The following is a 60948-nucleotide window of genomic DNA, read 5'->3' as shown; positions in this document are numbered from 1 at the left end:
TTTTAGGACACATGGCTACTTTTCATGAAGACACGTCATCAATCTGAAAAATTTCATGAGTTTCGAATGCGATCCGATTAATTTGTGACGTAATTGAAACATTTATATGTTAAAATGTAATTTTAATGCTCGAAGGACTTATATGTAATAAAAAAAAATAAGCATCCCACCATGAGATATTATTTAGCGTCCCATTCTAGAATTTTTCCTATCTGCACCCTATGCAACTCTTCAATCCTCCCTAGGCCTAATTATAGTAGGCCATCTAGAGGGCACCTAATTAATTACTTACAATTTAGATAATTAATTACACATATACATGAATCAATTAATTAGTGAGTGCATAGCTTAAGAGAGTCAATCTCCTATAATTATTAGTAAATAGGCGGAAGGCCCACGCACATGTATGTGCATGCTAGAATTGTTATTATCTATACTATATCTATGTCTATCTAATACTATATATAAAAGTGGGAAGCTCCTTTTATTGTTTCTTGATTTTAAATTTCGAAAATAGCCTTCCAATTTAAATAAGATTTCATAACTACTCCTGTCTTATCTACTAACAGTGAACCTCTTTTGGTCTGTTTCCATACCTACAAACTTCAATTGTGACTACTCGTGGTTGTGCCTATTCGGTTCCACATTAAAAACGGAGATATGTGGGGACGTCTATAATGCAATCAGTTTAAAATTGATTGCAGACGGTGCATCTATAATGTACACCGTTAGATTAGTTTCGAAAGATTTGAGCCATTAAAATTTTTCAATGAAAATTAAGGGTAACTTGCAGAATCGAGCACCCTTTTTTCCCTCCCAAAACAAAATCTGGATGAATATAATAAAGAAAAAAATCTCAACCGTGACCGTCCATATTATCACCCTTTCGTCTGCTATGCTCCTTTCTTCCTTACGTTCAGTTACTATCTTCTGCTGCTTTGCTCCTTCCCTGCTAAAACTCGCGGCTGCTTTGCTCGTTTTACAGTCCAAGAAGACAACTAAATTTAAAAAATTCTCCTGATTTGGAGCACTAGTGAACGCTCTCTTGCAAAGTTCAACTGCAAGATCCAAATAGATACGTCGAACATAATTGTTATTATTTTGACCTTTTACACTCCGCACATCAATCTTAGTTTCCTGCAAATGTCAATCTCCTCTCATTTCTTTACCCAAAATTACAACTTTATTTAATGTTGGGAGGAGACAAGACATCGAAGATGGTGTGAGCGGACAACGAGGCCCCCGACAATCAACAAACTTCACTATCATAAATTTCCACCGAGTATGTGTTCATAATAGTTACGCGAGGAAGACACATAAAGTTTCAAGCATTTCGGGAATATTCGATTTAGAGTGCAAATAATCTAGATTTCATTTGCACCCGTTAATCTTTTGATATCTTTTGCGATTTTGGTATATTTTCTCCAACTTTCCTGATTTTCCTCTCCTGATATCTTCTGCCATTTTAGGTATATTTCCTCCTACTTTCCAATTTTCATTTCATATTGGTGCATATAGTCGTCCAATGGAAACTATTCACTCATTTTTTCCTATGTGGCACTTCACATGTTTTGTTCCGACCTTTATAATGGTATATAGATATAAAAGTGCTTATATAACATCTCACCGTAATTCAAAACAAATTCTAAGCAGTGTCAAAGCTTGCCCTGAAGCTGCAGGAGAAGTGGGGGGAGTGATCTAATAAGCTTTCAATTGATTCAGTGAAAAAAAAATCAGCAAAAAATATGCTTTTAATTGAAAATTTTATAACATATTTGATGCGACTAAATGAATTGCACATGGCCATAAGTGATCGGTCGATGAGTCATAAACTTGTGGTGGTTGGTTGGCACACGTTAGCAAGGATTATAAATATTTTTTCGATTATAAAGGATGCTTATGATAAGTACAAGAATAGAATTAGTAAAACTAAATAAAGAAGTACGAAAATCTCACTTACAATAATCGAATCCAAGACTTCATAGTTTCAAATGACGATTTATACCATTACATTAAATTCTCTTCCTTAGGGATTATGGATCTTCCACTGAAATATCAAAACTTGATAGAATTGAGCGACTAAAATTCTTAATTAAATTAGAGTAGAGGACAAAAAGTACAGGAGATAAAACCTCGAAATGACTCATCTTATCATGGGTACGAAAAAAATGGCCTAATTCCATGTCACTCCCGTCTTTGTCGGCTATCAAATCTGTATTATGCCGAGACTATTCGACCTCTGAAGACTTATGGGACGTCGAATGATATTGGGACGTAATCAAATTCATCCAGCGACTCGGCATGACAACAAACGTCCCCTTTCATTTTTGATGAAGACAACGTGCCCTTTTCACTTTACTGTTACGTGGAGACATGAGGTTGAGCACGAAGACTGTTCCTTAGTCTTGGTCGTCTTGGCATATTCTATACGCCATTTTAAGGGAACGAGTTTTGAGTTTGAATTTGGAACAAATATGAGAAGTTCTTGCAATAATTGCGCATCCAACAATTTACTTAACGGTCCTTTAAGAACATTGGCATTATATCGGTATTGCGATGCTATTAAGTTATAAACTGAGCAGTTGATCTTGCAGCATAGCAATACATTTCTTATATTAAAACTACGAAGAATTGAATAAAGCTGCAGAGCCCTTTTGCGAAAAACTATCGGAGGTTTGGAATTTATTTATAAAATTTCTGTTACTTTTGAAATTTCTATTCTTACCATTGGCCGTCTGTGTTTGATTTAACACTTGTTTTTAAGGACATGTAGGATACAAGATATAATAAATAAAATTAATTTTCTAAAATTGCAATTATATTTCACTGATTGTTTTCAAATTGATATATATATATATACACACACGCATACGGCATATGCGTGTAGCTTATGCCGTAAGCTGGTCATGGTTTAGGAAAACTAGTCTTGCAGTCCGCGCATTGCGTGAAAGTCAATTTTACTGAAATATTATCAACTCGTTTTATAAAATTTTCTAGAACTTTTCATAATTTAAAAGAAAGTTAGTGGAAGAGGATCTGAAGTAAAAATAAAGCCAAACAGGATTTGATTTTCTTTGGGATTTGGCCCCGTTAATCTAAAAAAAAAAGTCAAATATAATTTAATGTGAGAGAGAATATATTTAATTGAGAGAGTTAATGCTTACGTGATAATTTCTACTCGAACGATAACACGTATGCGGCAGTTCTTTCTCATGCGAATGGGAAACTCTTGTGAGCTCTCTCGCAAGAGGAGTTTAAATTGCATAATACTAGTCCTTCAACCCGTGCGTCACATATTTTTGAGAGACAGTGTAAGCAAAGGTGTAAATCTATTGGGTAATTTTTTTGGGAAATTCGAAATTGATTAGTGATGTCATTTAAGAATGTTTTCTAGAAAAGGGAATGGGACAATGCGGGAAACGTGAATGGACGTTAAATCCTTAACTCCTTATTTTTTAAGAGCACTTATATGAAAACTCTCAATAAATAAATTAGAGACTCGCGCTAAAAATATTTTAAATTATTATATATAGATATAGATATACATTCGTACTACAATTAGTTTTTTGTAATATTTCTATTACTTGCAAAAAAAATAAGCTCTTTTTTTTCCCGATAAATGTGAAATCTGAGAAGAGGAAGCATGAGATGGAAATGTAATTAGTTTAGCAGTTGTCAACATAGAATGACACTGCCGATCTGTTATGTCCGAAAAAATCTATTAACCAGTAGATTGTGAAACTAAAGTTTTGGGGACCACTATTAAAACAAGATAGCGTGGGCTTAATGGCTATTGTCTTTCTGTCTCATCCTCTGACCCCTTCTTCCCGTCTCATCTCCTGTCTCATCAACGACATCTTGCCATATGTCCAATCACGACCTCATAGAGGGAAAATGATTTCTACCTTCTAATTCAATTACTGTAAAATTTTAATATAACTTTGTAACACCACGACAAATTTAATATTTTAATTTAAATATTTAATATTTTAATTAAAGTATTCAATTTTTTAATTATATAAAATAATGAACACTTTAATCGTAATATTAAATAAAGATAAACAAAAGTGAAATGACTTTTAAAGGTTAAACTTCAAACTGATTAAGTAGGGACAAGATACATCTTTCTATGATATCATGATTGGACATGTGACACAATCTAGTTGATGGGACAAAAGATCAGACGAGGAAGATATTTTTTATATTTATTCCTCCAATAAGAATCAAGAATTATTGAATTTTTGTTTGAATCTGTCAACTCTCGGGTAACTAATATCCTTCATAAATTACAAATATTGCAAGATTTTTGTTAATGGAAAGGGTAACTTAAAATTTCGGCAAATATTTCTTAAATAGAGAAAAACGACTTTTAAGTTTCATCATGCCTGTCATCTCTAAAAAATAGTGTCTTTCAAATAATAATTAGAGTTAAATACATTTACTCCTGAACTATATAGTAAGTTTGGATTTTACCTCTTGATCTTCAAAAAGTTACGGAGTACTTCCTGACCTTACCCAAAAATAAGCAAGATGTCCATCACATTTTTGACCAAAGGAGGAAACATGTCACTCGCATGCCGATAAATGAAGGACAAATATTTTCACACTCTAATTGTCAAAATTTTTGGAACAAGAAAAAAATTAGTGCACGAAACTCCCTAATTCTTCCTGAAAGGATTATCCTCACCGAACATTATGGCACAAGATCAAGATCCTGTTAAACAAATCCACGATCGAGGGTTCGGCCATATCTACTGCCAAATCAATCCAGAAGAAAGCTGAGAAGGTGAAAGAGAGCATGTCCGATGAAGAAGCGTCCAAATCAGAGCTTTAACAATCAATTGTTCGACTCGTTCAATTGTATTTTAGTTATTAAGGTTCGGCATGGATAGACATGAATTGCATTCTCTTTCCTTTGCTTATTTGGGGTTGATCTTCTACTCTTTTATAAATTCAGAAAGACAAGTGCTGTTCAACTTAAATTCAAGAAATTGAGATGTAGATCGAATTATCTTTGTCAAAAGAAAAGAAAATTGTTTGGTGAAACATTTGTTTTTGCCCCACCTCGGCTTTGGTTTTCTCATAAAAAGGGGTGTATGTATAATATCAGATGGTATGGTGTCGCCGGGGGTGGGGGGGTTGCCCGAAGAGAAGGTGGCTGTGGCGGGGAGACAAGGAGATGGGGTTGTCGCCGAGGAGAACTGGGGAGTTTCATGTCCTATTTTCTTGTTTTAGAAATTCTTATAATTAAAATGTGACATATTTGTCCTTCACTGATCGGCATGTTTGTGGTACGTGCCCTTTTTTTGGCTAAAAACCTAATCCGAAATTGGAATAGGAGGCACCTTGCTTATTTTGACTAAAGTAGATAGGTACTCTGCAACTTTTTGAAAGTTAGGGGGCAAGCCCAAACTTACCTAGTAGTTCCGCATTTAACTCTAATAATTATTACTTCCAACCTGAGTTGGATCAGCTGGTACTTCAACGCATGTTCTCTTAAAAAAAAAGTCTCGTGTTCAAATCTTGTTTAAATAGAGAAAATCCACCATTGGGAGATTTTGCCATTTAAAGAGTCAATTTAGCTCAAAATTGAATTAGTTAGCGTCCAAAAGTTTACATAATTCATCAAAATTATTTCACTTTTATTATTATTCCTGCAAGAGGGATGATATGTAAGCTCGAGAATTTTGACTAATCAGAAACTATTATATTTGACTTTAAGGCGATGGATGAAGTCGACTAGAACTTTTATGGATCATATGTAACAATTTTTTGACTAAGTTTTCATTAGTATGATTCCCTGTCAAAGCTAAAATGCTAGTTACTAGAGAAAGGGGGTTCAATAGGCAGAAGTGCCACTCATTCTTTTCCCTGATTTCAAGGTTACCATTTCGAGTTTCATTAATATATATGATTCTCCATTTCCTATTTCGTACTAGGCTAAATAATTTCATAACACAAAAAGAGAGATATAGAGATGGAGGTACGATAGTGGCTCGTTGCCCGCTGCCATCCTCCATACAAAATCAATCTAACACCTACTATGGGTGGTGTGGATGCCGACGGCAACTGATAGCGCCCGCCTTTACCGCTCAACCTGACTCTTAACTGTTAAATTTACTTCATTGCAGCGCTTCCGTTACCTTCCAGTTAAAATATGGACGGAAAAAAAATTAAAAAAATATATATTTTAATTCATTTTATGATTTTTCAATTGAGTAAAATATTGCACTATTAGCAAAAACAATGAGGACTGAAACTGTACTTATCCATATCATTTATTTTCCGTTCCGTTTCGCAATTGAATTTCTTTCTTTCCCCATCCTCGAAGAAACGTTTGCTTCGGCTCGAACTTCGTCAGAGGCAGAGTCGGGGAACGTCAGACATGACGATTCCTCTCGAAGAATCTTCACTGCCCTCCCTGTTGATCGATCTTCCCAATCTCTTGTTTAAAAGGGTTCGCGGGTCTTCTTGCATTCCGCATTCTTGCGAGTTATCTGCGCAATTTTCATCTACTGAGTGTAATTTTGGGTTACAATTGAAATGGCGGGCATGGAAAGTTCAGAAGGTGGGGGGAGAAAGAAGGTGGTGGTGGTCGGCGGCGGCGTTGGTGGGTCTTTCGTCGCCAAGTCCCTACAGTTCACTGCCGATGTCGTCCTCATTGACCAGTACGTCTCATTTCCTTCATTAACCCCATTTTGTTGTGAGAATGGAATGACAGCCGACTGGAAATGAAATGGGAAAGTCACTGATGGCTTGTTTGGGACGAAAGACTGGAATGGAATGGCGTATATACTGCCGTGTCGTGATGTTCGGCTATTGCTAGAGGGAGCTTCGGTCGAGTAGTATTGGACAAGGGATGCTGCGTTTCTGTGATTCTTGAGGAATGATTTATGTCGAACACTGTAGCCTGTAATGTTGATGAACCTCTTTGTTGCTTTAAGTTATCGAACTTGTGGAGAATCCTAAGTAGATGGGCAATATATCGGCTGTGGCTGCTGTTAATGACTGCACAAAATAAACTTTATGCATAGACTCGGATTAATTTGATGCCTTGATCGGATGGAATTGGATTAAATTGCTCTTTATTGACTCAATCTTTGGTGGACTGTTCAAACAATTACAGGAAAGAGTACTTTGAGATAACCTGGGCGAGCATGAGGGCGATGGTCGAACCATCTGTTGCCGAGAGATCTGTGATCGAGCACAGTGATTACTTCATCAATGGACAAATTGTCACTTCTGCAGCCGTGGACATCACAGAGAGAGGAGTAGTTACTGAAAATGGGAATCTACTTCCGTACGACTATCTCGTTGTTGCCACAGGACACAGAGAATCGGTCCCGAGGAGTCGGAGAGAAAGAATTGCTCAGTACCAGGAAGGTGAGCATGGAGATTTTGTACTTGGTCTCATGTTATGTTTCTCATGAATTGGCTTCTTTGTTGATAATCTTGTAAGCAGAATTTGAAAAGATAAAGTCTTCAAACTCGATCCTAATCATCGGAGGAGGCCCCACTGGTGTAGAACTTGCTGGTGAAATTGCCGGTGACTTTCCCGAGAAGAAGATTACTCTAGTCCATCGAGGTTCGAGGTTGTTGGAATTCATTGGGCCCAAGGCTTCCCAGAAGACATTGGATTGGCTGACAGCAAAGAAGGTCGAAGTGATCCTAGGTCAATCGGTTGATCTGGACTCTGCATCAGATGGTCTATATCGAACTTTTGATGGAGAAACCATAAGAGCTGATTGCTATTTCTTATGCATTGGGAGGCCTGTTGGTTCTTCGTGGCTTAAGGAGACCTTGCTTGGTGGCAGCTTAGATGATTGTGGGAGGTTGATGGTTGATGAGAACATGAGGGTCAAAGGTCACCAGAATGTGTTCGCCATTGGAGATATCACTGATGTTCCCGTAAGTTCATCTTATCTTTGTTACACTGCATTAGAGGCTGATCTCGTGATTTTTCTATCAGATATGGGCAGGTCAAACTCGTACTTATAGTATAAGAACGTCCTCGTCTTGTATAAGATTGGGATGAATTTGTCAAATTCTTTATACAGTCAAAGATAAGCCTCTATTGGAATGGGGCTGCGGAACAACTATACAGACACGAGCAGTCATTAAGGATGGCAGTACAAGGAGCGGTGTTTCTTTGTAAAACTGGATGATAGCGCGCAGCATGGCCCTTTTTTGTATAGTTCGAAGTACCAGTGACTTAAGTCAGCTTTCTAATGACTCTGGGATGTGATGTTTCAGGAACTCAAGGAAGGCTACTTGGCCGTGGCTCATGCTGAAGTAACAGTCAAGAACTTGAAAGTACTGATGAGTGGAGTTAAAGAGAGCAAGCTTGCCGCTCACAAACCCGGGTCCACAATGGCCATAGTTTCGCTTGGGAGGAAAGAGGCAGTGGCCCAATTTCCGTTCATGACCATAAGCGGGTTCCTCCCAGGCAAGATTAAGTCCGGGGATCTCTTCATTAGAAAGACAACGAAGAAGCTCGGACTCAAATCTAAGTGATGAGGAAAGAGAGGGAGGAGAAGATGGAGGACTCAGATCTTCGTTCATGGATAGTTTAACGTACATGTCACTTGAGTGTGTCAGCTGTGCTCGTGTATGTAGTAATGTAAGATTGATCTTATTCCATTTATGTTGTTGAAGGGCATTTGCAGTTTTGGCGCATTCTAAATGATGTCGTAGGCGAACCTTTCAATGGACATCTGCAAGTGTTCAGTATTTCGGTCAAAGTATTTAGCACCGTGTATTGTCCATCACGAATAGAAAATATAATAAACACACAAATTAGAATATTAAACACTTAAACTGAAAAAAATTTAATTTCCCTTTTTCATGTTAAAATTTCCCTTTTAAAAATTAATTTGTTGAGGAATGTAAATTATATAAGAGAAAATAACAGCGTAAAATGAAATAATTTCACCATATGTTATGGAAAAATAAAAATTTCGCCCCACATCATTACGTATTTTTTTCACCGTACATCAAGGTTTTTTAACGGTGAACTTTTTTCTGGGGGAAGTTTTGTAAGAATAAAAACTTGAGGAACTCAAAACAAATAATATACAATTTTAAAAAGAAATTAAGGGAGGCATTAGGGAAGGGAGTGGGGGCGCCAGCCGGCCAACCATCCCCCGTTTTGGGAGACCCTAGCCAATTTAGGAGATCCTAGGCGGCTAGGATCTCCCAAATCGAGTGGGGGCGCTCCACCCCCTTCTCCGACATCTTCCACATCCCTAAATTTTTTTTCAATTTTTTTTATTTTATTTACTTTAAGTCCCTCAAGTTGCCATTGTTGTAAAATTGCCCCAAAAAATCCATCGTAAAAAAAAATCATGTTGTATGGTGAAAAAATGGACGAAATGAGGCGGGGCGAATTTTTTTTTTCATAGCATATGATGAAATTATTTCATTTTATGCTGTATCTTGAAAAAGATTAAAAATAAATCGTGTTGTGCTATGTTATTTTCCCTTATATAATGAATGAATCACCCATGCAGATTATTAGATGTATTGATTACATCATATTCAGGTGAAATTAATATAAGAATCATATTAGACTAATATACATGTGCAATGCAAGTGAAGTTACATCAGTATATATAAAAAGTTTAAAAGAATAAAGAGTCTGTCCCAATTTCAGTTCTGGTACGTAGTAGTGGTCCAAGAGAACATGTGGCCTAAGGCGAAAATTTAATATGAGGCCTTTAATTTACATTCAATAAAATTGATATATTATTTTATTTTAGATTTTTGAGAAGCAAATTAATAATTACTTTTTTTTTAGATTAATATCTCCTAATAATTTTTTTCGATGTTATTTCATTACGGTAATCATTCACAACAAAAAGATAAAATATTTTTCTTCTCCTTGTATCAACTAAAAGAATAAGAGGAAAGATAATTACAATAATCATATGTAAAAATGAACATAGGAGAGAAAAGAGAAAAGCTAAGTGATTTCTGTAAAAGAGATAGGAAAAAAAGATGACTAAAAGAACAAAATTATTTTGATTGAACAGTTTAGCGAATGGAAAAATTCGGATATGATTAAGAGAATGAGAAAATTTGTGTACATGAAACAAATTAGGCATTTTGCAAAATTAATTAAGCATAACTAAGTCGATGTTTTACTGACCTTGCCCTAGACCAATCGCGCTGGTACCTTGTAAGTTGGAAAGGAACCAAAACATTGGTTCATCATTTTCCTATTGCCCCACCCAATTTGTAATGGGAACTACTCAAAAACCAACTACAACAAATAGGTCTTGACCGAATCGTTATTCGTGACCGTATCATTAAATTTTAGTTCTTTTTATATGTTTCTTGAAACAAGACCCACGTAAAGGAAAGATGTCTGCATGTCATTGCAATTTACAAGCAAGCTACAAAGGAAAATATTGGAAACTAAATTAAAGGACAAAATTGCACAGTCAACAAAACATTGATGACTGAAACTGCAAATATTCATATCTTTTAATTCTCTGTTTGGCTTTGGCAATTGAATTTCTTTCCCCATCCTCAAAGAAACAAAAGCTTCGGCTCCAGCTTCTTCAGGAACAGCGGCGGGAAAACGTCAGTCATGACGGTTACATGACGATCGATTCCTCTCCTCTGGAATCGAACCGGAGGCGCCTTCCTCGATCGACCTGTTTACGGAAAGCCAGCCATGGAGAATTAATTGAGATTCGTCCTTCCATATAATATCTATTATTCCTACCCACTAGAAGTTTCTTCATTGCCCGCCCTGAAGTTCATCGAATCTCCCCATTCTCTTGTATAAAAAGGGGTTGTGGGTCTTCTTGCATTCCGCACTCTTGCAAGGTTTCGGATTCGGCGCAATTTCCAGCGACTGAGTGGAATTTTGAGTTACAATTGAGATGGCGGGCATGGAAGGCTCAGAAGGTGGGGGGAGGAAGAAGGTGGTGGTGGTCGGCGGCGGCATTGGTGGGTCCCTCGTCGCCAAGTCCCTTCAGTTCACTGCCGATGTCGTCCTCATTGATCCGTACGTCTCATTTCCTTCATTAACCCCTTTTCTGTTGTGATGAGAACGGAATTACGCTCTCTGAAATGGATGGATTGGGAAAGTCACTGATGGCTTGTTTGGTTCGAAGGAATGGAGTGGAAAGGCGTACATACTGCCGTGCCGTGTCGTGTCGTGTCGTGTCGTGTCGTGTAGTTGGATTATTACATTCTGTTCCATTTCAGTTGAATCGGTATTTCGATATTCGACTATTGGTAGAGGGAAATTTTTGGTCGAGTAGTATAGCACAGGGGATGCTGCGAATGGGTGATTCTTGAGGAATGAGTAATGTCAAACTGTGATAAGATCAATCCAGGCCTGTAATGTATCGATGAACCTCCTTGTTGCTAAAGGTTATCGACTTGAGGAAAAGCTTAAATAGATGGGCGATGTATTGGCTGTGGCTGCTGTTGATGACAGTTAAATTTCGATTTTGACAATAGGGTAGACTCGGATTTCAGCTTTCTGTTGACTCGATCTTTGGTGAACTGTTCAAACAATTGCAGGAAAGAGTATTTTGAGATCACCTGGGCAAGCTTGAGGGCGATGGTCGAACCATCTGTTGCGGAGAGATCTGTGATCGAGCACGTTGATTACTTTTCCAATGGACGAATTGTCACGTCTGCAGCTGTGGACATTGCAGAGAGAGGAGTAGTTACTGAAGATGGCAATCTATTTCCCTACGACTATCTCGTGGTTGCCACAGGGCACAGGGATTCGGTTCCTAGGAGTCGGAGAGAAAGAATTGCTCAATACCAGGACGGTGAGCATGGAGATTTTGTACTTGGTTTCATTTATGCTTAACATGAATCGGCCTTCTTTGCTGATAATCCTGTAATATTTGCTTTTTGTCCAGAATTTGAAAAGATAAAGTCTTCAAACTCGATCCTAATTATCGGAGGAGGCCCCACTGGGGTAGAACTTGCCGGTGAAATTGCCGTTGACTTTCCCGAGAAGAAGGTTACTCTAGTCCACCGAGGTTCTAGGTTGTTGGAATTCATTGGGCCCAAGGCTTCCCGGAAGACATTGGACTGGCTGACTGCAAAGAAGGTCGAAGTGCTCCTAGGTCAATCGGTCGATCTGGGCTCTGCATCAGATGGTCTGTATCGAACTTTTGATGGAGAAACCATAAGAGCTGATTGCCATTTCTTATGTATTGGGAAGCCTGTTGGTTCTTCATGGCTTAAGGAGACCTTGCTCGGTGGCAGCTTAGATGATCGTGGAAGGTTGATGGTTGATGAGAACATGAGGGTCAAAGGTCACAAGAATGTGTTTGCCATTGGAGATATCACTGATGTTCCCGTAAGTTCCTCTTATCTTTACGCTGCATAGAGGCTGATCTTGTGATCTTTCTATCAGATATAGGCAGGTCAAGCTAGTGCTTATAATATAAGAACGTCCACCTCTTGTATAGGATTGGGACGGATTTGTCAAATTCTTTATACAACCGAACCAGCCTCTGTTAGAATTAGGCTGCAGAAAAACTAGATAGACGCAAGCAATCATTAAGAAAGTACGGTTGAATGGAAATGTTCTTGAGTGATATTGCTTTGGAAAACCGGATTATAGTGCCAAGCATGGCCTGTTTTTTTTTTTTTTGTGTAATTCAAATATTGGTCGATTAAGTCAGTTTTGTAATAACTCTGGGATGGTATGTTTCAGGAACTGAAGCAAGGCTACTTGGCCCACGCTCATGCTGAAGTAACAGTCAAGAACTTGAAGGTACTGATGAGCGGAGGCAAAGGGCCCAAGCTTGCAACTCACAAACCCGGGTCTGCAATGGCGTTAGTTTCGCTTGGGAGGAAGGAGGGTGTAGCCCAGTTTCCCTTCATGACCATAAGCGGGTGCATCCCAGGCAAGATCAAGTCTGGGGATCTCTTCATTGGGAAGACAAGGAAGAAGCTCGGACTCAAATCAAATTGATCGGAGAAGAGAGAGGGAGAAGGAGAAGAAGGGCTTGAATTGGTGTTTAGTTCGCTTTCGCTTGTTGCTTCATTCATGGATGGTTTTAATGCATATATCACTCGAATGTGTGAATCGTGCTCATAGTTTATGTAGTACTGTGATGTGAGATTGATCTGATTTCATTTATGTTGAAGGGCATTTATTTTTCTGGCCATTCCAAATGATGTCATAGTCGCACTTCTGATGGACGTCCACAAGGGTCGGCATGGCTTATTTTGCTCGTTTTCTTCTTTTTTGATCTAAAGATCTGAACCAAACCATAGTTTCCTAATCAGTTCATCAAAGCCCGTACCAGAACCAGATGATCATAGATTGATTGTAAAAGATCATGTCAACCTCATCATCTGTTTGCCTCCTGTTTTCAAATGTAACCGTAACCGATGATACCTAAAAGAGCCTTTTCTTTAATTCGCATCTGCTTGGTTTACCGTTTTCGGCTTTCTAGCCAATAACCCTGGCTTTAGTCTGGTTTGGCTTTGTGTTGTAGCTGTCGCCCTGACCCATTTTATTTTTGAGCTTGATTTCTTGCATAAATTCAATGGGAATGAGAATATATCCAACCATTAGGATACTCATGAACATATTATACGTGGAAACATATCTAACAACAATATATTCAACCATTAGGATGCATCCAACCATGAGGATACTCATGAACATATTATACGTGGAAATATATCTAACACCTATATATTCTTCTTATTCATAAGAAAGGAAAAGCAATATATTCTTCTTCCATAAGAGGACACTTAATTCCTATAAAACATTAAAATTAATAACTGAGGGAATTACAAAAAAGGAAACTATCCTTTGAGCCAATGAAGAAGAAAAGGTAAAGTACGGAAGTTGAGCCTTTGTCCTTTAAGAAGTTTCAGTCTCTCAATGCTTCAGCAGCGGGAAGGATGATGAAGAGAGTGTTTGTCACCAAGAAGAAGGAGCCTCTTGTCGCCCCCAATGAAGAAGCTTTCGATCGGGTCTGCCTTCAATCTCTCTCTTTCTCTGTGCCTGATTAGTCGGCTCTGCTCATTTTCATTCATAATACTCTTTCCTGCGCGTGTTTATATATGCGTGTCATATTGCAGATTACTAAACTGTGCAAGAAAGTGGACGAGAAGATAAGGAAGCTGGATGCCGCGCTCATCAGTTACAGGGAGCAGATCAAGAAGACTCAACCCGGGCCTGCCCGAGAAGCCATCAAGGCTCGAGCAGTGCCTTTACTCAAGCAAAAGCGAACGTACTTATGCATTCCCTCTCCACTTATTTCCTTCTGTCATAGTGTTTCCTTTATTTGACAACATGGCTGCAACGGAATCCTCTTGTGATATTTTATTCGTGTCACGTTTGGTCCAGAGGAATCGCAATTAGCATAAAACTTCTCCCGTATAGAATGGAAGTCTATGTTTTAATTGTTTTCATTCCCTTGGTCCAAATGTGGCAATGTTATTGTAATTAATTTGAAGTAGAGTCGGCATTTCTCGGAGGCTCTCCTTGCCTTCTCTTACTCCAGAGGAGATATTGTCATAGCACGAGCTGCGATTGTCCTTCTGATGCGTGACAATCTTTTCTCCTGCAGCTATGAAGGACAGCTGGATATGCTGCGTGGTCGGACATTGATTCTAGATCAAGTTGCATTCGCTGCCAACAAAATCAAAGATGCCCGACAAACTGTATGTGTTACAGATTTCTCTACTTTCTTTACGACTTTCCTATTGTGAACATACTGCCACATCCAACTCTTTTCATATATATACGTTAGATTCCCAACTTATGACATCCAACCCTTTTATAAATGTCACATTAATTTCAAATTCGTGCGGTGCCTTTCATTTTCTCCCTTTTCGCGATCAGAAGTCTCGAATGTCCATTTGTAGCTGTATGAGGACAAGTTCCCGGAACTACTGATGTCCTCTTGTAAAACTAATGTTCTTAACGAACGTAACAGATCACGATCTGGTCTCGTGGCTATGTTTCTTCTGCATCCTCTCTGCAGGTTGCCAATTTTGTGTCTTTTCTGTGCATCGACGTCCTCATTCCTTAACTTTTTCTAGGAATAACTGGACTTCTAAATTTTGCGTGACATTTTTGCAGTCCTCGAAGGGGCAGGGTTTGAGACAGTTCAGCCGAAGCTTTATGTGTCCAGTTACCGCAACATGCTGCCTAACTCCTGAGAGGTATCCTGCTGGTCTTCATCCCCAATGGTTTACTTTTATATGTTAATAGAAAATCACCGGGAAGAATCAGATGTCAATATTTGATTAATCTGATATAAACAATATGTAACAGCTCCATCGCAAAGACGAAGTCTTCATCTTCCTTGTAATCGAAGCGAGGACGCAAAGAATCAGAGAATTGCAGGAGACCGCATTGGGGTGAACTAAATTGTGTCAACGAAAAAGTCAGCATAACTATTACAAGAATTACAATATTTGTTCCGATGGATTTCAAATTTCCAATAGAAAAGAAAAGACTCGACCAAGAGAAATAACTCTCTAAAATTTGAGAGATATCTGAATGATTTTTATTTAATGACTATTCGTCTTTGTGATCTTCTGCGTAGAAAAATTTCCAAATATTGTTAAATCTATGCACTCAAAGAGGGATAATTTCCTCTGCAGCGCAAACTAGCTACCGCAGAATATACTTTGATGTAAATGGTGATTTAGATATATAATTACTTTTTTTCTTATTACAAATGAGGCCATGGCCAAGTTGGGATAAGATATAGGCAATTGAAAAATAAAAATAAAAAGAGAGAAAGAAAAGGTTTGAACAATATTAATAATAAAAATTAAACTTAGAATTTTTACGTCCAAAGTTGAAAAATAATGCCCACTGCGCCAAATTTCCTTTCTTTATAATTATTCTTTTATCTTTTTTACTCTCGATTGCCTCACTATTTTCAATTTTCAACGTGTACCCGATTGTTTGGAAGTCCAATGAGTCCCGACTAATCCAATTCGAGTAGTCGGGTCGGCCCACCAATGGGGTTAATTTTCTAGATTCACAAGATTTAAATCCGAAATCTTACCTAAGAGGAACAATCATCAATTTGATTGAACCAATCCATATTAGTTGAATCTATTGCCTCACTTTTATAAACACCTAATTTACAAGACATTCTTTATGGAGTAATTGGGACCCTCGGACCACAAAACATAATAGTCATAATAAAAGATAATAATAAACAAAGAAAAAATGAAAATGGTGAAAATAAGCTATCTAATAACAATATTTTCTTTCACTTACAAGAAAAAATATATTTTCTTTGGCTCATGCTGCCAAAGGAAATATTCTTTTTCCACAAGAGGAAATTAAATTCTGGAAATAAAATAAAATAAGGGCAAATAATTACATGAATCCCATCGTTTTGTGATTTTCTCAATTTAAGTATATCATTCGAAAAGATTATGAGTCAGTCTGACTTTTAATTTCTATTTCAAATATATAACCATCGTTAATTTTCTATTCAAATTTGAAGAAAAACCTGACATGACACAACTTATAGAGTCCGTATTACAAACAACCACCCCTGGGCGCTGCCTGGGCTGATGGTTTCGTGGGCGGCCACCACCCTCCTAGATGACGTCACCGGCAGTCTTGTACTTACATGGCAACCTTAACTAGGGGGTGGTGTCTGCCTTCGAGCTAGAGTTGGGTTTCCCTTTTGCGATTCAATATATTCATATATTAAAGTTGGCCTTACAAGGTTTGCCACATCAGAATTTCTCTCAAATTTGAATAGAAAATTAACGGTATACTATATTACAAACAGAGTTATGTTGGACTTCCTTATAAAGGTTTTAAATTATGGGGTCAAAATTGACAAAACTCCAAAATATTGGATTAGTATGTGAAGAACAACAACTCGGGGGAGAACGACTAACGCTCCGGTTGTTGTCTTGAGTGTCTCACCGTAGTCCCACACTAATCAACTTTACACACTCTCTCTCTCTTTCATATTCTCGCTTTCCTCAAAATCAAGTGAGCGCTTCGCTTCGGCAGCGGGAAGGAGAAAGGATGATGAAGAGAGTGTTTGGCGTCAACAAGGAGAAGGAGAAGCAGCCTCCTCTCACCTCCATTGAAGAAGCTTCCAATCGGGTCTCCTCTCTCTCTCCCTCTCTCTCTCTCTGTCTGCGTCTGTTCTGCTTGTGTTCATTCATAAATGTGCCCCTGCTTCACTCTAATCAGATGGGCTACACTTTAGCGCAATGAGATGGGACAATTCGCCTTACAAAACAATCTAACCTCAATTTACTCGACACCCAGCTAAGCATTTTGTGGAGAATATGAGATTCGCTTTTCCTCTCATAATGTATGTCTCTTTCTATGCTCAGAGAGCATTATACCAATCTGTTTTGGTTTGTATGTGTTTATGTGCAGAGTACTAAACGGGGCGAGTCGGTGGACGAGAAGATCAGGAAGCTGGATGCCGCGCTCACCAGATACAAGGAGCAGATCAAGAGGACTCGACCCGGCCCCGCCCGCGAAGCGATCAAGGCTCGAGCATTGCGGGCCCTCAAGCAAAAGCGAATGTACTGTACTGCTGCTTTCCCTCTCCGCTGCCGCTTATTTTGTTGTGTTATTTTGGTGTATCTTATTTAACCATATGGCTGCACAGAATCCTCTTGTGACACTGCTTTCCATCCACATTTGGCGAGGCAGGACGGGAACCTAGTGTAAATAATGCCTGTGACGATTAGAATGGGAGTCTACTGTTTTCATTCCCTCGGTCTACATGTGGCATTACTGTTGGAGTTAATTATTAGGAAACTATGGAATTCTTATGTTGATTTAAGTAGATAGAGTCGGCATTATTGCTCCAATTCGGAGACTTTCTGTTTCTGTGCCTTGTCTTACTTGAAAGGAGAATTTCATAGCACTTGTTGCAATATTGTTGTTGTGATACGTGATAATTTTTGCGAGCAGCTATGAGGGTCAGCGGGATGTGCTAAGCAGTCAATCATTCAATCTAGATCAAGTTGCATCTGCTGCAGAGGAAATCAAAGATGCCCAACAAACTGTATGTGCTAATACCTTCCCCTTTCTCTGAGAAATTTCATTTGTGAAATAACTGATTGTGAAAGTATTGCTTCATCTAGCCCTTTTCAGGTTTATATGTTAAATTCTCAACTTACAGCATTTCTTTGCAACTATTTTTTGTTAAAAGCAGAAGCAAATAGATCGGTCATGGTAATTTCAGATGATGCAGTGCCTTTTCCCCCCCTCCCTTTTTGGAATCGCTAGTGTCAAGTAGCTTGCAATTAGATGTCCATTTGTAATACCACTGGACTATGTCATTCTGCAGTTGGAAACTTTGTTATTGGCTGTTAATAGCTGTACGAGGACATTTTCCTGGCACTACTGATCTCCTTTTTGTGCTTTATAATCCTAATGAATGTAGCAGATCATGGTCTTGTCTTGTGGATAGATTTCTCTGCATTTAGGACATTAATAGAACTTTTCCTTTGCCATAACATCTTCGTGTTGGTCTGTTCTCAGTTTATTCGAGGGATAGCATATTAGTATAATTCCCTTTTCTGCATGTTTCCAATTCAGTAATATTGGTTGTTTAATACTGTCCTCATTTCTTAATTTTTTGCTAGATTGATTGTATGTATAGTTTCTAGAATATTTTGGCTTCTAAATTTTACAGGTTTAAACTTTTCTGTCTCGTAGTCCTCCAAGGGGCAGGGTTCAAGACAGTTCAACAGAAGCTTTATGTGCCCACTGATCGGAACATGCTGCCTTCCTCTTTAGAGGAAGGAGTGAGTTTTCTCATGATGTATGTATGTTGTCGGTCTTCATCCCCAAAAGTTTATACTTTTAAGTGAATAGAAAAGCATGGGGGAGAATCATATGTCAAATGTCAATATTTGATTAATCTGATATTAACAATATTTGACAACTGCATTGCAAATACAAATCTTTATCTTCTTTATAATTCAGATGAGGATGCAATAATCCGAGAATTGCAGAAGATCGCATCAGAATTAACTAAATTGTGTCAACTAAAAAGTCAGCACTGCTATTACAATAATTTCCACATTTGTTCTGGTGGATTTCAAATTTCCGATGGTAAAGGAAAGAGTAGCCTGAGATTGATAAGCCTCTAGATTTTGATAATTATTCTAATGATTCTTCATTAAATGAATATTTATCTTTGTGATTTTCATGGAAATAGTGACCTGAATTTTTTCAGAAATTTGGTTCAATTACATATTTGAAGGGAGGTTTCAAATTAATAACTTCATCGCACAATTATCATTATTAAAATTCTATCTGTTTCGTTGTTTTATTTTTATTTTTTTAGTGTATCGATTCTACTTACTATTCTTACTGGTTACTAAAAGAAAATTGAGGAGTTTGAAATGGTGTTACTGCATGGATCAGACGGTAGATTTGTACTAATCATGATACGGAACAGTGCTTGTTTGAAATGATACTTAGACCAATATCTAATTGGTTTAGTAAATCCTAAATGAGAATTTCTACAGGAGGTCCAAAAGGAACCTAACAATTAGAACTTCCTTTCATTCACATCTAGAGTAAATAAGAGCCTCAATTCTGGGTTGTTCAATCTTGTTCTTTCTCCTGTTCGTTTTTGGAGTTCTGCACTTAGACATTTGATGGATTGGTAGAGTAATTCCATTGCCTGTTCTTTTAACAAATGTCAACTTTTGAAAATTTGTCAACAAGAAGGTGAAAGGCGTGACGAAAATTGGCCAATGAAGATGATCGAAGAGCCTTGAATTTCACAGCCAACAAGGAGAAAGAAGCTTCACCTTACTGCTAAACCAGGCTCTGAAGAAACAGCATTCTTGAGGAAAGGACAACAACAAAGGCTCCCCCATTATCACATTCACTGCAGAGGTCGTCAAAAATCATCCCGGTGTCGCCTCGTGGAAATCGAGCTTCAACACCCAGCTGGAAGGTTTTCTTCAGGTGGTCTAATTTCTACTTAATTAATGGCCGTGGAGATATTTGATAGGGCTTCGGTGATGGGGCATTTATAGAATGGTGAACTTGATTAGCTTGCCCTTCATTATATACTGAGTGCAGAACAAGTTGAAGACACTCATAACTATGAACACCCTAGCTAGTATTAATGCAAGTCTAAGCGCATGTGGTTGTGGGTCGGGTTATGGCGTGTATAGTATTAGGAAGGAAGTGGGCATAGGCCATGTAGCGCATACACGCATCTTCTGTGTCAGCTTAGTTAAGCAAACAACTAACATTGTATAGTTAAGCGAACAACGAACATTGTAAACTCACAATTTTGAAATCCCAAACATCTCTTTGATTGTTTAGCTGTGACGATATCAGCTGTTATTTGATAATAATTTCTTTGGTATTAGATGACGTCTCTTGTGAGATAAGTGATGCATATAAGGCGATTATAAAGGTATCTTATTGCATCAAGATCGGCAAGAAATGCATTTGATACGTATGATAAGATGAAAACAACACGGTCACTGACGTTCAATTGTTTTCAAAATTAACCTTTTCCATGTTATAAAAATGTTTAAGGAAACTTTTTTTGTTTTTAGGAAACTAACCATAACTAAATCATGGACTACAAGCGCAATGCAGATGAAAGCACTGTCGTCAGACCATTCTAATTAGGCACCCGTGCATAGCACGCCATTTAGACTAAGCATACTTAAATTTAAATTGACATAGTTAATATTTAATTTATATTAATCATTTTTTTAGTTATAAAACTAATGTAATCTAAAGTAGGTTCTCAATTAAAACATGAATAAGAAAGTAGACATGAATGAAAGTGTGAGAAATGATTCTTTTTCATTTTTATTTGTTTTTAATTTTTTTTAGAAGTCGGAAGATAATAAAAGAACTGTGTTTACAGTAAGGTTAAACTTTAAAACATAGACAAACAATTATAACATATGAAATTATTGTAAATAATAGTAAGTACAAGCTATACATACATACATACATATATATATATATATAATATCTATTAGAGCAGGTAAAAATCCTTTTTTAAATCCCTGTACCTTTGGGTTCCTCCGAATTTAGTCCCTATACAATATCTTTTGACCGATTTTAGTCATTGCACTATATAATTTAAGATTTATTATTTTAATCACCCGCTAACGTCATCAATTACGTGACAACTTTTTCTGTAGACACGAAAAGACAATTTAAAAATTATTTCTTAACATTGTGTGTTAAAGGAAAAAGAAAGGAAAAGCTCAACTAGTTATTAATTTAGACATTATGAATTGCTCTTGACATTCCTTCAAATATATATTAAAGTCATCCATGAACTACTTCCCTTCCATGGTAAAGCAACAAGCTGGGATAAATATATTTCCCTATATATATTATCAAGTAATCGAAAGAATTAATATATCGTGATCAAATGAAAATAACAATTTTTTTAAAAACACTGATAAAATGACAAGATATAAGCACTTTTATTTAAAGAGAAAATACAATGAGATTATACAGAATTCAATATTTTAAAATGTTAATTAAAAGATGAAATCCTATAGGACTATAATTCGATCAAGAGAATAGTTAAAGGGGCTAACAAGGGATTTGCCTTAAGCACAAACATTTACTCTCTCTCTCTCTCTCTCTCTCTCTATATATATATATATATATATTAGGGTAGAATTAGAAATTTTTTGGTGATGTCACCTCATCATAAATAAGAAAGTATCAATGATAATCCATTTCAAACGAGTGAATGCGTATTAAGCACGGGATAGTATGCCATAATTTTTGTCAACTTGTAAATTCTTTACTCATTTTTGCACCATATAATCGTAAAATATTACAGTATTTTTCAGTTCTGGCTTGCAATAGGATTTTCCTTTCCTTTGTGCAAGGACTAGTTTCAATATAATAATTAGAAAGGAATTAGGTCAGAAAGGAATTAGGTCAACACAAACAAAGGGAATAGACCTCCTCACTCAATTTCTTGGCAGAAAATGGGTCAACCTAACATGATTTTGCAATATATAATAATCTTAGGTTGCCATGTCACAATTGCTGACAAAAAAAAACATGTTACAGTTGGCCTCAGAATGGATATGGAGATTCGATCTACTTTGACAATTTTTTTTTCTTTTGTGTCACAAGAGAGGCTTATGAAATGATAATGAATGGATGAACAGAAATAAAGGGTATGAAAATTTCTACTCTCATCAACTCGGAATCTTTTAATTTCAAGTGAGGATTTATGCTTATGTTTTGTCTCTCTATCTATTTATTACTTTGACATTTTGTGGGTGATTAAGGGAAACAAAAGACTACAAGATGAAAAACATTAAAAAAAAGACAATTCGTGTGATTTCCATTGAACTTCTCCATCAACTCTAAATTGTTAAATTAGGCTATCTTATTCTCTCCCAAGATGATCATCATATAATTGAAAGTTTGGAACATTTCTTGGAGGTTTCTCAATATATCGAATAGCAGTTAACCAAGTCAAGCCAAACTTGCTCTTCCGATGATTATTTAAACAACACAATGAATTAATTTCGGTTATAAAGGAGGCCTAAGTCCTAGTACAGTAAAAGAGAAATTATAAATAATTAATAAAGAGGTACAAGTAGTCCCACTGAGTATCGAACTTGTGATCTCTAGGTCAACAGACGAGAGTGTACGTCACTGCGCTACCCTCCCTTTTGATAACATGATGAATTAATTTCATTACATTAGTAATAGATAATTAATTTTATATTTGGTTAGTTGAATGATGTACGTAAATCCATATAATTTTTAACAAAAAGGGAACTGATTTTTTCATCCTAAAATTTCCGGGAAGGTATATATGGGAAAGAGGGAATAATAAAACATCTAAAAGATATGTCGAGACATTCCCCCCAAAATATATATATAACATAAACGAGGAAATGGAATGGAAGTTACCACGTAACCTTACAGTTAGAATTGTTGACCATAAAACTTTGACCACTGCTTTCATTTTTATATATATATATATAACCACCTAAACTTTATCTATCTCCCTCCCCTGCCTCGGTCCCTCACCGCTAAGTGCTTTATCTCATGGACAGGACAGTATATGACATGGGTACAGACCCGAGTTCTGGGTCAAGCAGCAGCTCACGGAGTAATACAACTAGCGGTGGAGAATTCGGGCACGGGATAGGAGTCACTGTCGGAGTTGTTGTACTTATCATCATAGTTGCAATCACTTCCTACCTATGTGCCCGATTCCGAGTGCCCGATGAGAATCATCATGGAGCAAGCTCTTCCTTGGCCTCCACATCAGGGCAAGCTATCGATATAGCAAGAGTAGAGATCGACGACGTGGACGAACGCAACCCAGGTGCTGAGCTCCCGAGACCCGGGCACTCCGGTAGGGAGACTATTCAAAGGGGCAGCTTGAGTGCAAAGTCGAACTCAAGCCTGTCTCGATGTTCAATTTGTTTAAGGGGCTATAAGGAGGGGGATGCATTGAGTTCACTGCCCTGCTGTCACCATCTATTCCACACGAAATGCATCGACCCATGGTTGCAGCTGAACCCTACTTGTCCGATATGCCGGAGCTCTCCGGCCACAACACCTGTCTCCACTCCTCTTGTCGAGTTGGCACCATTAACTGGTCGAGGAGGGCAATCATACCGATGACAATAACACAAAAAACGGTAAAATTGTTCTAGTCGCATTTAAGACACAGCAGTAGGCAAGGACATAAGATCTTAACCCGCGGTCGGCTCTTTTAGATATTTGAAATGACTTTTATGTCGGCTCTTCTGAGATCACTATGTACAGCTAGATTCAAGGTGATCAGTGTTTTAATTAATGAGGACATGCTTTGTTAGGAACAAAAACATCATCACGCATTTCTCAGGCCTCGAGCAAGGCTGTCTTTTTGCAAGGGTTTCAGCATGCGCCCTAAGGGTTACTGCAACAATTGTGGTTTACTTAACCATTGCTCAAATATATATATAGTGGAAGTGAACATATATTTATATCATGTTCCACATTATATATACATAGACAGATCGGCCAGCTAGCGTGCAAACTAATGAAATTATGTGCAGCTTCGTCATTGCTTTCAATTTTTACAAAATTTATGGTTTAGATTACATGGATTTACAAATCTAGTTATATATACTTGTTAGACATTATGTTAAATAGCTCATTGCTATATAAAAAGCACATTGGTACCGCGTTTGTAATGGGCTCAGCAAGTGAAAATTTTACCACGTTTCCATAGAAAGGTTGATCCATTTAAATTTTCAATATTAGGGCTGGTGTTAAGGAAAAAAAAAGGAAAAATATGCCGTGATTCTTGGGAAGAGATGATCAATTGAATAGAAAGAAAACGTGAAATGCATGACACATTTGATAGCTTTTCAGACTGTCATAATTATCATAGCATGAGATCATATAACAATTAGATGAAGCATATATGGACCATATGGCATGGCGAGCCTTGATCATGTTTTCTTGTTGAAATGGAGCCTATCTCTATGGAGCTACCTCAAAACCATGAGCCGATTACCTACGTACTCGTTAAGTCAGAGATGGTTTTTTTTTTCCTTTTCTTTTTCTAGTTAAACACGAAACCCATTGTACGAGCCTATAGAATTTGGGAATGATGCACACACCCATATTGGGTGTCTTTGGTGCATATATATTGATATGACATGTACAGGTAAAAGGAAATTAGATTTCCTAATATACACACAAATCTATCAGATTATATAATTTAATACGCCCCTCAATCTATTGGGGGAGCAGCACCAACAGATTGGTACAATGCGACTGAAAAGTCAAAATAGAGACATTCTTTGCGAGCATGTTTGTTAGCTGAGAGGATATGGGAATGTAGTGAACAAGGAGATCTCCTTAAGCAATCCTCTCCCAAAAAAAGTAATAGTCTACTGCAATGTGTTTACTTTGATCATGTTGAATTGGGTTAGCCACAAGATAAGTCACACTGATATTATCGCAGCAGGCTATGATCGGACTTGGTGAATGAAACCCAATGTTTGAGATGAGTTGTCTTACCCATAGAGTCTTTCCAATTGCATATGCGAGTTCACGATATTCCGCTTCAGTGGAGATCTTAGAAACTGTTGGTTGTTTTTTTGGAGCGCCACGAAATGAGGTTTAGTCTAATGAAAATAGCATAGCCAGTGGTGAAACGTCTATTGTTTGGACATCCAGCCCAATTTGAATTTGCAGAGGCTGTAATCTAAAGGTCAGTGGACGAAAGAAGCAAAAGCCCATGCGGTTGAGTACCTCACAGATATCGAAGGATGCGTTTGGCTGCCTACAGATGGACTGTACGAGAAGCATGCATGAACTGACTTACCAAATTTACAGTATTACAAATGTCTGGTTGGGTAATGGTGATGTATTGTAATGCTCCCACCAAGCTCCTATGCTCAGAAGGATCAGGTACTGAATCTCCATCAGTTAATGACAAATTAACTCGAGTCAATAACAGTGTTTTTACCAGAGAGGAATGATGGACATCGTACAGCTGAAGCACATCAGTTATGTATTTTTGCCGGAAGAGAAATAGGGAGTGAGATTGTCTGGTGACCTGTACACCAAGAAAGAAGTGCAGTGGACCGAGGTCCTCAATAACAAACTCTCTGGAAAGGATGTTAATAAAGTGCGATAAGAGAGATGGAGAGTTGCTAGTGATGATAATATCGTCATCGTAGAGTAGCAAGAGAATGACATGAGGACCTAATGAAAATGATTAAAGGCCAAGAATGAGCTGAATTGAGTAAACCAAGTACGTGGAAATTGTTTAAGACCATACAGGGACTTATGAAGGCAACATACATGAGGAGGGTATTGAGGATGAATAAAACCTACTGGCTGACGCATAGACCTCCTCCTTGAGATCACCATGCAAGAATGCATTTTTAACATCTCATTGACATATATTCTCACCTAAGGATAAACCAATAGAGAGAACAAGACGAATGGTAGATGCTTTTACCCCAAGCGAGAATCATGGAAGTCGATGCTAGGTTACTGCCAAAATCCCTGTGCAACGAGTCGAGCTTTTTAACACTCAATGGAGCCACTAGAGATGTATTTAATGCGGTATTTCCAGGTGCCCCGACCACGTTTATGCTAGGATGACGTGGTACAAGGGTCAATGTGTGACTATGCATAAGAGCGTTAAACTTTTCGGACTTAGCTTGATGCTAATGTGGGTCCTTATTTGCCTGAGTGTGGCAGGTGGGTTCTATGACATGTGACGATGAAGATGCATACAAACTCATTTTATTGATTGGTTTAAAAATTCCAGATTTTGACCATGTAACCATGCTATGTGTAGGTTGTGTAATGCCTGAATGAGATGAAGTTTCAGTTGGAAAATGCACACTTAAAAAATTGGATCTCACAAGAGATGTTGACTTGGATCAGGCCATGTCTAATTGTGGCTGAGATGGAGCATCCGAGGTGGACGATTATTGTCAGCCTAATTTATGAGCTGGGCTAAGTCTATTGAGAGCCCATCAGAGCGGGCCTCAGGCGAGCAGGACTGGTTTGCACCAATCTTTGTGGTAGACTGGGCTACCCTTGATGGGCTTGTGGGGGGCGGATTCGACTGAGGCCCAGCTTCAGTCTGAAGGCCAGAGGAAATATCCCGAGCTATGGAGGACAAAAGGATTGAAATGGTATGCTGAGCCTGGTTTTCGATGGTCTCTCTAGAAAGAAGAGAAGGGTCGACTCATTGGAGCCTAGGACAATCAGGAGAACTCGAGTGGGTGTGATCTATGTAGGACTATCGATGAGTTGTTGATATGGAAATTTTTCTTCATCAAATCGAACATTTCTACAAACGTCGTTTTCACTCGACATAGGTTCTAAACACTATATCCTTTATAATTAGGTGCATACCCAAGAAAGACACATTATTTTGACCTCGGTTCGAGTTGATGAGCAGTGTATGGAGTCAAGTTCGGAAAATAAGCACACCCAAAAACACGCGAGATAGAGTAGTCTGCGTTTGATTCGTATAATTTTCAAAAGGACTTTTGCCTTGTAAAACTGATGAGGGTAAATGGACTAATAAGGAAAATTGATGTGAACGTAGCGTTTAACAAAATTTTTTAGGAAGATTGCTTTGGAAAAGCAATGTTCAGACCATTTCAATCACATGTCGATGTTTTTGTTCAGCAACTCCAATATGTTGTGGGGTATGAGAACATGATCGCCGTAATAAAATTCCCGTTTCTTGAAATAATTTGATATTTGTTTCCAAAACATTTTTCACATTATTATTAAATGCATAGAAAATATGGAAATTTCATATTTTAGCTTCAAAGGAAACAACCATGAATATTTAGAAAAATCATTAATGAAAATGACACAGTAGGATATCCCAAATTGGAACGAACAAATGATTTTTTTAAATTGGCATGAATTAATTCCAAAGGAAATGTAGATTTTCGGTCCGCATTATTAAAAGGAAGTTGATGAGACTTTCCCAAAGCACAAGCTACGCAAAAATCCTTAGAATTGGAAATAGATGGAATCAAAGCCCTAGACTTAAGCAAATCTAAAATGCGTGGTTGCGGATGTCCTAGTCGGCGATGCCAAAGAGTGCAGCTCAGGATGTGTGGGACCATAGTCCTGTAGTGTGCAATCGAAAGGGGATATTGATGGCTATTAGAATAACAGTGAAATAGAGTCTTCCACATAGTATTGTTCTTGACAAAAGCACCACTGTTAGTGAAGACAACATGGCAATTGTTTTCATGGCGCAGTTTATGAATAAAGACAAGATTGCATGTAAGAGATGGAACATGTGATACATTATTTAATTTCAAAGATGCATGTGATGTCGGAATTGTCATAAAACTCTTATTTTTTATGAGCAAAGATTGACCCATCGCAAAGAATAACCTTTGCAGGACTATAATAAGGGGAAGGGTTTCATAGAATACCTTTCGAAGTGACCATGTAAGAGGAAGCACCCGAGTCCATATGCGTCTCTGATGGTCCATCGCCCAGGGACATCGTAGCTAGTGACTTCAGGAGGTCCTATGCATTGGCATAGTTATAGAATTCGACACATTAAATAGTCGAATGGCTGGGAGAGTTACAAAGCTGACATATGAACGGGGGAGGACCCGACCCGAGAACTCCATCACCAACAAACATAGATTGGTTTGATCTTACCAAGCAAGGAGTATAAGTAGGGAAATAATTTTTTGTTGTGTGGTCTACCAACACGACCTTTACTAGAATTGCCATGTCGTTGGTTTAGTACGTAATTACCCCCGCCATGTCCATGCTGCAAGGAGTTACTGCCCCCTCGACATGAGTGACCTCCACGAGATTGTTACAATCCATGATCTCCTTTTCCTCTACGATTGTTGCGAGGCCTGGACTTGAAGAGCCGAGGTAGGTGGTAAAGAAGTAGCGGGGGAGGAAGCGTGAAGCTTGCTGAGGTGATCTTCCTGATGCATTAATTTGGTCCTCAACTCCTCAAGGGAGATGAGATCTCGGCCATTAGCAATATTAGTGATAGAGGATTCATAATTTGGCGTAAGACCCATGAGGGTATAAGCAATAATATCCTCAGTTGACAAAAGGTGATCCAGCAGCTTCTAGTTGATCAGAGAAGTCTTTGATCTTTTTAAGATAGTCCTCCATAGATTTTTCATTCTCAAGTTTGAGATTGATAAGATTGCACCCGATGTCCTTTGTTCAAGCGCGAGAGCAATCGACATGTCGATTGTGAAGAGTTTCCCCTACCTGTCGAGCTTAGGGGAGGTCATGAACCTCGAGCAATGGCTCCGAGTGAGTAGAGAAAATCCATGACCGAATGGCATCATCGATGCTGCTCTAGTGGACATATGTCGGATTTGTGATAGGAGGGCAGGACACTTGCCCTTCAATGTAGCCCTGCAGACCATGTGACCTGAGAAATATAGAGAAGAGAGACCTATATACGGTGTAGTTTTGGGAGGTCTGTTGAAGAAGGATGATATTTGTGATGTTTGGAGTGATTATAGGAGGAGGGGCGATGGGAATTGGGGCAGCAGTGAGGAGAGGGACTATAGACACGATGGGAGAGGATACAAAAGAGGAGGATCAAGCAGGGAGATAGAGATTGGGACTAATGGCAAAAGAAGTTAAAAAATTTATAGGAGCTAGTGTAGGAGGAGCAATGGAGTCGATGGAGGGTGGTGGGCTCTAAGATGCCATGGCAAAAGGGAAGGGACAAGAGACATGTTTGAGTTAGAAGAGAATGGCAGAAAGCTAGGGTTAGAGAATTAGAAAGCCTTGGGCTATGATACCATCTATGAGCCTATGGAATTTGGGAATGATTCACACACCCATATTGGGTGTCTATGGTGTATATATATTTATATGACATGTATAGTTAAAAAGAATGGCAAATTACAAAAAAAAACCCAAATTTTGTAAAAAGTCTCAGTTTTGTCCTAAATTTTGTTTTGTAACAAAAAAAACCATAAGTTTTCTAAAATGTCTCAAAAATGACTTCCGTTATAACTTCCGTCAATTTTTGCTGCTGATGATGGGTCCCTTTAACAGTTCACGTAGGTCACACGTAGGCAAAAATTGACGAAAGTTATAACGGAGGTCATTTTTTAGACATTTTAGAAAACTTATGATTTTTTCTGTTACAAAACAAAATTTAGGACAAAATTGAGACATTTTACAAAATTTGAATTTTTTTTTATAATTTACCCTAAAAAGAAACTACAGATCTTTCCTAATATACACAAATCTATCAAATTATATACTCTAACACCCATATAGGCGGTTGCACCTTGTTGAATAAGGATATTGTGAGAGTTGATGTGAGATGTTTCACTCTATTATGTTCTTTTAACCACTTGGCCAGCAACTTTGTCAGAAAGTTCCAATCGTGATATGTCGAATCCTTAGGGACATATCATGATAGGGTTTATGGAGATATCGTGATAGGTTTTGTGGGTTTTTCACATTTTAGGCTATTATAGTTGCATTGTGCACCTATATGATGACCACCTAGATCATCTTCTTTTATTTTTGCAGTCTGAAAAAAATGGAACCACCTAGATCATCATGTTTGAAGCTCCTTATCTTATGTACTTTCTTCATCTATTCTTTGTTCTTTTTTTTTTTTTGAATTTTCTTATGTAAGATATATAACTACATCATTTGTTTTGTCTCCATGTCATGATCACATACATGACTATAGATTATAGTTTTTTCCCCCCATATTATTAACTTTCTAAGCTGTGATTCCACGTGTGAAAATGTGTCACTATAATTGGTGGTGTGACATGACATAATATATAGGTTTTTAACCTAAAAAAGCAGATACTTTGCAAAAATTTCCTAATCTAGCACGAAATTTTTTTTTTTTTTTGTAAAAGCACAATGTTTCAAAACTGTCCCAAATCTAACATGCCGTTATGATTCGCCAATCAACCGTCTTTTTCTGCTGACGTGGCCATTAAATTTGATCAGCTGGCCGTCTTTCTCCACTTGTATTCACCTCATTTGTGGGACCATTACCTCCATTATCTCTTCCTGTTCCCCTGTTCTTCCTCTTGCCACCGCTATTACCACCGCCACCACCACTCCCCTACCCCCCGGGGGCATTGACTCTACCCTCGGACCCTCCAGAAAATTTCAAAGGGGAAGAAGACATAGGAGACGAACACCAAAACTCTAAGAATTTGTGATCTATTTTGCCCAAAGTTGCCTCGAATCTAGTGGAAAGTGCAGAGGTTGTTGAAGGAGATGAAGGGCTTGAACCCTATCCTCCGGAAGGAGCAAGTGAGCATTGTTGAGTGGGCAATGAATTGGCAAAAGAAGGGAATTTTGGTTCAATTGAGTGAACATGGTGTTGATTTATACTTTTTTGTTCAACTGATAACTACATTGAATGAGAGAATTATTACACGATTGTTGCGCTGAAATAGACTTGGATCGATTGAGGTTCAATTTGCTATAAAATCTTGCAATTTTAGATTTCTTAAAAGGGTTATTGAGAAAGATTCAAGAAGCAAATTCTTTTGGTCCTAAGATTGGCTTTGGCGGAAGCACATCTATATGGCTTTCACGAAAATGAAAGCAGAAGCAATAGAGTAGATCTTCTGTTATGCCATTTCCTTATAAATAAGATGCCATCTTTGTCCATTTCCTTACCATTTGACAAGCTATTTTATATACAATTGAATCACCCACCAACATGTCCTCATTTCCGCGACGACTTAGAACTACGAGTAGCCGGAGAACCTGACGCTAGTGACCTGTTGCACCATCTTTCGGAAGTTGGCGGGATTGGCGGTGATGAACATAGTTTGGGACCTTTTCAAAGCTCGGGGCTTTCGTTTCGAGACCTTGCCGGAAATAGATGACACGGAAGCTCCTTTGCCTCTTGCTTAGAGTAGGGCGGGTTTGGAGTTGAAGCCCCCAGAGACATTCGAGATGGTGGGAGTTAGCGGAGCCTTCGGCTTGGTGGTAAAAGAGGTGAAGATTGGGGAGAAAGGGTTGGAGATGAGGTCGTAGGCGACGGAGAAGAAGTCGGAGATGCTATCGGAGAGGGACTTCGTAAAGGGTTTTATTGAGGGTCTAGGTGCCGTGGGACAGGGCCTTGGAGAACCGAGGGTTAAGGTAGGAAGTCCTGAAGCTCCAGAGGTCAATGCTTGCCATGTCGGAGGACACCATTAACGGAACCCAAAAACTCCTACTACCTTTGTCTCTTTAAAGTGTACGTCTGCATATGGGAAGAGGAAGAACATGGAGTGATTAGGGTTGACCTTGAGAACGAGAAAGGGCAATGGACCCACCAATGGATTTTAATGGGAGACGTGGAAAAAGAGGATCGACTAATCAAATTTAACAAGCCATGTCAGTAAATAACGACGGTTAATAGACGAATGGTAACGACATGCTAAATTTAGGACAATTTTGAAACGTCATGTTTTTACATAAAATTTTAGGCAAATTACACAAAAAAAACATAAGTGTTGTAAAATATTTCAGTTTTATTCTAAATTTTGTTTCGTAACAAAACAAACCATAAGTTTTCTAAATTGTCTAAAAAATAACATCCGTTATAAATTCCGTCAATTTTGCATACGTGAACTATTAACTTCAGACATAAATCAATAAACAAATAAGATGGGTTAAATAACAAAATATAAATTTTTTAAAAAGTCTCAATTTCATCATAAATTTAGTTTATAGTGAAAAAAATCATATGTTTTTGCTCCTAAAGTCGGCCCCGGCTAGCATCTCCTCTCATGGACCATTTCTGAGAAATTTTTAAAATATATATTTTTTAAATTACAAATCAAAATTTGAAACAAAACTGAGACTTTTATGAAAATTTAGGTTATTTTTGTAAAGAAAATAGATGATGATCAGATTATGTGTAAATTTTGTGAATCCCGTGAAGTCCACGTAGGCAAATAGACGACAAACTTAACAGAATGGTAACAAGAGGTCAAATCTGAGACGATTATCAAAACATGTGATTTTTTTGTTACAAAAAAAAAATTTAGGACAAAACTAAAATGTTTTACAAAATTTAAGTTTTTTTATGCAATTTATCCTAAAACTTTTAAAGTTCGTACTAAATTTAAAATTTTTTGAAGATTGCGTGCTTTTTTATGTTAAAAACCCTATTGTCTAAGTAATAATCTTAATTTCCTTAAAATTGATATTTTCATACCGAGCACGTTAACGAAAAGTTTTTGGCAAAGCGATATAAGTTATTTATGGTGCGTTTAATTTCAGAATTAAAGTAACTTTGATATTGATTTTAATTTTGATTGTGAAAAAGGACAAATGAGATGAGATTATAAATTTGACTTGGGAAATGTGTATTTTTGTTGTGTAGTGTGTTAAGTTAAAGTTAAAATTTTTTACTTAAGAAATGTGTGTTTTTATTGTATAGTGTATTGAGTTAAAATCAAAATTTTTTAACCCTTAATCCAAACGGGCCATTATAATTTCTGTCACCCAGACAAGGAAACAAAAGAAGTTATTTCACTACAAAAAAAGCCGCCCTTACCGAAGGCAAGTTATGCCGGAATACGTCGGTTTCGTACTGTTACCGGCAAGATTCCGATGCATTATCGATGAAAACAATTCCTCGGTAAAACTGCCCTCTGTATTTTTTCTTCGAGGGGTTACCGAGGAAAAATTCCTCAGTAAAAGTACCGACAATATTTCTCTCCATAACCCGCCGATTTATCGAGGAAATTTTCCTCGAAAATCCCTCAATATTATCAAGGGACTATCGAGGGAAAATCCCACGATAAAATCACCGGAAAATCGAGGAATTTTCCTCAATAATCTCCCGATACACTTATCGAGGGTTTATTCCTTGATATTCCTTGGGGTTATCGAGGCATTTCCCCCCGACATTTTCAAAAAAAATAAAATTGCAGGACATCGCCGGCGACTCCACCCTACTCGCCGGCGTCCTTCTTCGGGGGAGGCGAGCATGGCTACGAGGCAGCCGCGGCGGTTGTAGCGCACTCCGCTGCTCGAATCAGGAGGTACACTGCAGGGGAGTGTAGAGGAGGGAGAGGCCTTGGAGCCGGAGAAGGCGGACCTGGACGACGGAGATCGACGGGCAGATGATCGGAGGAATTTGGATAAAGAGTCTCCATGCGTGAAGCCATGGACGGGGTTTTAGATCTGACTACTAAAATTGCTCCGATTCAGGGTTTGTTGGGAGACGCTGTTGAGAGGAGACTAGAAAGAAGAGATGAGATAGAAAGAAGAGAGAGGCCGAGCAGTGTTTTAATTTGCTTTTATCCTCTGCTCCCATCTCCACCTGCACCAATCTGTATTCCTGAAATAATTAGGAAAAATATTTTTAAAATTTTCTTTAAAATTTCCCCCTTTTCTAAGAAAAATTCCATGCTAATTTGCTGGAAAGCTTTTCCGACCGATAAAGGTCATGCTATATAATTTTTTTTTTTTTTAAGATTTCGAGAGATTTTCCCTCGATAAGTTGTCGGAATAGTTTCAGGCAGGAAAATCCCTCGATTGCAGTAATTTTTGTTTTATTTTGATTATTTAAATTATTGATGATTTACCGAGGAAAGTTACTTTGGAAAATTTGCCCGATAAACCACTGGTAAGTCACCAATATACCATACAACTTAGCTTAAATTTTAAGAGTTGGGACAAACTTTCTTTTCTGCTATCATTTTCTCGTTGGAAAACGACGAAACTTACAATTGCTCAATGATTAAGACCCGAGACCAATCCACTTAACTCAGTATATATCAAAGATGATATATGAAACATATGTATATATTATATCGCCATTATTACCATTCTCCCATCCAATCAAATCATTTTATCATCTTCTTTTTCTTCTTCCAATTTGTACTTTTTTTTTTTCTTCTCCTCCCTCTTCCCCTTGGGAGGAATTTAAAGAAGAGGCAGAGAAGATGATGAGCAATTCTGCGGGCATATCACCGAGTGATTCACAGGGAACCATCAGCTCACTTGCTTATGACGTCACGTTCGTCATCGGCTTCGTCCTCCTCATCCTACTCATCCTACTGGCGTGCTGCATCTGCTCCCGCGCCGAACGCCAGGCCCAGAACCTGCAGTTTCGGGACGGTGCCCCTGCTAGACAAGGCCATGGTATCAACGAAGCCACCCTCTCGAGCTACCCTAAGCTCAGCTACTCGAAAGCGAAGCACGAGCGGGGCGGGGAGTCGATCGCGTCGGGTTGCTCGATTTGCTTGGTGGACTATAAGGAGTCGGATATGCTGAGGTCGCTCCCCCGATGTGGACACATGTTCCATGTCAAGTGTGTGGATCCGTGGCTTAGGATGCACTCAACCTGTCCCATTTGCCGGACTTCTCCTCACTTGGGGACTAGGGTTTCGATTCCAGAGACCGGCCTGCCTCCGAGTTGACAGGTCAGGGAGGTTATATATAAGTACGCAAACCATCTTTGCAGGGGGTACATGCCCGTCACTTACGGTGACAAACTGTTAAGAGGTCGGATGTCCCGAGTTGGGTGACTTAGTTACTACAGTTAGCAGTCTGCTCAGGACCGTGATTCGTGAACAGTTGTTGATGTGGAGGTTTTAAATCGACCTTTCTTCGGGACATATGATCGATGTATATATACTGTGCAGGTAGAACCATATATGAATGTTATTATACTTAGCAGTAGTACATAGAGGGCACGAAGTAGCCTATCTGGGCATAGCTTTTAACCAAGAGATGATAGCTAGGAGCGATGCGAATTCAGGGGCTTTTTGGTTATTCAATGGGGCCTCTTTCATTTTTCTTTTCTAGGATAATTTCCCATAAATGATAAACGATTTACTCCATTTACAACAAGCTTCCGATCGATTACGTATAGCGTTTTACACTTTCTATGTAAAACCATATCAGGTTCGACTAGGCATTTATGCAGTGTACAGTCCGTGTACAAGGAACATCCACAAGTACAATAGTGTATCCTCTACATTCATAGGGTAATAAGATTTTCTTTTTCTTTTTCTTTTTCGAGTTTTTACCCAAATCCTATTCGAATCGCTAAATTTTGCAGGTCGTACCATGGAACATCTACTGTGTCCCACAAACACCAGACAAGCAAGAAAAATATGTCAACCAAAGCACGAACAAATTCAGCGCATCGTTATGAACTATTCCCAGTCTTTGGCGCAGATCAATAAGTAATATCGATAAAAGGCCACCAACACCTTATGATCATCTGGATAGATATATCCACGACAAAGAAGACAGAAATCCTCGAGCCCTACTCTAGAGTTCCACAATGCTTCAACGACTTTTTGTACCTTTCCATACAGCAGCATCCTATTTGGTCAATCCAATTACATCCTGTGGCTCTTGTCCTATTGTAAGGCCTGCAAGAGTAGAGATAAGTTTTTAGACACGGAACCAGCGTGGGCTTAAACAGTAGCTTTGGCAGAAGTCTTGCAAGTATCGAACATAACGTAATCAACTCTATTAAATTAGCTCCTTCCCTCCCTTGCCAACTCCGAACCCCCAACATCTATCCTTCCACATCTACAGTATTCTCAAGATTCAATACAAGGATGCATGTTTCATTTCCTGCAGTACACTCAAACAAATCTGCAATTGGAATCCATTTGTTTGCCTCCCACAAGCTGTATCCTGTCAATTGCTTCATGGGAGTAACCGCAGCGATCTTCATTGTGTGCTCACTCTGTGTCCAATTCTATCGCCGAGCTAATCGCTCTCAGTCCAATCAGCGGATGGTAGTCTCAATCCCAGAGGGAATCATTCTAGCGACATTGTTAAGGTACCCGCAGATTCCATACTCCCGCATGAAACACCAGATGGGTAAGTCCGGAAGTTCATCATCTTGTTCCATATGTCTGGGGGATTTTAGGTCATCTGATCTGCTAAGGTTGCTTCCAGAGTGTGGCCACTTCTATCATGTGAAGTGTGTGGATCCATGGCTTAGGGCTCACTGGAGTTGTCCGCTTTGTAGGAATTCAACGATTCCGGGCCGACAGGCTGCAGGTCCTGAGATGGCCTGGTCTCGAATCTAATCAAGATCAGTGAAATAGAATTTTCCGGTTGCTCTACTTCAAGCGAATACTGATGTAACATATTCAGGTAATACTTATTGGACCTTGTGGGTTTTGGCTTAGGGATAATTGTTGTTGACCGAAAATCTGACTAGGCCCCATACCAAGAAAAGATTAATAGGGAGTCCAAGATTATAGTTTTCGAGATTGGTAGGCCTATGCGCATGACAGTTGTTATCCAATAATTTTTCTTAGGCATTTTAACAGGTTTTGCTGGGACGAAAGACACAATTTCAACTAGCAATCTGTTTCTCAGAAACACAGAAGAACATATGTATATCCATGGATATACCCATGAAAGAACATACATGGATGTACCCACAGATTTACGTGGATGTACGTTTGATCCTCAACAATCAGGAACAGAATGTGGCATTAGCACTTCTTCTTTAGACTCAATATCCTCATCTGCATCTGTCCAAACCATATCGTCTATGTCCAAAACATAAAGTGCTATCTAGTTCTCTGACTGGGTTATTGGGTTAGTTATCAATGAAGATATACCAACAAGCTGTTAAGAATACAACGATATCCGAATTAAGTGTGGCTAATAAGAAAGAAATATCGACAGCTTTAATCTTATATTACATCAATCCCATCAATTCTACCAGATTATTGCAGCTGAAATAAGGGCTTTATTTTGTATAAACACATGCATGGTCATCTTGGTAACTCCATTGGCCAAAAATAAAACATCTTGGAAGTGGAAACTCCACAAAGAGTTCCCCTCTAACAAGTTAATACAAGTACCATTGTGACCATATCAGCACGTAAGCCAAAATACTAGCTCTAATTAGATGCTATGCCAAGATTAGAGATCATGAATACAATAGCAAGATTCTGGAAATCCGTTTCTAAGTAGGGGTTTATAAAGTTTCTAACCTCCAGCAGAAGAAAAACTCGAGACTGGCTGAAGAATAGTTTGATGCTGCATTCAGTTTCATTCTGTGGGAAAAAGCTGAGCAACAAGTTCCACTACCCCCGACATGGGAGCATCATTCTGTTGAAATATGAACAAGAAAAGATAGATGATATCGATAATAGATAGTGATAATTGCAATTGCCATAAAAGTTCAATGTGTGATAGTGAGGGTTCAAGATATTCATCTCACCAAATAAACCACATCAAAGGATTTAGAATAGCAATCAATTGAGCCTTCAATGTTATCATTCCTGTATATCGAAGTATCAAGTACGCATGATCAATAAACAAGATAAACTTCTGAACAAGAAAGCGCTCAAACTTATTCCATGTTGAACTGGTAAAGTTTTAAGAGAGATCCAATGAAGGGATAAAAGAAGTAATAAAATTGTCAGAGACAGGACAAAACTGCAGATAGACCTGTAATACACTACAGCAGAACTTGCTAGAGACCACAAAAGAATGGTATTTCTGAAAGAGGGAAGAGAAAATATATTTACTTACAAAAAGCCCACAGATATTCGAGTGTCATAATTCAAACCATCAGACATCCTTAAGTCTCCAATGTGATCACCAAGGAGCAGGACATTGGTTCTCATCTTTACAGAAGCATTATCATTAACAGGACCATCATTATCACCCAATGTGTCATGAAGAGGAGCAGCCATATCAAGAGCATGCTCGTTTTTGTTTAGACTGTGAATAGTCCTCCCTGTGAAATATTGATCTCAACTTGTAAAATTAATGTAGATATAAACTAGACAGCAATTAACTGAATCATTCATGTCAATGGGACGTAATGGTGACGGAAGTATCAATTAAAAGAACAAAGCAGTAAAAGATAATCTTAAAAATGATGATGGGTCAAGGTTCTAGCCACTGTCAGCTCTTACAAATTAAATGATTCCACCCAAAAAAATAAATAAGCAGCAGATGTTAAATTTTATCCGGTATAGAGAAGCTCCAAACAATTAGTTGCTGTTACTTGATATAAGATCGTGAGCACTGCTAAAAGCTCATTGTGTAGTAAAGGCACATAAAACCCCAAGATATCATGAACTACATTTCCAAGTACAAACATCCACTAAAATTTAAGCAAGCATGTTACAGTGTCTGTTTTTGGAAATCAAAAGGCACTATTTCTATTCTCTAGCGATACCTTTGAAAGATACGAGGCGACCGTCATCATCAAAAACCATTCTGTTGGACACAATTCTAATGTTTGTAAAAGATCTGTGAAGTTTCTGCCTCAAGACCTAGCATTGACACAGGAAAGCAGCAGTAATTATAGAAGCAAGGTGGTCACATGGAAGGCAAAAGCAACGGACAATAAAAACAACCTCTTCTATTACATCTGCCAGCCCTGCAGAAAATATAAGAACCGGGATACCTTTCTTCTGCATTAGGAAAGAGAGAATATAATTATGAAAGAGCATATAAACTATCTCAGCAGCATATAGGAGGCAATTAGCAAACAAGCATGACAAACAGCAAAATCTCTTTTCGATCAAAAAAACTGCAAAACGAGATATAACAATCTCCCTGCATTAACTTAGTTTTCTTTATTAAACTAACTACTGATTAAGACTTCAAAGTATTAAATGTGAAAGGAATATGAGACTAAATTTACCGCAAGAAGCTCAAAGAGTTCAACCACACCATCCCTAAAAGCAATTCTAGCATTAGCAACCGACTTTTGGATGGCATCATATGTTAAGCCACCCTCGACAAGAAGGCCATGCGTCTTTTCCCACCTGCATCATGAGACCAAATATTCAGTTCACTTCATTCATTTCGGATAAGGAAAAGCCGAGAGAGCATATCCCAAAGTAACTAGTACAGCAGGCAAAGTAGCAAAATCTGTACTACTTGTCATCCAGAAGGACAACGATTATACAGTTGCCACTTCGAGCATGCGTATGCCAAATTGAAATTCATGAGGGCCCAATTAACGAAAGTAACCATTGAACTTACCATTCTTCCATGAGCTTTGTCTTCTCATCAATGGGAATTGTGGGGGAATATTCCAATGGATGGTAATACTCATACAGTTGCTGCCTCTTGGCATCATATTTGGGGTTACCCTGTTGCAGAAGGCCATGACTGGCTAATAAGAGTATCAGCTTACCAACAAATAAGGAAGAGAAACTGTCAACAAAATGAACACTTAGGAGTAAAAAAGAGAACCCTGTTGTGACTTACAATTCCCCCGGAGGCCATCAACCCAGTATCTGGTCAAAGTTGCATCAAAATCTGCAATCACCTGTCATTGATACACATGGATTTCTCTTCATCAGTGAAGTATATGGTATCCATCGAGGCACTAACGAACTGTCTAGAGAATAAAACGCGATATAATCCCACGGCTTTAGACATTAATTGAAATGACAGATTAATCTCTGTTACAAAACTATGTTAAAGAATTAGAATTTTGAAGCTGAAGAACACTCAACCAGATTGGAGTCCAACACCAATGACACTGAAATTCAGCAGTATACCTTCCAAAGATTTCAAATTCAAACAATCATCAACCTCTGCCAATCCACTCCAGCAATAGAAACGGAAACGAAATTTGGCATGGAAGAGAATGACCACCTGGAGCTTCTGAGGGCCAGCCATGCGAATGGCAGCAATCTTCTTCTCAAGCAAATCCCGGTCACCAACGACCATGTTAATGGAAGCCTTTGCCGGCACATTTTCGTCCATCTCGACCCGAGTCCCCGCGTGGGAACTGCAACAGCGACCCATGTGAGGAACCACTCGAGAATCTGGAACCACTCGAGAATCTAAAAAGTTCTAGCGACTGGGTTTTCCAGTGCTCAGAGAGAGTGAGAGAGAGAGAGAGAGAGAGTGAAGATGTGAACCCGCGACGAATGGAATTGCGGAGACGACGACGAGGATTTGCGAGCAATGGGGGAGCTGAAGTCCGGCGGAGGGGCAATGCAATGGCGGAGCGGATGAATTTTTGGAGACAGAAACTGATCATTACTGGGTAGAGTGTACCAAAGAATCTTTGCTTGCGGGTACTCTTCTCCACTGTTCATATTCGGGATAAAATAAATTTAATTTAAAAAGGAAGATAACCAAAATAAAAAATAAAAAAAAAATCCACCAAATTCGTCATTTTTGGAGGTAACTGGATAATTACCTGTTCTACGCGTGAGTTTTATTAATCCCCATTCTCCATGGGTCTAGCAAGACCCGGAATCACCTTACGCCGGAAAATGGGTGACCGGGATAACTTTTACTTCCCCTTTTTGCTCATGTTACTCATACAACGATTAAATGCTGCTTTTGAAAATGCGGCTTAGATTTCGATTAAATGCTCCACTTTATCACTCATCTACTTGTTCTTCTCAGTTTTAGCTCGTTTAATGTCCAACTACCCGTTGTTATTTGTCAAATGCATGCCTCAGTTCAATTTTGTTTTAGATTGTGTTTTAGATTTCTTTAATCGTGATTTTGAGCTAGTTTAATGTCCAATAACCGTTTCAAGTTTCGAGTGAGTGCTGCTGCTTCAGATCAATGCTCTTTGATCAATTTTGTTTTAGATAGATTCTATAACATGTAATGATGAAAAAGTCTTGATGAAATTTGGAGATTCCTCCGAGAACAAGCAGATTGGAAAGGTCGGTGTTGTGACCCTACAACGATGAAATATTTGAGATACCTTGCTGGCACTGACACCTGTTGGTTAAATGTGTGGAGACGATCGATCCGGAGGCGATGCGGGGTTAACACGATAAGATTCGAAGCGCGAATAACGCTTTCCAAAGAGAACTATTTGCCTCCGCACTTTAGTTGTTAGAGGGTTAAGGTAAAGGTCCTCCCGGGATATAACGAAGTCTTATAAATTCCTTTAATTAGCAAAATCAAGGAATTTCCTAACTCTCACTCTAATTTCTGGAATTTGTGATTAATCATTTGAGCACTATAGCCTCTCTATTTATATGCACTCAATGCACACTATCGAAGAGTCAGAACCCTTCGCATTGGACGTAACTCTTAGATGGAGCATCACCCATGAATGGACACTATCGAAGAGTCAGAACCCTTCGTATTGGACGTAACTCTTACATGAAACATCATCCATGAATGGTCACTTCCATATACATTACTTGTCTTGCACTCAAATGCATCCATTAAATAAATGAACCTTCACTTCGTAACCTGAATTCGTCCAAGTACTCATGAATAACACTAAGTGACCCATTAATAAAATCCAATGAATTTGCAAACTATAATTTCCAACAATCCCCCACTAGATTGCTAATTCCAGAACACTAGTACACAACGATCATGCATAAAGAAGTGGTGTCCGCAGATTGAACCCTCCCTTAGTGCTAACTCTCAAAGTATCAACAAAGTGATTGGTGGCTAGTCTCTTGAACCATCACTCTTAAAGCCAATACCGAAAAAAGTCGCACACATAATTGTAAAATATTCGAGTAAGAGTTTTATTTGTTTTAGCACCGTTATGGCCATGTGCTCATCCCGTTTCATGGACATATACGAGAGGAAAAACCATAAAGAAAACTCTCGTTGAAATGGCACCACTTCATGTCCATATAGGTGGATTTCATGACAACTAATATCCATCCATTAAGAGTAAAACTCATCCTCCTAAAACTCAAGCACTAAATCCTAATTCTTAGTGCACGGTATCATTCGATAACTTGTTATTACCCTTTAAACCTCAAAACTAACCTTTGGCTAGAATAAAGTCGGGTTCCCATTATCAATGACGAGATTAGAATGTTTTTAAACCCATCTTAGCGATTGTACGGACCCGAATGTGAACTCTCGTCGGGGTCCGCATCGCGTGCTTTTGGATCGCGCGGCTTGGGAGTGTCCTCCTTCCCGTGGGACGCGTGACGGACACGCGTGAGAGAAGGAGTCGCCACTTATCATTTTAAGACCCGTAATTCGAGGGCGGATAAGTTACCCGATGTCTAGGGGTATAGAACACCTAGTTGTTGTTAAGGTATTGGTCTGTGCGGAACCGAAAAGTCCGTTTTCGGGGGTTCATGTTACGTGCGGGCCTATATCTCGCACTCCCTTTTGGTATTCTGGTTTGCTAGGCTTGCATGTTTTATTATTTACCGCGTGGATTAAGTTACACTCAGTTCGCACGTTTTGACACCGAAGATTCGGTGAACTAAACGATGTTGGTGGAGAAGCCGAGAGAGAAGTAAACCCGTGTGTCGGGGAATTGGTTCACAATCTTGCGTTACAATTCATCGAACCATGGAGGTTGAATCCATGCGTGAACCAGAACTGCGAGTTCTTGGATTTACTTTCCTTTGGGCAAGCATTAGACCGATTCGATTAATTCGACTCTCGGAACGTTCGCTTACCGACTGGAATTCTTACAGAATGAATGTACAGAATAAAATCCTTACAATGCCCTCGAAAACAATAAATACAAATTGCAAATGGCTGAACTCCAGTTGACTCGCGTTCAGTTATTATTCCACTCTAACTCACCGTGAGTTTAGGGAAAATACCAAAGAATTGAAATTCAATGCACGCTCTCACTGAATAGGGTGTTGGACTATGTGAGTGTTGATTAAGGCGTCGAACCCTGTGATCGATGATTAGGGCATGGAACCCTAATATTGTTCGGCCTAGGGATCAGGCTCGACCCGCATGGCAAACATGTGTGGAAAGATAACAAGCAGCAGGTAAATAACAGACAATGTGTTTGTATTCACCGAATGTACGTGGATTAGCAAGTTTATTAATCCGGGGTATTTTGGCATGCAAATCCTACCCTAAACAAACAAACGCGTGCCAATGTTTTAGTATTCGGCTTTGGTTTGAGAACCTGACATGTCAGGTGTCCGTAGTCAAGTTTCGTGTGTGTGGATTGCTTTTATAGTGATTCGGTGTTGTGACACTGAATTATCACTGAATTGATCCAAACTTGTATTTTCACTCTAGATTTGAACCTAGAGCTCCACCTAACTATTTTCTAGCATTTGGTTACGTCGAGTGAAATGATTAGTCAGGTAATTGTATTTTCCATACAGAATACCCCACTAGCGCCCTAAACGATGCTAAGATGACGCCAAATCACAAAATGATGTTCTTGCCCTTGATTTAAAAATTTGTTTTTAGAAAAGGGAAACAACACAATACGGATTTGAAAGTATGAGGGTTTTGAAAAGGGCTTTAACACCGTTTTGTAATTCATCGACGCGAGTTACAAATTAATGTCAAATTCGTGCAAATTTATTTAAATTGAATGAATTAATCGTGTGAGTGTCCCGATTAACCCGTTCGTGGAATAAATGCTCAAGGTTATTGCCAAATGCATTAATTGTGAAAACGATTCGTGATTCGATAACCGAGATAGTTTCACAAGGATCGAGGATAATTTGGTCAAATAACCAAAGATACCCTCATAACTGAATGAACCCAAATAAGTTATCGATATTCAAATCCATGCATGTTTTGCTTGAAAGACATTTCATGTGAGGTTCTTGATGTAAAGAAACTTGTAAATTGCATGGGATCCGAGAACGAACTTAAAACGGGAGGAGGAAGCCTCATGGAACCCCAATAACTCCATGAAACTCTCGACCAATTCTCCTTGGAGAAAGTCGAGAGATCTCATGGCCCGTATTAGGTTCCACGAGATTTTCACGTCTTGTTTTGAATCATTTCTCGCATGCTCAAACAATAAACACAATAAATGACACGTTTTTTACAAAAGCCGGTATTGCCATGATTTGTTTAACACATTCAAACATGGAAGCATGCACAAACATGTTATTTACGGAATCGATAGAACAATACCGACTTCATGCACGTAAGAAACACAAGAAAACTCGGGAATTGAGCTTGGATCGGGCTAAGAAGGCCACTCTTAACCTGAGGAAAGTAAGCCAAGTCTCGGTCACCTCTTCTTGAGGCAAACCCGAGAGCTTTTTTGCTTGTTTCGGGTCGGGATGGTCTTTCGAGTGACGATCCAAACGTTTCCCGACATGCTAACATGTTATATGATGACGAGCATGCATAATATAACGTGAAAACGCATAAAATTAAATCTTGCATATGGAATATGTCATATACTCCATATCACTCCATAGCCATGCAAAAATATAAAAAGTCCTAACTCCTCAAAGTCAAGAATATTTTACCTAGCCTCGGGATACGAGGAAAGAGTCGGGGAAGTGTTCGAGAGTCGGGTGACTCGGTTGAACGCTTGGAGGGATGCTCGGGTGCAAAGGATGCATGTTCGGGCAAGGATGGGCACGTGGCTGTGCGCGGCTACTATTCACCCGAGAGCACGATCTTCGCCCGAAATGAAGAAAGCAACCTGAAATGATGAGCAAATGACTTCAAACCAAAAATCTAAGTTCATAAATGAACTCCTTGGGTCTAAAACATGTGGTCCATGAAGTTTGAGAATTTTTGAACTTAAGTCGGGATGATGAACATCGGCTTCCGACTTAAGAAACTCAAAACTTTCTTCAAGTTTTCTTCGGTTTTTCTCTTTTGGTTTTGAAGTGTTGAAGCTTGCTGGTTTTGGCTATGGAGTTGAGAGCTTTTCTTGAGGGAGAAAGCTTGGAGAGAGTGTGCAAGAGGAGAAGTGATTAACTTAATCACTTTTTGGCAATTTATAGGCAAAACTAATGAGCAATTAAGCAAAAGCAAGTGCTCTTAACCCCCATGCTTAGCAAATTTCGGTCAACTAATGATGATGAGGATGAATGTTAGCCAAGTATTCTTTATATGGAAGAGCCAAGAAGTATTAATGAGCATTGATGAAGCTTGAGTGTTATCTCGGAAGACTTGGAAATATTTTCATGCAAGAGTGCAAGAGAAGCCTGGTCTTGGCAAGGAAGAGTTGCCCTTGGGCAATTCATGGGTCCCACAGTTGAAGAGGAGAAACCGGGGGAAAGCTCGGGTCACGATTGATCGTGCATTTGAAGCTCGTGGTTCGAATTAAACGTCGAATTGTCGATATACGTGGGGAAACGGATTTAATGAGCCCAAGATTGACATTTTTCGTGGAAAATTGCCAAATGTCTGTATGAGGCTCGGAAGCCGGTTTTGCTCCTTTTACGCATTCAGAGCGAGGTTACCCACTTATGACAGCATATCTTGTATCTGCATCCCACGTCAGTCATTTTGACATAAATTGTCAAATCACGTGGGCACTTGACCCTTAAGCCGGTAATGTAAATATGGAGCCGGAGATGTCCTAAGAGGCCGAAACTGGATTTCTCAGATTGCTATTTAAGTTGCTTGGGCGATCCGGAGATCACTGTGATCTCTGTTTGTCGAGATTGGGCCTCTAAGGATATGAAAAGTGCATCTGACACCCTTAAAGCACTGCTCGGGGGGTCTAGATGAGTTGCGTGATTTATTCCGACGATTCCACATTGAGCCTTGAGAAGGCTAGCACTGTATAAGGTAGGCATCCGGCGTCAAGTTTCCCCAAAGAGGACCTCCGGATATGGATTTCCACTGAAAATGACCTTTTGTGCTCCTCGGAGGTTACTCGGGAAACCGAGAAGGGTTTTGCTATCTGTTTTGCCCAATTGCGAATGTCCGCTGGAGTTTTCAGGGCAATGCAGTGTGAACTTCGTTTGTCGTAATTTCGTCAGACCAGTCTCCGGTTATGCTCTTCCGAAGAGGGGTATGCCCGTTTTGTCGCTCGGAAGTCATTCGGGGTGTCTGTATGGCTTCCAAAAGACAATCTGAAGCAATGCTCGTGCTTTGTATGATTATGGGGCATGGCCGCATCTGATATTTGGAATTAACTTTTCTCCGAGAAACCGGCATTTTTGGACTTCCACTGAAAAGTTGTTTGTATACATAAAGTTGTTTTGTATAGAGCAGATAATTTGCGAAATGCATTTGAAGACACTTTTCATCTGTTTGGCGTTGATGTGGATTTTTGAAGTGCAATATTGGCTATTTTTCGATGATCGAGCGAACTATCGAAAAATAGGTCTGTTCATGTGAACTTTGAAAATGTCGGTTTCGGACAATGTTGAGCTCTCTGGTCACTCTGTTAGCTTCTGTTGATCAAGGCCGCTCTTCTGTCATGTACATATGTCATCTGCTCAATTTTGTCAACTTGAGGTGAATAGTGATTTCTTGCTCTGCCGAGTCGTTTTCTGTATTCCTGCTCAAGTTATGGTCTGGACCATTACTGATATTGTTGTTTGGAATGGTGAGCCAAAATGAGGTGCTGATAGCGATGGTACTCTTAACCAAGTCCCTTGACAAACCTTTCGTCAATGGGTCCGCTAAATTATCAATTGACCTAACATAGGTAACAGTTATCACACCGTCCCTAATCAATTGTTTCACATACTCATGTCTCAAACTTATATGTCTAGACTTTCCATTATACACCTTATTGTACGCTTGAGACATGGTGGATTCACTATCACAATATACGGAAATGGCGAACCTACGTTGTGGCCACAACTTTATATCTAGCAAGAGATCCCTTAGCCATTCCGCTTCCTTGCCGGCAGCCGCCAAGGCTATAAATTCAGCCTCCATGGTTGAATGTGAGATACAAGTTTGTTTATTGGAGGCCCAACTAATGGCTCCACCTCCAATCGTAAAAATCCATCCCATTGTGGACTTTTGTCACTTAGACTCGTAATCCAACTTGCATCTGCGTAACCTTCTAGTACCGCAGGATAATCACCATAGAATAATCCAATTTTTTTTGCCTTCTTAAGATAACCAAGAATTCTACAAATTCCTTTCCAATTATCGGTACTTAGACAACTTGTAAATCTCGCCAATTTGCACATAACAAATGCGATATCAGGTCTGGTACAATGCATTGCATACATTAGACTTCCAATTGCGCAAGCGTACTCTAATTGCGCTATATCCCTGCCATTATTCTCACTTAACTTGAAGTTCGGATCGAATGGAGTGTGTTGAATCCTTGATATTCAAGTGTTTGAACTAGGACCGGCTTCGATCCTTGAGGAAGATCAACTAGGACCCAAATATTATTGAACAATATTGAATACGTTTCATCATTAATCACCTCTTTCCAAAATGCCGCATCCCTAGAAGCCATGGCTTCACCATAGGTTTGTGGATCACCTTCCACATTAAGCATTATGGGGATCTTCCTAATTACGGATTCTCTATCTCCCTCAACGAGATACGTTAGAGATTGCGAGGAAATGAACTCAGGACCAAAGTCCTTTTCTTTTCTCATACTTTGACTTTTCCTCGGCTCCGTATCCTTATTGTCATAAAGACGTCTCTTGTTTTGATCACTTGAGATCGTTGGTTCATATTCTTGTTCCGAATCCACTAAATCGTCAGAAAACTTACTTTCAATGAATTCAACATCTCTCGTTTCAATTATCATATTTGACACTAAGTCAAGAATACAATAAGCTTTAGAATGTTGGGCATATCCAACGAATACACCCTTAATAGCTTTTGGTCCTAATTTTGTTCTCTGTTGATCGGGAACTCTATAGTAAGCCAAACGCCCCCACACTTTGAAATAATCTAAGTTTGGCTTCCGACCCTTCCATAACTCATATGGAGATACCTTGAATTTTCTCGATGGTATCCTATTAAGGATATGACACGCATCAATAATGTTTCACTCCATAGGTTATATGGAAGTTTAGCATTTAACAATATCGAGTTAACCATATCCACTAAGGTACGGTTCTTTCTTTCCGCCAAACCATTTTGTTACGAAGTATACGACGCGGAACACTCATGCATCACACCTTGTTCCTCACAAAATATATCAAATATATTGGAAAATATTCACCACCTCTATCACTATGAAGCACTTTGATTTTCTTGTTAAACAAATTCTCAACCTTATTCTTAAAACGTTCAAACATACCAAAAGCCTCATCTTTACTCCTTATGAGATACACATAAGTAAATCTTGAGAAGTCATCAATAAAAGTGATAAAATATCATTTTCCACCTCTTGTTAGAATTCCATTTAATTCACAAACATCCGAATGGATCAAATCTAACACTTGTGAATTTCTTTCACATTTTTCAAGAAACGGTTTCTTGGTAATTTTTGATTGAACACAAATTTCAAATTTATCTACAAGTTTATCATCACTTAGATTGATGTAATCATTCTTTTGCATATATTGTAAAGTTTTAAAATTAAAATGTGCTAAACGCGCATGCCACAAAGGATAAGATTCAATAATATAAGCAGAAGAGTTAACTTTATTCATATCAATGCTCAACTTGAACATGCCCTCGCTACAATATCCCTTTCCCAAATACATATCACCCTTAAGCAAGACTAACTTATCGGATTCTAATATAACCTTGAACCCCTTGTTGCACAAAAGACTCGCGGACAGTAAATTCTTTCTTATATCGGGAACATGCAACACATTGATTAAGGTCAATTTCTTCCCGAATGTAAAGTTGAGTTCCTTTGTCCCTTGGCCGAGCACCTTGACTGATTGATGGTTGTCCATAAGTACCTCACGGTTTGCCACCGGTTCATAGCTCTTAAATTGTTGCCGGTTGTTACACACATGGACAGTAGCTTCGGAGTCGAGCCACCAATTATAGGACTTATCAGTCATGGCTATGTTGAGTTCGGTAATCATACTAATCTCCAAGCTCTCGATTCCTCCCGTAACCATGGCCACTAAGTCCATGTCCTCAACCATATTAGCTTTGGGAATTGTGGCATCTTTCTCCTTTTTGAGAAGTTTACAATCCTTAATGTAGTGCAATTTCTTATTGCAATGATAGCAATTGCGAGACTTTCTCTTCTTGTCTTGCGTGTCCTCGGTCTCGGACGTAGCCTTTCGCTTGCCTTTCCGAGAGTTCTTGTACTCACTCACATGGTTCACCTTAGAACCTTGGGGAAGATACACCGCATCGCGCTTCCGAGTTTTTTCTTCAATACGCAAATGCCTAAGTATTTTCTCCACAGTGAAATCCTCCGCCATATGCAGGAGTTTCTTCCGGTAACCATTCCAAGACGAGGGTAACTTAGAGATGATAGCCCCGACTTGTAGCGATTCCGGAATAATAACTTTCAGGTCATGAAGCCTGCTTACAAGGATTTGTAGTTCATGGACTTGATCCATGATAGGGACATTATCGAGCATTTTGAATTCGAAATACTTCATCATTAAAAATTTAGCGGTACCTTGCCACTCGGTATTGTATTTCTCCTCAAGAGCTTTCCATATCTCCATCGGGGACTGCATTGACATGTAGAGATCGTACAGTCGATCAGATAAAGTGTTGAGGATGTGTCCACGACATGTGAATTTGTCTTCCTCGCGCTTCTTCTTGAGTTCGGCCACCTTTGCGATTTCCTCGGGGGTTGCATCGGGGGTGGGATCCTCCAAGAGTTGCAGGTTCGGGTCCAAAACGTACGCCACATTTAAGACGATAAGGAGGAACAACATTTTGTCCTTCCAGCGGTTGAAGTTTGTGCCGTCAAATCGATCGAGTTTCATGAACTCTTGGTTCATCACTTTGAATGCGGTGGTAGCCTCCGTCGCCATCTTAAATAGTTCTCTTTGATTGTTAGTTAAATGTGTGGAGACGATCGATCCGGAGGCGATGTGGGGATAACACGATAGGATTCGAGGCGCGAATGATGCTTTCCAAAGAGAGCTATTTGCTCCCGCACTTTAGTTGCTAGAGGATTAAGACAAAGGTCCTCCCCGAGATACAACGAAGTCTTATAAATTCCTTCAATTAGCAAAATCGAGGAATTTCCTAACTCTCACTCTAATTTCTGGAATTTGTGATTAATCATTTGAGCACTATAGCCTCTCTATTTATATGCGCTCAATAGACACTATCGAAGAGTCAGAACCCTTCGCATTGGACGTAACTCTTAGATGAAACATCACCCATGAATGGACACTATCGAAGAGTCAGAACCCTTCGTATTGGACGTAACTCTTAGATGAAACATCACCTGTGAATGGACACTATCGAAGAGTCAAAACCCTTCATATTGGACGTAACTCTTAGAAAAAACATCACCCATGAATGGTCACTTCCATATACATTACTTGTCTTACACTCAAATGTATCCATTAAATAAATGAATCTTCACTTCGTAACCCGAATTCGTCCAAGTACTCATGAATCACACTAAGTGACCCATTAATAAAATCCAATGAATTTGTAAACTATAATTTCCAACAACACCTGCAAAGGTAGGTAGATTTATTTAATGTCATTTGAACTTTCCAAGTGAGACTACCTTTTCTATTTCCATCTCATTTCAGTTTTAAGCTACCTTTCGAATTTCTTTTAGGAACTTCGGTTTTGAACTTTAGAAATGGCTTGGCCTTGAATAAACTCACATGTGAATGATCGTTGTCTGGCTACTGTCTGCTGTTGCATGTCTTTTCATATGTTTAATGCAGACCTCTGTTCATGGGAAGTACTTTGAGTTTATGAAGAATAGATTCTATTTGAAGAATGACATAATTTTGCACATTCACAGGTCAAATGGGCAACCAGTAGTAGCTTCATGCGAAGCCTCCAGTTCCTAAGGATAATATTGAAGAATGACATAATTTTGGTATAGAAAGAGTGTAGTTAATGTATTCTTAGATTACATTGTATTGCATTCTGAGAAATTACATATATATAGTTTTAGAAAGTTCTTGCCTTTAACCAATATCTTGATATGTAACTTCAAGAAATTTCACCAACAAAAGTGTTGGTTGAGTGGTAAGCAACTCACCCCCGTAAGGAGGAAAACACAAGTTCAAACCCCGGGAAACGCACTTGTTGGAAGAGAGAATAATTTTTAATGTTCGATCTCCCGACTGGATTAGTCAGATCCCATTGGCTCTTGATACCAGGGTACACACCAAAAAAAAAAAAACTTCAAGAAATTTCAAACAGCTTGGGTTCTTGCTTTCCATATTAGTTCTGCATATCATTGTATTGTTCACTCCAACATTTGCAGATCTTCCGTGAGATCAATGCTTCATGAAAGAGCCAAAGCAGGATTTTACCCGATTGGAATTGTAGGCGTCTTTGTTTCCTGCTTTACATAGTTTAGTTTGGTATGTTCATTTTAATTGAAACTAACGTGCTTTAGAGGTTGTATTGTATGATATATTCTCTTTCTGCTTTGTTATGGTCCTTTCATTTTAATGGAAACAGATGTGCTTGCTGCTGTAAGGGCTCCATAAAACCTTATGGATGTTGTAACCAGGTAACGTACTCGGATTCTCTTTTTCTTTTGTGCATGATTTCAATTTGTAAAATACCAATCAAATTCTTTACTTTAATTTGTATCTGCAGTTCAAGTATTTGTATTGAGATTGATCCGATCATATCATCTTGACTAAATCTTTTAATTTCTTTTATGGAATATTTCTCTTTGTTTCCTACAAAAATCTAACAAATTGAATGCACTACTGGAGTAGGTAAATCTACTATGTTGCGACTACGATATTTCTACAAACTTATCATCTTGATTATACCCTAATCCAAGTTTCGTTTTCCATTAGGCGCCCCTTTTTTGTGATTATTTTGAGATCATTTTGGGATGACGTTCTCTAATTTTAGTTGAAAATTTTTGTTGGTCAGTTCGTTTTTTTTGGAGTTCCCCTTGGGACACTGCTCTGCCTGTTCTCCTGATTTAGGAGTCAGTATGTAGGGGATTTAGGTGTCAATAAGTAATCTTTCTTTATTTTCTGCCCTGTGAAATTCTATCCTTTTGTCATATTAGAGCCTAAATTAATGTCCCATATGGCTTTTAAGGTCATCCACGCATGACTTCTACATTCATAATTTTTTTAGTATAGTGAATGTTCTCATATCCTTAATTCTTGGTTTTGAGCCTGTGCAATCAGGGGTGTATTAGAAAAAATATATGGGAAATTATAATATATTCCTCTTAGATAGCTGAATTTATGTGAAATGGACTTGTTTCGATAGAGGGTAAGATTTATCTTTATAAAGAAATTTAGTCTTAAGCTGATTTGAATGAATCTCAGCATGGCAAAATGAAATTTGTTGATGTCAAAAATGTCAAGATCGTGCCTGAAAGCGGTTTCAAGAAATATTGGTGCATTATTAGCCAGCTCCACCAATATAAAATATAGTACCACGGCCTTGAAATTCAACGAGATTGAATGGCAGCTAGATTTCCAATTCATAAAATCAAAGTGCGCCTCAGACGTTCTAACAGCTCGAGGATTTAGCCGCTTTGAGCTGTCCGCCAAATATCCACGTACGAATCCGAGTCCTAAACAAAATGAGCAGCTATGGAGCCTGCACAATTAATGTCTCGACCAAATACAATTCAAAAGGTTTGAGTTGCAAATTGAGATTGTCTACTAATGTAAGTTAACCCACACTCCCTAAAGAAGCTTCCGCAAGCGTTGCCGAAGAAGCTGAAATACTCGCCTTGAACGCCCGGAAGCTCCAAGAACGAATTTGTTTCGTTCCACGAGGAACTGATTGAACAGAAAAGACAAAGGGGAATTAAAAGTGCGTTGAAAGGAAGTACGATTAATATAAATCGCAAGGAAGTAAAGTGCGATAAAACGAATAAGAATAAAAGATACGAGTTTGATTGATATGTGTGCAAAATCCTACAACAAACTTCGACACACATATATATAGGAGTGTACATGAAATTCTAAGAAATCTATCAAAATCGGATATGGCTATAAAATATGATATTGACATATTAGTCAAGAAGGAAATAGCTACCTAGACCACCTAAAATGTCTAAACGAAATATCTAGAAATATTGGAGAAGATAACCAATTATTTAACTTCCTAAAATTAAAGATAACGCGAAATCTTCATATGCTTGAACTTCAATATGCCCCCGGCAAAGAGATCTTCTCCTCACCGCCTCTGATGAAAATACCCTCTTCATAATGGCCTTTGGAATGACTTCCCTAAGTGAGCTCCATTCATGAATGCCATAAATTTAACTCCAAATAAATATAAGGCCATATGAAATATGGGCCTCCTCTTCTTCAAACTGACTCCATAAGAAATACATGTCTTGAATATTCGAAATTAATGAGACATATACCATGTTCCAAGAATCCCAAATGCGAGAAATAGGTGCAAACAAACTTCTATTACTTATTTCATTGATGTAAAACTGATTTTATTGATATATCTATTGTTGGTTACTTATCACATTTTTTATTTTCTCTACAGTTGCCAAGATGGTCTGGAGAGGATCAAGAAGAACATTGGGAGGCAGAGGAGCTTATAGAAATATCAGAAAGTTATGTAAATACATTCCAAACCTTAATAATTTTACCTTTTCAAGTAATGTTTGAAATAGAGTGCTATGTCACACAATCATGAATTGGAGGGAAGATTTAGATTAATATAAATATTTGATTTTCATTGATTTTCCTTTATTTTATTTTTGCTTTAGTTATTTAATTTGACTCATTAACTATGTTAATAAAAGTTATGTTTAAAGTATTAGGAACTCAGTAAGCAGATTTAGTGGGGTGCGACTTTCACTGAATGTGATCTTTTAGTAAGGGCCAGAAGGCTATAAGTCACAATGAGAACATCTACAGTGTCTGCAATTCAATGCTATCACTAATTCTTGTGCCAATAGCATTCATGTTCAGCCATCACTAAATCCCACTTATAGCGGTGGTCGCTTCTTAACCACCACTATAAGAATTAGTGGGGGAAATATTTGTGATTGTGACCACCAGAGAGGTTCTCCTTGTCCCTCACTATAGCTTTTAGTGAGGACTTCTTTTAATTTTAATGACTGCCACGACCCTCATTATAGGGCTTTTTTATTGTAGTGTATGGGTAGAAGTACCTATCTCGCTTGCCATTATTCGTCGAAGGCCTTTTTTTTTTTCAGGAAGAAACTAATTAAACCTCGGAAAAACAGAAAACTGAAAGGATAACAGTTCTGTTGCTTGTTCGTTTTCTCTCTTTGAACTGCACTATGAGGAAGGTGAGCTTGTGGGATATATAGATTTGTGTGATTCAATGGATGAAACATGAACAGCGTCATGTGATATCAATACATGCCTCTACTGATCATGAACTATCGATTGTACTTCTACTGGAGGTAGTCCTCTATCACGAACAATTCGATTGAAGTCAGTTTAGCTTGGTCCTCTCACCAAATTTTAGCATATAATTTTAAACAGTTCTCAGATATTTTACATGCAATGTCATTCTTTCAATTCCGATTACTTATTAAAGGCACAGTTTGGCTGTAGAAATATGCAATATCTCGGTACATCTTAATTTCTTGCAGTCACTATAGGCCTACCCCGAGGCTTATTCAGTAGTATTTTGCATGAATCAATGAATACAGAATTGGTTGAAGATGAGTTCAATAATCTGACACGTCATTCACTAGCTAGCAATTGAGTAATTGAAGGTTGGGATTTGATTAATAAGTGCAGTCGATCTTTCCCGAAGCTCGACTGATTCTGCATAGTTATTGTTCAAGACAAAAGCGCTTCATGCCCATGGCATAGCCTTAGGCTTTTTTTTTGTCTTCTTTTTTTTTTTTCAGAATAATTTTTATGTAAAAAAATTGGGACCCATTAGGTCAATCACCATGAATCACATGGCACCGTCAAATACCCATTAGCAATTCCAATTAGAATTAGCGGAGATATGGGTGTGGTGTTAATATTATTATCAAATCGATAGTTGGTGATTTTTTGTGTAAATGAAATAAGTTAGTGCTAAAATTGTTAAAATATGAAAAGTTTGAGATTTTTTTTTGGTTATTAACCCTATTATATATATCTAATAATAAATCATTTGAAAACGTTATTGGATCTAGAGCGAAGCGCAGGAATAATGCCTAGCTTATTTATAAATTATTCTCCTTTATATGAAGTTTCCTTAGAAGCCAGGAAGGCAACTTTTGGTGGTTTGCCTAGAGAAAATCTCCCAAAGTTGGCTCTACGTGCACTATGGGACTCCCCGAACCAATTGCGTACAACCATGCTCATGACTCTCTCGTACATTGATTTTCGATGTTTTCCACGCCTATGTAGTCGTATATGAATATATCATTTTATATAATTTTTTTCAATATTTTTCTACAATATTAATTGTTTATTTATATTTTCCAAAAATTACGATATTGTTAGAATAAACAATTGGTTTTTGAAAAGAGTCTGATATCTTAAATAATAAATTTATCAAAAGATAATGTAGTCTAGTAGTACACGCTCTAAAAATTTCAAGTTTGATACGCACAGGAATTACCCCGTGTCTCTTTATTAAAATTTTTATTTTATTGTACTAAATCTATGAGCCTCCCATATAGCCAAAATAATAAAATTCGGCGCTCCATCAAGTTCGAGTTAGACTATTTTAGGTCAGCAGAGGATCACCCGATTATGAATACTAACTCTAGCTATTTGCAGCTTCTTAAATTTAATAAATTTAGAAAATCATTTTTGAGTATTGGAAAATTATGAAATTGCATATTTTTTAAAGATGACCGGTGGTAAAATATGAGTGCTATCAAAAGAGAGTGTACCTAGTAGTATACGCATTCGCCTGATAACCAAGAAATTTCGTGTTCGACATTCGATGGGACTATCCGTGCTCATTTATTACTTATGAAAGGTTTCTATTTCATTATATTAGACCCATGTGTCTCCATTATAGCCGAAAAAAATTGAGTGCTTAATCTAGCTACTAGGAATGACCATAAGTGCAACGCGCATGCTGCATTACTAGTGTTACTTTAATGACTACCCAATTATTCTTACTTCCTCACACTAATCCCCTGTCGCCTCTCGCTATATTTCTATTCAACCATCTAGTCCCTCAATTGGTTTTCTTATTGTTTTTCATATAATGTTGTGATGGCGGTAAGGAGAGAAGAGAGGACCAAGCCCCCAAAACAACGAGCGAACGACCCGAAAAACCTTAGGAATCCACCTAAGTTATTCGAAATTAGAGAAGAACAACTCAAATAATGAGTTACTCTAAAATATAAATTGATTACTTCAAAGATGACTTTCCCATATCCTTACACGATCATCCTATTTATAGAACAAGGACACAAGGACTTTTTAACTTCCCAAGACATCCCATTAACTCTAATTTTATCTTCTCGATTTTTTCTGGACACAACTCACGAAAATGACAATAACTTTTCCTAGATAATTCCAAATTACGAACAGTTTGATTCATTGGAAACTAAACTTCTAGGGCTTTCCAATGACATCTTATTTGACCCTATTTAGTGTAGAAACGACTCAGAAAACTAAGCACGAAATGACTCTTCGGTTTCAGTCCAACATCCTTTAATTATATTCTAGAACCATCATATGGTCTTCTCGTTTTCTCCATCATTCTCCCCCGGTTGGAAGAGACTTGTCCCCAAGTTGGACCCTTCGTCTTCTCTAGCATAGGGCAATAAGTCAGAGACATTGAAAGTCGCAGAAACTCCATAGTCTCTCGGTAGCTCAACCTTATATGCGTTTTCACCCACTCTCTTCAAAATGCGAAAAGGTCCATCAGCTCTAGGCTTGAGCTTACCAAAGCAACCTTGGGGAAACCGCTCTTTGCAAAGATGAATCCATACCAAGTCTCCTTCCTTGAAAGTTGCCGGCTTCCTGAACTTGTCGTCTTGCTCCTTGTACTTCTCATTTTGCCGGATCTTCTTGCGAACCTCTTCATGCATACTCCGAATTTACTTCACTCTTTCTTCAGCATCACTACTGAAAGAGTGATTAATTGGAAGAGGGATCAAATCCAACGGACCAATAGGATTAGATCCATAAACAATCTCGAATGGGCTCTTACCGGTAGACTTGTTTTGAGACCGGTTATAAGCAAACTCCGCTTGAGGCAGCACCATGTCCCATTGACGAATATTTCCTTTCACCAAGGACCTTAGCAAGCTTCCCAAACTTCGATTAACCACTTTCGTTTGGCCATCGTTTGAGGATGATGGGAGGAACTAAATTGAAGAGTAGTTCCAAGCTTTCTCCAAAGCATACTCCAAAAGTGACTCATAAACTTCGTATTACGATCGGAAGTGATGGTCCTCGGAATGCCATGAAGCTTGACAATCTCTCTGAAGTAAAGATCTGCAACATGAGACACATCCAAGGTCTTAAGGCACAAAACGAAATGCGTCATCTTAGAGAATCGATCCACCACTACCATGACCGAGTCTTTGTTCCTTTGTGTCCTTGGTAATCCCACCACGAAATCAATACTCACATCTTCCCAAGGTGCATTGGGGGATCGGAAGTGGAGTGTAAAGGCTCGTATTTTGAGAATGAGTCTTAGCAATGTGACATATTTTGTAGCGCTCCACATGTCTCGATACATCTCGGATCATATTCGGCCAAAAGAATTGCGCATCAATAAGAGCAAGCGTTTTATCTCGCCCAAAGTGACCTCCAAGTCCTCCCTCATGAGCTTCTTTGTTGATGGCCTCCCTCAAAGAACATTCAAGAATGCACAACTAATTAAACTTGAAAAGATAGCCATCATGTACGAGAAAGTCCTTCCAAGGGCCTTTGGAACATTCACGCCATGTCTTAGAGAAATAACATCCTCCTCATAAAGCTCCTTGATGATCTCGAACCCCACCACTTTTACTTGCATAGATGAAAGCAATCCACACCTTCGACTCAAAGCATCAGCGACTTGGTTTTGAGCGCCGCTCTTTATGCTTGATCACGAACGTGTAGGCTTGTAGGAAGTCCACCCACTTGGCATGGCGATTGTTGAGCTTATGCTGGCCATTAATGTACTTTAATGCCTCATGGTCCAAGAAGAGCATAAATTCCTTCGAAATAAGATAATGCCTCCAATTGGCCAAAGCTCGAATAATGGCATAAAATTCCTTGTCGTACGTCGAATAATTCCTCCTCGGCCCATTCAACTTCTCACTAAAGAAAGCAAGTGATTTGCCTTCTTGAGAAAGAACGGCTCCAATTCCCACATTCGAAGCATCGCAACATACCTCGAAGACTTTCTCAAAGTCAAGTAAGGCAAGAAGTAGTGCTTCCGTCATCTTCTTCTTTATTAGCTCGAAACTCTTTTGAGCCGCCTCGTCCCACTTGTATACACCTCCTTTCAAGCACTCCGTGATAGGAGCGACAAGAGTGTTAAACCCCACAATAAACCTCCGATAGAAAGAAGCTAGCCCGTGGAAACTCCGGACCTCTTGGAGAGATCTTAGAGTCGGCCAATTTACGATCGCCTCCAATTTATTTGGATCCATGCGAATGCCTTCTTGAAAGACAATATAACCCAAGAAATTGACACTATTTGTGAGGAAGTGACACTTCTTAAGGTTGGCATATGGGTGTTGCTCTCGAAGCACCTTAAAGAGCTCTTGAAGATGCTCCAAGTGCTCCTCCACGCTGGTACTATAGATCAAAATATCGTCAAAGTAGACGACCAAGAACTTGCTGATGAAAGCTTTTAACACATGGTTCATGAGGCGCATAAAAGTACTCGGGGCATTAGAGAGGCCAAATGGCATAACTAGCTACTCGTAGCGACCATCTCTCATCTTGAATGTCGTCTTCCACTCGTCTCCGGGATGCATTCGAATTTGATGATATCCGCTCCTAAGGTCAATTTTGGAAAAGACCGAAGCTCCATGAAGTTGATCAAGCAAATCATCAAGTCGTGGTATTGGAAAGCGATACTTGATGGTGATCTTATTCACAGCCCGACTATCAATGCACATCCTCCAAGATTCATTCTTCTTTGGCACGAGAAAAGCGAGAATTGCACAAGGGCTTAAATTTTCCCGAATCAACCTCTTATGAAAAAGTTCGTCGACTTAGCGTTGAAGCTCCTCATGTTCTTTTGGACTTATTTGATACGCCGCCTTACTTGGGATAGCAGCCCCGGGCACCAAATCAATATGATGTTGGATATCCTGCATGGGAGGAAGTCCCGACGGAATCTCATCGGGCACCACATCCCGAAATTCTTCGAGCAAAGACTTCACTACGGGTGGAATATCTCCTCGTTCTTCATTCTACTCCTAGAGAACGAGTGCATAAGCCTTCGATGAACGATCCATGACTTGGAGAAATTGAGATTTGGAGAGATAAGAGCTCCCTTCTCCTGTGACGGCCTTAGACTTGTCATCCATTTTACAAGGTGCTAGAATAATCTTGACACCTTCCTTGACAAATGAGTAGGTGTTCTAAAAGCCATCATAAATCACCCTTTGATCATATAACCACGGCCGTCCAAGAAGTAAATGACACGCATCCATGGGAACCACATCGCATATAATCTCATCCTTATAATGCGTGTCAATAGAGAATTGCACCAAGCAACGTTTATTGATATGAACGTCGTTACCTTTCTTGAGCCTAGAGAGCTTATACGGATCCGGATGAGGCTCCACCTTGAGGTACAACTTTTTCACCATGGTAGTGGAAATGACATTCTCACAACTCCCACTATTGATAATGATCGTGCACACTTTGCCATGGGAAGTGCATCGGGTGTGAAAGATGTTGTGCCGCAACCACTTATCGTCCTCAACATGTGCGGACTTCAAGATGCATTGAACGACGAGAGCCTTTCCTTGATCACCATAAGTGACCTCTTCTTGCTCAACCTCATTCTCCTCGTCGTCGTAAGTGTCGTATACCGGCTCATCATTAGCTTCTTCCACTAAGGAAATAATCTTCCGATTCGGGTACTCGGAAGCAATGTGACCAAATCCTCGACACTTAAAGCATTGTTTTGATATCGTGCTTGAAGTGTTGCGAGAAGTGCCACCTTGTGTGGGTGTAGCCTTGGAAGAAGAAGCCTTACCAGTCGATGATGACTTCGGAGTTGGAGCACTCCCCCAGTTAAAAGACCCGTCTCTTCCCAAGGTCTTATGAGTACTCTTCTCCTTAGATTGCTTCTCCACACGAATGGCTAGCTTGCAAACATCCTCGAAAGTCCAATAAGGTTGCAATTGGACCACGTTACGAATCTCGGATCTAAGATCGCCAAGGTACCGAGCAATGGTTTGTTCCTCGAGCTCCACGAGATCGCACTTCATCATGAGATGCTCAAACTCCGCGGTGTATTCCTCTACGGTCAACTCCTCTTGCTTGAAGTTGTAGAGCTGAGAGAAAATATCTTGCTTGTAGCCTGCAGGAACAAACTTCTTCTTGAGCTCCTATTTCATCTTTTCCCAAGTCACAATCCTCCGTTTTCCTTCACGTTCTCGACGCCTCTTCAAGTTCTCCCACCAAACTGAAGCATGTTTTTTCAATTTGATGGCGACTAACTTCTTGAAGTCGAAGACTCATTCAACGGTAGCCAATCAATCAATGAAATCTTCTGGGTTCATTTGACCTTCAAAGTCGTTAATGTCGACTTTGACGCTATAATCGTCAAAACGATTCCTCCGGCCAAGTCGAGAAGAAGCCCTTTCGGTGGACGAATCAGAATCTTCGTCATGGAAAGGGTTAACCTCCCCAGCCTCGCCAACATCC

At 38.9% G+C, this 60948-nt stretch overlaps 7 protein-coding genes across 15 annotated transcripts; 6 read left to right on the top strand and 1 right to left on the bottom strand.

The window, feature by feature from the left end:
• The first annotated feature begins 6282 nt into the window (after positions 1–6282).
• LOC116195832 (apoptosis-inducing factor 2-like) lies at positions 6283–8730 on the top strand. Its single transcript, XM_031525218.1, has 4 exons — positions 6283–6668; positions 7127–7383; positions 7463–7908; positions 8254–8730. Exons 1-4 carry the CDS (start codon positions 6544–6546, stop codon positions 8512–8514), a joined length of 1089 nt encoding a protein of 362 aa, XP_031381078.1. The 5' UTR covers positions 6283–6543; the 3' UTR covers positions 8515–8730.
• A 1815-nt stretch (positions 8731–10545) lies between these two features.
• Positions 10546–13151, top strand: LOC116195830 (apoptosis-inducing factor 2-like). The gene is made up of 4 exons (XM_031525216.1): positions 10546–11014; positions 11539–11795; positions 11889–12334; positions 12695–13151. The coding sequence occupies exons 1-4, from the start codon at positions 10890–10892 to the stop codon at positions 12953–12955; spliced, it is 1089 nt and encodes a 362-aa protein (XP_031381076.1). The 5' UTR covers positions 10546–10889; the 3' UTR covers positions 12956–13151.
• Positions 13152–13290: 139 nt separating this feature from the next.
• On the top strand, positions 13291–15520 carry LOC116195831 (vacuolar protein sorting-associated protein 60.1-like). The gene is made up of 5 exons (XM_031525217.1): positions 13291–13971; positions 14080–14231; positions 14571–14664; positions 15086–15168; positions 15281–15520. The coding sequence occupies exons 1-5, from the start codon at positions 13900–13902 to the stop codon at positions 15315–15317; spliced, it is 438 nt and encodes a 145-aa protein (XP_031381077.1). The 5' UTR covers positions 13291–13899; the 3' UTR covers positions 15318–15520.
• Positions 15521–16903: 1383 nt separating this feature from the next.
• On the top strand, positions 16904–20314 carry LOC116198080 (vacuolar protein sorting-associated protein 60.2-like). Of its 7 annotated transcripts, none has more exons than XM_031528399.1 (5): positions 16904–17095; positions 17378–17529; positions 17924–18017; positions 18674–18779; positions 19694–20314. In XM_031528399.1, exons 1-4 carry the CDS (start codon positions 17015–17017, stop codon positions 18752–18754), a joined length of 408 nt encoding a protein of 135 aa, XP_031384259.1. In that variant the 5' UTR covers positions 16904–17014; the 3' UTR covers positions 18755–18779; positions 19694–20314. The 7 variants fall into 7 exon arrangements, with proteins under 7 accessions (XP_031384259.1, XP_031384260.1, XP_031384261.1 ...); XM_031528400.1 differs by having other exon boundaries at positions 18674–18783; positions 19697–20314; XM_031528401.1 differs by having other exon boundaries at positions 18674–18783.
• Positions 20315–23008: 2694 nt separating this feature from the next.
• On the top strand, positions 23009–23841 carry LOC116197236 (RING-H2 finger protein ATL70-like). Its single transcript, XM_031527309.1, has one exon. It carries the CDS (start codon positions 23039–23041, stop codon positions 23621–23623), a length of 585 nt encoding a protein of 194 aa, XP_031383169.1. The 5' UTR covers positions 23009–23038; the 3' UTR covers positions 23624–23841.
• Positions 23842–34273: 10432 nt separating this feature from the next.
• Positions 34274–35316, top strand: LOC116196193 (RING-H2 finger protein ATL70-like). Its single transcript, XM_031525796.1, has one exon. The coding sequence runs from the start codon at positions 34417–34419 to the stop codon at positions 34891–34893; it is 477 nt and encodes a 158-aa protein (XP_031381656.1). The 5' UTR covers positions 34274–34416; the 3' UTR covers positions 34894–35316.
• A 279-nt stretch (positions 35317–35595) lies between these two features.
• On the bottom strand, positions 35596–40523 carry LOC116196192 (7-methylguanosine phosphate-specific 5'-nucleotidase A). Of its 3 annotated transcripts, none has more exons than XR_004154788.1 (11): positions 40354–40523; positions 40085–40220; positions 39692–39752; positions 39464–39596; positions 39120–39243; positions 38830–38886; positions 38649–38745; positions 37994–38201; positions 37680–37740; positions 37450–37567; positions 35596–35856 (listed from the first exon to the last, which is right to left on the bottom strand). XR_004154788.1 is itself a non-coding variant. In XM_031525795.1 (10 exons), the coding sequence occupies exons 1-10, from the start codon at positions 40473–40475 to the stop codon at positions 37508–37510; spliced, it is 1059 nt and encodes a 352-aa protein (XP_031381655.1). In that variant the 5' UTR covers positions 40476–40523; the 3' UTR covers positions 37105–37507. The 3 variants fall into 3 exon arrangements, 1 of the variants encoding a protein (XP_031381655.1); XR_004154789.1 differs by lacking the exon at positions 35596–35856 and adding an exon at positions 35876–36512; XM_031525795.1 differs by lacking the exon at positions 35596–35856 and having other exon boundaries at positions 37105–37567.
• Between the last annotated feature and the right edge of the window lie 20425 nt (positions 40524–60948).

This window comes from Punica granatum, chromosome 2 (genome assembly GCF_007655135.1).
Source record: "Punica granatum isolate Tunisia-2019 chromosome 2, ASM765513v2, whole genome shotgun sequence".
Lineage (NCBI taxonomy): Eukaryota > Viridiplantae > Streptophyta > Magnoliopsida > Myrtales > Lythraceae > Punica > Punica granatum.
This window is presented reverse-complemented; position numbering and strand designations above follow the sequence as displayed.

Excerpts from the sequence above, each read along its gene's own strand:
- LOC116197236 (XM_031527309.1), top strand. The coding sequence starts at position 23,039 with ATGGACAGGACAGTATATGACATGGGTACAGACCCGAGTTCTGGGTCA.
- LOC116196192 (XM_031525795.1), bottom strand. The coding sequence starts at position 40,475 with ATGATCAGTTTCTGTCTCCAAAAATTCATCCGCTCCGCCATTGCATTG. Across the intron at positions 38,746-38,829 it reads TGGCAGATGTAATAGAAGAG|GTCTTGAGGCAGAAACTTCA; the intron begins GTTGTTTTTATT and ends TGTCAATGCTAG. Across the intron at positions 38,202-38,648 it reads TCGCCTCGTATCTTTCAAAG|GGAGGACTATTCACAGTCTA; the intron begins GTATCGCTAGAG and ends AATATTTCACAG.
- LOC116195831 (XM_031525217.1), top strand. The coding sequence starts at position 13,900 with ATGATGAAGAGAGTGTTTGTCACCAAGAAGAAGGAGCCTCTTGTCGCC. Across the intron at positions 14,665-15,085 it reads TCAAAGATGCCCGACAAACT|TCCTCGAAGGGGCAGGGTTT; the intron begins GTATGTGTTACA and ends ACATTTTTGCAG. Across the intron at positions 15,169-15,280 it reads TGCTGCCTAACTCCTGAGAG|CTCCATCGCAAAGACGAAGT; the intron begins GTATCCTGCTGG and ends AATATGTAACAG.
- LOC116195832 (XM_031525218.1), top strand. The coding sequence starts at position 6,544 with ATGGCGGGCATGGAAAGTTCAGAAGGTGGGGGGAGAAAGAAGGTGGTG. Across the intron at positions 6,669-7,126 it reads GATGTCGTCCTCATTGACCA|GAAAGAGTACTTTGAGATAA; the intron begins GTACGTCTCATT and ends AAACAATTACAG. Across the intron at positions 7,384-7,462 it reads AATTGCTCAGTACCAGGAAG|AATTTGAAAAGATAAAGTCT; the intron begins GTGAGCATGGAG and ends TCTTGTAAGCAG.
- LOC116195830 (XM_031525216.1), top strand. The coding sequence starts at position 10,890 with ATGGCGGGCATGGAAGGCTCAGAAGGTGGGGGGAGGAAGAAGGTGGTG. Across the intron at positions 11,796-11,888 it reads AATTGCTCAATACCAGGACG|AATTTGAAAAGATAAAGTCT; the intron begins GTGAGCATGGAG and ends CTTTTTGTCCAG. Across the intron at positions 12,335-12,694 it reads GAGATATCACTGATGTTCCC|GAACTGAAGCAAGGCTACTT; the intron begins GTAAGTTCCTCT and ends GGTATGTTTCAG.
- LOC116198080 (XM_031528399.1), top strand. The coding sequence starts at position 17,015 with ATGATGAAGAGAGTGTTTGGCGTCAACAAGGAGAAGGAGAAGCAGCCT. Across the intron at positions 17,096-17,377 it reads TTGAAGAAGCTTCCAATCGG|AGTACTAAACGGGGCGAGTC; the intron begins GTCTCCTCTCTC and ends GTTTATGTGCAG. Across the intron at positions 18,018-18,673 it reads TCAAAGATGCCCAACAAACT|TCCTCCAAGGGGCAGGGTTC; the intron begins GTATGTGCTAAT and ends TCTGTCTCGTAG.
- LOC116196193 (XM_031525796.1), top strand. The coding sequence starts at position 34,417 with ATGATGAGCAATTCTGCGGGCATATCACCGAGTGATTCACAGGGAACC.